This window comes from Humulus lupulus, chromosome 1 (genome assembly GCF_963169125.1).
Source record: "Humulus lupulus chromosome 1, drHumLupu1.1, whole genome shotgun sequence".
Classification (NCBI taxonomy): domain Eukaryota; kingdom Viridiplantae; phylum Streptophyta; class Magnoliopsida; order Rosales; family Cannabaceae; genus Humulus; species Humulus lupulus.
Window position 1 is genome coordinate 39,346,368 of NC_084793.1, and position 72,089 is coordinate 39,418,456.

Below are 72,089 nucleotides of genomic sequence, written 5' to 3' on the forward strand. Positions count from 1 at the left end.
CGGCAAAAATAGGGTAAACCCTTAGTCCCTCTGAGAACTCCTTGACCGTGGTGGTCAAGCGGCCCAATATGTACACAACATCTCCCAAGCTCTCCACTCAGGGTTGGGTGAGCTTCTCCTTTCCTTTACCTACACCACACAGCACCCATGAGCCAAGGCCTAGCAAGAAAACACAATATAGCATGATATAATATCAACAATAGCCATAGTAATCGTTCAGGATCAACAGTCCAAGCAAATAGGTGACAATAGCCAAAAGTCACAATAATGAGCACAGCTCTCTCTAGCCATGTGACGATAGGGTCACCAGGGCTTAATTGATAAGTGGTTCTTTCATAAGTTTGATCAGGACAGGTGCATGGTGATTGGTCACCAACATAACCTTCCTCCCGACTCTAGAGTTGTAACTATGGACAACGTCCCCTAGCCATGTGACAAACAGTCACCGGGGTCATATACCTTGGCTAAGTACATCTGGTCTTAGACCAGGCAAGCGCTTATAAGTTCTTCGACCCTAGGGTCGGTCCCGCATTAATGCCATAGAGCCATTCAATGCGTGTTCATCGACTTTAGAGTCGGTCCCTGACTAGTCAGTGCCATAAGCAAGTAATCAGCGTTCACTAGCATTTAATATGTAATCCATGTCCACATATATCAACCAACATGCTTCAATAGCAAACCATGCATGTCATATATCTATACAGGGTGCAACTGTATTCATACACTGTTTTCTTACCTCTGGTTCGAGTGAGAATTATTATATGGACGACCCCTGAGAACGATCAACCTTTAAATTCCTCGACGGTCACCTGATCATAACCAAAATATAGGATTCATCAATAAAAATGATAACTGAGGGTTCCCAAACCAAAACCTAGCCTCCGAGACATCAAACACTACCCAATCGGGTACTAGGTTCAACCACGAGGCCTAAGGTTTGAATCCCCAAGCTAAAAACACCATTTTGGCTAAAATGACCTTAAGGGTCGCGGCCCTCCCCAGCTGCGCCGCGGTGCGCCTCCAGACAGAGAGGGCCTTCCCTGCCAGACGCCAAGGGCCGCGGCGCCCAGCCCAGACCAGGCAAAATGGCCGCACGCACCAGAAATTCTCCCATGTGTTTTTCCTCTAAAACCAGCCCTTCAAACCAACCCAAAACCTCCTCCAAACACCCATTTTAACCTCTAAACACCACCCATAACTCACCCTCATCAAAACCCAAACTTATCATCAATTAAAACCTCTTCAAATCCAATCTTCCAACAAGAATCAAAACTGAAAAACCAAAGAGAAAAACAGAGCACCACCTGAATTTAGTGACTAGAACTCACCGTAAAACCAGCTTTGAACCTTCCTCAATAGCTAAACCAGGTCCACTAACTCAGCCCTTGGATTTCCTAGCTTGAATCCCCACCTAGAGCTCAAGAACACCAAAGAAGAAAATAGAGAAGTGTGGTGTACAGGAAGGAGAAAGTCTCTTTGTTTTACTCTGTTAAATCCACAAGCTTCTACAACCAGTAGCCAACCTAAGTCATATATATCCAAACCTAAATGACCAAAATACCCTTAAGTAATCAAAAGCTTCTCAAACTATTCTAAGGGTAAAATTGGTACTTTCCACTTATCCCGTTAATCATAATTAACGCTTCCCAATTCCCGCCAATCTCAATAATCTCAAACATCAATAATTCATATCCCGTTACCCTAAAATCCCCGGTAACACTCTAATTACGAAAAACACCCCGAGACTCACCCCGAGCCCCGAGCTCAAACCTGTTATGACCAAATTGATAAATCATGTTTAAAGATCGTCTCATGCCGAGATACTCAAACCAATCCACATTATAATGTGGTCTCACAATATATCATTGACATGCAAACAAGTATACAATTATACCCTCAACGGGCCAAATTACCAAAACACCCCTGTAAACAAATGTGGACTCACATGCATGCAGTTAACATCATATTATAATATAATTCTCATAAACATGCATAAAAACATTTAATGGCATAATTAAGCAGTTATGGCCCTCCCGGCCTACTAATCCGGCCATTAAACCATAATAGGGAATCCGGGGCATTACAACTATCCCCTCCTTACAGAAATTTTGTCCTCGAAATTTACCTGAACAACTCGGGATATTGACTCTGCATATCTGACTCCAGCTCCCAGGTCGCCTCCTCGACCTTGCTGTTCCTCCACAACACCTTAACCAAAGGTATTGTCTTATTCCTGAGGACTTTATCTTTCCTGTCAAGTATCTGAACAGGCTGCTCCTCAAAGGAGAGATCTGGCTCAAGCTCCAGATCTTCATAACTCAAAAACATATCTCTCATCAGATACATGCCTCCGAAGAGCAGATACATGGAACACATTATGCACGGCCGACAACGCCGGAGGCAAAGCTAGCCTGTGACAATTAGTATCAAAGCCAGGTTCATCTCAAGTAGGGGATGAACTTGGTTGGCCTATCCTAAAATGGATGTAGGCATACAGGAGGACCAAAAGGTCTGGATGCTTGAACAAATGTCGTTGAGCATTTTAGTCACCTAGAAAGGATCAGTAGGCTGAGACGGGATGTGTAACGCCCTGGTTACTCCAAGACCATAACTGTGGACTTTAAACAGTGCTTAACTCGCTAAATGAGTCATTTGGTTATAAACATGCATCTAGGTGTTATTAATAGACCAGGGTGAAAATCTTGATTAAAAGGAATGAATATATTTTATTTAAAACAATAAACTATACATGGGCCCATAAAAAGTGTTTACAAAGTTATTTACAATCCAAAATGGTCATTACAGTATAAAAATTACAACCCGCCAACCTAAGCAGCAAAAATAGGGTTAACCCCTAGTTCCTTTGAGAAACACCTTGGCCATGGTGGTCAAGCGGCCGCATATGTACACATCGCCACCTAAGCTCTCCACTCAAGGCTGGGTGAGCTTTTCTTTTCCTTTACCTGCACCACATAGCACCCGTGAGCCAAGGCTCAGCAAGAAAACTTATTAGTGCATGTATGTAATATCAATAAATGATTTTGGTAATCATTATGGGGCTTACAGCCCTAATCAGATAGTGAGTCACACTCTGGGGCTTCTCACCCTAATCAGATAGATGACTAATAATATCTTTGGGGCTCTGCACCCTAATCAGATAGGTGACTAATAAGACATACTCTGAATAGATGACTAATGAGTCTATCTCTGGGGATCCGCTCCCTAAGCCATGCGACGTTTCAATCACCTGAGCCTTTTGGCCCTGACTCTACGTAACTAGCCTTTAGACTAGACAAGCACTTTTAGTTTTCTTCGAACTTGGGGTTGGTCAAGCATTTCATGCTCATGTTGATTAGATCTAATCATTTCGGCCTGTGTTAAACACATTAATGTCATTCTTGACTCTTAAGCCAACACCATAAAACCAGTGCTCAGTATCACCGTTGAACTTGACTAATAAGTCACAGCTTCACGATCAATACTAAACACCATTGCCATGCCTTGACTAATAAGTCAGTGTCATACACAAATAAGAAAATATGTTATGCATTTAATATGCAATCAATGTCCATATATAGAGCACTCAACATGCTTCATCAATAACAATGCATGTCACATATTGGGTGCAGTTTTCTTACCTCTGGTTCAAGCGTGAAATAATAAAAGAACGACCTTTGAGAACAATCGATCCTTAAGTCCCTTGGAAGTCACCTAGTCATGACCAAATATGAAATCCCATTAATAAAAATAAATAATAAAAGGTTCATGGTCTAAACCCCACTCCCGGGGCCTCAAATCGTACTAAAACGGTTAGTAGATTTGATCTCGAGCCTTAGGAAATGAAAACCCGTGCTTAAACCTTATGAAAAACCCCTCCTGGCACAAAAGGAAGGGGCCGACCGCGACTTGACCTAGTGGGTCACTGCGCGCCTGCAAGACAGAGAGCATCTGTCTAGGGTACCAGGGGCAGGCCACGACTTGGCTTAGTGGGTCACGCGCCTCCTTAACAGAGCCAAGGGGAGACTCTGGCTTGGGTCCAGGTCACGACTTGCATGAACTCGGTCTCGACTTGACCTAGGAAACCCAACTCCCTTGCCCATTTCTCAATTCAAACCAGCCTAAACCTTCATCAATTAAATCCCAAAATGACACCCAAGCATCAACACAATATATACACCAATTTAACAACAAATCATAAGCTTTAAACCACCCAAAACAACAACACAAATCCAAATCCATGACCAAAACCTCAAGTTAAAGAACTAACCTTAAAACAGAGCAAAACCAGAAACTATAGCTGGAATCTTACCTTAAACACAAGTTTGAATCCCCTTCAATGGCTGATCACTAGCCTAAACCCTCAAGCTTTAATCTCCTAGCTTGAATCCTCAATCTCGCTTCAAAATTCCAACCGAGAAGAAGAAGAAGAAATGATCGTGAGAGAGAAAAACAAACTGCTATGTTTTTGCCTTAAGCCTTAACCTTTATACAGCCCTCTAAGTTTAAACATATCCCATGGTTAAAAGACCAAAATGCCCCTAGGGTCAATTGATTCTTTTCAAGACTAGCAAGGGTAAAACTATCATTTCCCGCTTGTCTCGTTAATTATAATTAATGTCCTCCAATTCCCGTTATTCCCAATATTCTCAAATAATAATTAAATCATATCCCGTTACTGTAATGCCTCGAATTTTCTAATAAGGTTTAGGACCTTGATTAGGAGGCCGGGAGGGCCATAATTGATTTATTACGATATTAAATGATTATATGCATGTTTATGTGAATTATATTATAATATGATGATAAATGCATGCATATGGGTTCATATTTCATTAGAAGGGCATTTTGGTAATTTGGCCTGTGGAGGGCGTGATTGTGTATTTTCGTGCATGTGGGTGAGTTATGAATGGTACCTCATTATATGTGGATATGCTCGAGCCTTTCGACATGAGACGATCAAGGAATGCAAGTTTTCGGTCTGGTCATAACAAGATTAAGTTCGGGGCTCGGGGTGAGTCTCGGGGTGATTTTAATGATTAGAACTTTACAGGGAATTAAAGGGTAACGGGAATTGGAGGGTGTTAATTATGATTAACGAAATAGGTGTGAAGGGACGATTGTGCCCTTGGTGGCTTTAGGTCTTTTCACCCTAAGTTTATAATTAGCCATTAGAAGGCTGTGGAAGTGAACCAAAAACAGAGCAAAGGTTACTCTTCTCCCGTACCTATTTTTCCTTCTTTTTTTTCTCTGAAATTTCAAGCTCTTTTTGAGGAACCAAGCTGTGATAAGCTAGGGTTATACTCTACCATTGAAGAGGGTGTGTTGCTGAACTTGAGGTGAGTTTCTAGCCATAAGAACATTAGTTCTTGCTCTGTTTTTCCATTTGAGTTCCAGCTGGTTTTTGAGTTGGAAAGTTGGGAATTGATTGAAGTTTTGGCTAGGGTTCTTTGGGTTATGATGCCTAGGTTGTATGTAGATGATATATGGGTTCAATTGGGGGTTTAAATGATGTTGGGAAGCTTTTGGTTTGGTTTAGAAATGGTGGAGTCGAAGGGAGAAGTTTATGGGCATCTTCAGGATGGAGGTAGCGCTACAGCACCCACAAGGGGGTGCTACAACACCCACAAAGGGGCGCTACAGCGCTACCCAGGGTGGCTTTGGGGCGATTTTGGTTCTGAGATGAGCGATGGGGCGCTAGGGGGGTAACGCTACTGTGCTACCCTACTTCTTCAAATTTCCATTTTGAGTGTTTTTAAGGGTTTTTGGCTCGGGGTTTCAATTCCTTAAGGCCTGGGGTTGAATCTACTCACCGTGTGGGTACATTTCGAGGTCCCGAGAGTGGGGTTTAAGTCAAGACCCTATTTTTGATGATTTTCATTAATCAGAGATTGTATTTGGTTATGACTAGGTGACCGCTAAGGGATTAAAGGATCGATCGTTCTCAAGAGTCGTTCTTGTTCTAATTCTCGCTCGAACCAGAGCTAAGAAAATTCCACCCTGTGTATATGACATGCATGGTTATTCTTGATGCATGTTGAATGTTTAAATGTGATGCATGTGATGCACGAGAAACATGTGATTAGGGCATGCCGTGAATATTGAATATGAGATTGATCAGAGCTTGAGCCTTTATGTTTATGCATGATCCTAATTGTGCTGGAAATTGCTAAGTAAGCATGTTGAATGCCCTGTATTTGGATATTTGACATATGATATATGTTTGGTATCATTGCTTACTTGTGTATGGCACTGACTAGTCACGGTCGGCACTGGTCGCGTATTACTGACCTAAGAGCCGGAAACGACATAAGCGTCATGAACGCAAGGCCGATAAAAGATTAGATCTAATCGATATCAGCGTTGAATGACTCTAGGAGCATTAATGCTGGACTGACCCTAAGGTCGATGAAAATTATAAGCGCTTAACTAGTCTAGGATTAGTTACTCAGAGCCGGGGCCAAAGGCCTAGGTGACGGTTTGTCACATGGCTAAGGAGCGGAATCCCATGGTTGTGACTCTATGGTCATGCGGTAGGTTATATTGGTGACTAGTTCATCGAACACCTATCTTGTTAATCTAGTGAAATGATCACTTATCTACAAAACCCCGGTGACCCTATCGTCGCATGGCTAATGGGAACAGAACCCACCTTGGTGACTTTTACAACTGTCACTCTTTTACTTAGGGCTATAAGCCCAGTTTGGTTACTAGAACCACCAGTGTTAAGTCACTTATTTGATTAGGATTGACTTGATAGTCATCCACTCAGGAGGGCAGGATTCCTTATCCTAGATACCCATCATTACGCAAACTTATTTGCCTGCATGAATAGGGCTACATTTGCTAGGCATGTGCCTTATGATTTGATGACATGTTATTACTGTTCATGAGCATATTGAGTTTTCTTGCTGGGCTTCGGCTCACGGGTGCTATGTGGTGCAAGTAAAGGCAAAAGAAAGCTGGACCATCCTTGAGTTGGAGAGCTTAGGTGACGATGTGTACATATGCGGCTGGTCGACCGCCACGACCGAGGGTTGAAAGAGGAACTAGGGTTAAACCTTGTTTTGCCACTTAGATCGGCTGGTTGTAAATATTTTCTTGTAATAGACCTTTAAATTATATTTTTGGGATCCCAATGTATACCGTAAATGTTCTAATGAAACGTTATATCTTAACCAAAATTTTTAATCCCTAAACCGCTAATCATACTTAGTTACACGATTTTGGCCAAATGACTATATTAGCGAGTTTAGCCCTGTTTATAAGGCACACCGTAACGGTCCTTGGATTTTAGGGCGTTAGAATTACCCATTCATTCCCACTAATGTACTAAGCATCAAATTACCTCCAGACTCACCCCGAGCCCGGTAAATTAGCCCGTTATGAACAAACCGCCAACTTGCATTCTAGGATCGTCTCATGCCGAATAGCTCGAACATATCCATATTATAATGTGGTCTCATCCATAAATCATCAACATGCACATAAATATATAGATATGCTCTTAACAGATCAAAATTACGAAAATGCCCTTCTAATAAGAAGTGGACCCACAAGCATGCAATTATCATCATGTCATCATATAATCATGCATTTAATCACGTAATTGCATAATAAATCAATTATGGCCCCCTGGCCCCCTAATCCAAGCATTAAACCACATTAGGGAATTTGAGACATTACAGGATGAGACTTTGTTGCTCTTCTTCGTTGGAATAATGGACATCCTAGAGAGGGGGCGAGTTATGGTTGCTCTGAATCAAAGTTCAGTGATTATTGAAAGGCAACAACCACGTTCAATTTTCAAGGGGTGCTACAGAAGAATTGGAAATCATTGACAAGAGATGAGTTTTGATCGAGAGGTCAAGGTTGTATGTTTGGTTTATTAGTTCAGGTTTGCATGAGTGACAGTGTAAGTCGCATGAAATGCTGTTGCTGAAAAGGGAACTTGTACGCAAGAGTTTGTCAGATGCTTGTTAGTCACGACAGTGGTCGAGAGTGGACAACTTTGAGGAATCAGATAAAGAGGAGCATGGAATGCTTCAGTTTCTACTTGTGTGCCATAGGGCAACACATGGAGACCAAGGTGGCAATGGCTGCGATTGTCAGAGGATAGCCGTACTTGGAAGGGTTTGCATGTTATCTTGTTCTGAACCAAAAGGGAGGTACTGAGACAATTGAGTGGGATGTGTTTGCTCACAAAAATGTTAGCTAGTGTGAGCAACACTGAGCCATCGTGGGAGATGTTGAGTTGTGGAATGTATGCATCAAAGGCCAGCAAGGCCAAGTAGACTGCACGCAGTGGTCAGAATGGAACTAGAGTTTCTTGAGTGCTGGAAAATTGTGTCAAGGAAACTTAGTATTGCAAGAGGGCTTAAGGAGGCAAGATGGTGCTAAAGTTTAAATGTGGGTCGGATAGCCTTGCTATTGGGACTTAGTGACCATAGGAGCCTAGAAAAGCTGAGAAGTTGCGCTAGAGTTTGTATGGGGGCAGAGGGTTGCATCGAGAGAAACTTAGTGCTTGCGAGATGATAGGATGGATCAGTTGGATAGCTATTTGGACAATGCATGCATAAGGGAATCAACAGTGCTTCTACATGAAGTAGTTGACTCGAGAGTCGCATTCTGCGGGGTGCACTTCTAGATTTTTTTTTGTGGATGAAGAGTTGGGGCGGTCAGACATTCTTGTGTGTAGGCAAGTTGTCGAGGACGCCAACAGTTGAAGTGGTGGAGAGACCTTCACGGTTCAAACATCAAAATAGCAGACCGATGTTCCATTACAAAAGCATCGAGATAAGTTATCATGGAGATAGTTAGTTGTTAGGAATGTAAAGTCAAGGAGACTCAGAGACAAAGACAGAGCCAGTTACCTAGGGTGAAAGTCGTCAAGACTTAGGTGCTAAGGTTACATCAGTGCAACGTTTGCCTATGGTGAAACTCAGCAGGACTTAGGTACTAAGGCAACGTAGAGATGTCGAGGGGCGAAGAGTCAGAATGACTGAGGCATTAGTTCAACATCATCTTCAAAAGTGATAAATGGAACGAGGGACCGCACGAGAGAAAGCGGTTAGCTTGTGAGCTATACCTTTAGAGGTACACCTCGAGAAGAGAATTTATTCCGAAGTTGAAGTGTGGGAGCCCACTAATTCATATGTTCAAAGGGTCAGGATGCGAGTGGGTCTGGTGACCAAGTGAAGTTGTAGATAGATAGTATGCATGGGCGTAGATTAAGACCAAGATTGGGCAGGTATTGCAGCATGTTATGGGACATGTTTAGTGGTTTATGGGGACATATGTTCTTGGGAACACAACACTACTACAAAAATTGCATGAGAAGTCGGTTTGGAACCAACCTCCCATGCAATGACTTACCATATAAACACATTGTAGGTCAGTTGGCGTCAAACCGACTTATGATGTACAACATGGTAGGTCGGTTGTACAACCGACTTTTGGTGTACAACAAGGTAGGGTAGTTGTACAACCGACTTATGGTGTACAACATGGTAGGTCGGTTGTACAACCGACTTATAGTGTACAACATGGTAGATCGGTTGTCTAGCTGACCTGTGGCGTTTTGCATCACAACTCAGTTTATGTACAATCGACTTATGGTGTTCTGTTTTTTTTTTCATATTAACCTGCATTTTTTTCATATTAACTTGTAGGACAATCACACTATTGAAATCAAGCACCATATAAAATAGAACCAATATAAAATTATTAAAATTACAAATAAAAAATACACTTAATATCACTAATACATATCAATAAATTTACAATCTTTAAATCTGTGAAAAATCAAACTCAAATATGTACAAATTTACAATATATATACAAATATAGAACACTCATACCTATACAAATTTACATACATAATACATTGTACAAATATATAAAACTTAGAATAAAAGATTGATGACCATAATAAATACCCAAACTCCAACCATAAGAAGCAGAGCAATGAACTTCATGACAACCACACACAGTCCCATAGACACCACAGATGCCAACACCATTCATTATTATGCCATTGAAAACTCCCATACCTAAAAAAATTGAAAAATTAATGATCAATACACAAAACAATAGTCTTTTCACTTAAATTTCACAAAGATCTAAACTCAAGCAAAACACATTGCATAGAAATAGAAAAATCCCAAGTAGTTAGTACCTTCCAAGAACCACATACCTCCATTTATTATAGATACTTTAACAATTTAGCATTGAGAACCAAAGACAACTAACAAAAAACACTACCAAATTAAGTGTTTTTTTTAAAATGCATATCCATTTTGAGACTTAGTTCATCTCTAAACCAAAACTGTGAAACTATAAAATTAAAAGCATTCACATATTATTGAAGATTAGAACATTATTAATAATGGCATAGTAGATATTCAATATATTTATATTAAGTGCATTAACATATACTTCATTGAGAACCTCAAGCAAATTCAAAAGACTATATACAAGATGAAACTCCAATCGTTATATTGGCTACCTAAAAGACTGTAGCAAATAGACTTCCTTGCATGGGTGTTTAACAGTTTCATGGACTATGGCACAAACTACAATAAAATCATATTATATATGACATATCTACATGCATTATCATTATTTACAAGATGTAAAAATAATTGATCATGAGCTAAAATACTTGCTTGAATTTTCTTTCTGCAATATAACAAATTAATACAAGGACATATCATATATGGCATCAAATAAAAGTGTCACATATTCAAATAAAGTTCATCATATGCCTCAAATTATTGGTTAATAAAGTTATTTCTTCTAATCAATAATTTATAGATCTGATACTGAATGTGAGAGATTTATTTATTAAAAAAAAAGACATATTATTTAAATTAAGCTATGTCACAAGATTAAGAGCTGCAACAAATTTAATCACAACATTATAGCAATTTAATAATCCCTACAATACTTAATGGATAAATGAATGAATCAATCAAATGTATATACACCAAACCTTCATATGATTATATATATGAATCAAGTGTACTAGCTTAAGTGTTTTCTTTCTATATATGCAGGTCTTTTATATGAAATTATGAAATCAAGATTTACTACCATATGAAATTGTTTTGCATAAATCCACTCTCTTAAAAAATTCTAGAACCCAGCGGAAGCACATAGTGCAGAGACACTTTGGTCATGGTGAGGCATAAATAAATTGCCTAAAGGAATTTTTCAATTCTTAAATCTTAGAGAAGACCATAAACAATAGTAATACATAAAAACATAAACAGTGGGAGGGAGGGAGGGAGAAGAAAACCCCACATCGAGTATGTTGAATTTCTCAGCTTAGCTATATTACACTAATTTAAGTGAATAATAATACCCAACTTTCAAAATATACATATATAGATATTTATATGTAATGACAACTAAATTGTTTCAAGAGGTTCTTCCATTCATAAATCGCAAAAAAAAAAAACAATAAAAAATGGTAGTACATATGAAATATAAACACAAATATATACGGAGAGAGAAATATGAAGACATCACCAGTGTAAACAAAGCAGCTATTTAGGTAGTTTTCGTCGACTCAATACTGCAAATCCCCAATCCAAGGGCTCTAAAAGTCGTTGTTGTCGCCATTAGAGAAACCTATGATGCGATTTTTTTTTAAACCTAGATACACCTGCTAATACACAAAACCCAGAATAACCCATTACTCAAAATCATAGATAAACCATAGTCAGACAAAAATAGAAACTTTATCAATAAAAAAATATTCAAAAACTAATTTGCATTAGATTGCTTCGTAACCCAAGCCCACCATCACCTGCGAAAAGCTCGAACCACCGCTGCTGAGAAGTCAAGACACCGTTGCCAGTCTCGCACCCATGCTTTGTACCGCAATTTCGTTGCCGTTAGAGGGCAAAAAGAGAAGAGAGAAGTCATGAGGTAGTAGAGAGAGACAGAGAATCGAAGAAAAGAGATTGAGGGGAAAGAAAAAGAAGAAACACTAAGAAGAAAAAAAAGGGTTCTCTCTCTTTTGGCACTTCATGTTTTCCCTCCACGCCTCTTTTTTTCATTTGGTTTAATCACATTTTTTTAATAGTGTATTAATAAATTATATATATGTATTGTTTAATATATTTTAAAATTCCAATAATGTAAAAAAAAATTAGAGTATCTTTAATAATATATTTTTATAATGACATGGTAGGTATGTTACTACACAACCGACCTACCATGTCACATGAGAAGTCATTTCTCGTAACTGACCTACCATGTCACATGAGAAGTCATTTCCCACAACCGATCTATCATGTCACATGAGAAGTCATTTACCACAATCGATCTATCATGTCACATGAGAAGTTATTTTTCATACAACCAACCTACCATGTCATTTAAAAATTTATGAAATAGATACTGTAAATTATTTTATAAAGATTTTTATTTTAAATTGTAAATACTATTAAATTCAAATATTTTCTTATTTATAAAAATTAAATTAAAAAATTTTAATTGTTAATAACTAATTCATTTATTTACTTTTCAAAAATTTTAATATATGTAATATTAATAAGTATATATTTTTTACACTAATTTCATACCCAAATAAATTATATATACATATGTATTGTTTAAATAAATTAATATACTTTAAAATTCCAACAATGTAAAACAAATTAGAGTATTTTTAATAGTATATTTTTATAATGACATGGTAGGTCTGTTCCTACATAACCGACCTACCATGTCACATGAGAAGTCATTTCCCACAACCGACCTACCATGTCACATGAGAAGTCATTTCTCACAACCGACTTACCATGTCATATGAGAAATCATTTCCTACACAACCGACCTATGTCATATAAAAAGTTATTAAATAGATACTCTAAATTACTTTATAAAGTTTTTTTATTTTAAATTATTAATACTATTTAATTAAAATATTTTCTTAATTTATCAAATTAAATTAAAAATTTTAATTGCAAAAAATTATTTAATTTATTCATTTATTTATATTTCAAAAAATTAAATATTTAATATTGATAAATTTATAATTTTGTTATACTTATTTCATACCCAAAATAAATTATATGTATTGTTTAAATAAATTAATATATTTTAAAATTCAAATAACGTAAAAACAAATTAGAATATCTTTAATAATATATTTATATAATGACAGGTAGGTCAGTTCTCATAAAACCAACCTACCATGTAATTTGAAAAATTATTTAAGAAACTTTTTATCAAGTTTATTTATTTATTTTGAATTGTAAATACTATTAAATTAAAATATTTTTTATTTATAAAATATAATTATAATGTAATATGAATAAATTTAAATTTTATGAATATATTTTAAAATTCAAATAATGAAAAATAAATAATAATGTGACCTGATAAGTTGGTTCATAAAGTACCGACCTACCATTTAATCAAGGTAGGACATGGTAGGTCGGTCTACACAGGAGTGACCTACCATGACAACATGGTAGGTCGGTTTTGCATGAACCGACCTATTATGTCTTCTACAAGCATGGGAGGTCGGTTCACACAAAACCGACCTACCATGTCCACATAGTAGGTCGGTTCTCGCGCAACCAACCTCCCATGCTTACCTTGGACATACATGATAGGTCAGTTCTGTGTAAACCGACTTATGAACATGTGTTAAGTCGGTTTAAGGAGAACCAACCTCTCATGTCTGATGGCTGATGTACAAATTGTAGTAGTGCAAGTTGAATGATTCATAGAACGTATGCCGAAGGGAAATAGCGGATTGAGACAACTTCAGACCTCAAGAGTGAGGTAGAGTGCAGTCAAGTTGGTCAAGATTCAACAGGACGTCTAGATTTAGGCAAGGCTGATTTGGGGGCAGAACTTGAGGCACAATGCTGGGGAGTCAGCATGAACACGAGCCAGAAGGCAGTGTCGTGGTTTTGAATGATGGCAGATCATTGGCCACATTTTAGAAGCTCAGAGGAACATTTATGCTTATGGTCAAGAGTGGTCATTTTGTATCAAGTCGTGGGTATGCAATAAGGCTGGAGGGCCAAAAGTCTGAGAGACTACTTCGTGATGTCTGTATGCAAGGGTGTACTAGTTACTGCATAAAGGCTACAGTTGGCACGAGTGTCGCTTCCGAGAGAGACGCATCATAATTTCGACCCACGACAAGAGTGTTAGGGTTGAGTTTGCCATGGAGTTGGCTTACGACATGTCCAGAGCGACTTGTCTAAGAGATACATGTCTTCAACAGAAGGATTTTCGTAGGTGTCATTGGGAACAGTTGGTTTGTGAACCTCACCCCGAGGGGTTCACCTTAAATATGTCCTTGTCAATAGGAGTTTGCATTGGACAATTGGCGGGAAAGCAACAATCAGATGATGTGTTGGCTTTGGGGTTAGTGTTGCAAGGGCTGCTTGGTTGACTGGAGGGACGCTGTGATGGACTCGGAGGAGTTTATGTGTGCAAGGAGTATTCAAGTGCAGATGCACTACTTCATGGGAGAATTCTAAATAGTGACGGTGGCATGGGGTCTCTGATCGAGTACAAGGGTGGACGTGGGTGATTCTACAGTTGTAGAGGGACAAGTACAGACTTAAGATTCAGAAGAAGCATGGAGTGAGCTTAGGAGTCGAGGCAGGAGGAAGATTGGCCTGTGGTCTGTCGATAAGGGCATCGACAATTGAAGTGGGGGAGAGTGTAACATGCCAACCTTAAGGGCATGTTACCAGCTAAGTTGGTGCTCGGTCAGATGCGCACGCGAGGGTGCAGGCTGGTGAGCATGTTGATGCCTAGTTTGTACGACAGTGGCATTTTCGTAAATATCTTCAATATTGCCCGGATATGGATGGTACTTGGTAGGTTCCATATTGAAGGGTCAATGAACGCATGATGCGATTGGATTTGGAAGATTCTGAGAATTGGCAAGCAGAAAGCTAAATATGTCTCACAAGAAAAAATCATATATGTTCATGGTAGAAGCCTAAAAGCTGAGAAGGCTATTTGTAGGGGGAGCACCTGGTGTCAGCTCTCCACCACCCACTGGCGTAGACGCGTCAAGTGAGCTACTACTAGTTAGGAGGGCTAGTAGGGCAGGCATCTGAGGACCACGAAGTGACTCATATGTCTCCATGAGTAGGAATACCCATGGACATTACTGGGTCGCCCCAGTAGTGCATTGAAGTGTGCTGCCAGAGATTTATGGGTATGGTTCTCTTGGCTTGCCAGTATGCCGCTTACATGGAACGTGGTCAAAACCTCCGAGAGACGTCGTGGCGCGCCATGGCCACGAGTCTTGACACGAGATGGCATGGGAAGTCATTCGTGGGACTTGCTAGCATACATGCATTGAAGAGTGTGCAGAGCTTGAGAAAGAAGAGATCCAGTGTGTGCTACTAGTCTGCCAGCTAGTCTCGAGGGCCTGCCAACATGCGTGGAGGCATGGTGCCTTGAGGATTGGACCATGGACGTATGCGAGTCCTTGGTCTGTGACATGAGCTATGCAGATAGTATCAAATGGGGCATGATGAGAGGTGTTGGCACGTCAACTTGGTGTTGGCTCTTGGCCACACATGCTACCTTGGATTGCAAATGTTTGGGTGAGCATCGGTGTTGGGATTTGCCTTGCCATAGTGAGAATCTATGGACAGTGTGAGTGTCTTGGCTAGATGGTCTTGATGCATGGTTGCACTCATAGATGCTTGAGAGCATGACTCAGTGGGAGTAGTTCAAGAGACGGAAGTATGCAGAGGGACACGGTCGCGCGAAAAATGTGTCCATTGTTATTCGAATGGTTGGAAAGTTGACCTTGGCTCAGAGGAGTCAAGGTGTCACGCGGGCATTTACGCTGTCAAAATGTCAGTCCGTGACACCCAACACCACAAGAAAGTGGCATACCGCGTTCATGTAATCCAATATTGAGTCCCTACATATTTGAATTTAATAAATATTATGAGATATCGCTAACTAACTATGGAGTGGCACCTCATGTAGTGTCGGGTACCTTAAAGTGTCAAATAACAACACTCTATATGTCAAGGCCCACACTTAAGCATTAGAGTCTACTTCAACAGCATCGCGCTGAGCGCACTTACCACAGTGTTAATTAGCGAGGACTAACATGAATTTAATAAAATAGATCGATACTCGTGAGCATATTGTTGGAACTTTTTTATATGAATTATTAAAAATTGAAACAATAGAGTTGTGTGTGATATGGGAAAAGTCCCATATGGAATTGAAACAATCTTCAAGGAGTGTATATAAGTTGCAAATGCTATGTCTTGGGGTGTGCCCCAAGGGGTACCCAGTTTTGTGCGCATGGGCGAGGACTCACACACTTGACCACCACACGCGCACGCGCGCGCCGCCGCCGCCGTCTGTCCGACCGAGCCGAGCTGAGTTGGCTGGCGGGTGGGTGGTGTGGTGTCGTAAACATTCATTTCAAAAAATCAGTTTTTATTTTGATTAAATGAAAATAAACGTTTTTAACCATTAATATCCTCTTCTGATTAAATGGAAAAACATTTTAGCCGTTTTAGGGGGTCTTCTTCTCTGTATAAGTCAGATCAAAATTTTCTGAAAAAAGGAAGTCTCTTTTCTTCTTGGTTCTACGAATTTTCTCAGAGCATTTTTAAGGGTGTACAAGATCGATCTTCTCGGTGCAGGGAAGAATCATACAGAGGCTGTTTTATCCTAGGGACGGCGTGGTTGATAGACTGTCGTGCACACTTAGGGCAGAGCCGCAAAACGTCTTAAAGAGAGCGACTTTGTCCGCGACTCAGCCAAAAAAATTGATCGGTAATTTTGTTCCAATTTTATTTTTCTATTGAGGAATATCAATTTTAAGACGTTTCTGTTCTGCTATGGCTGCGACCAATGATTTTTCTGGTTCTACCTCTGTTGATATTAACAAGCCATTTCGTTTTGAGGGTTTGCACTTTAAGCGTTGGAAATAGAAGATGCTTTTTTATCTGACCGTGAAGAAGGTTGCGTTTGTTCTCACTGATCTGAAGCCGGTTGTCTCTGAAGCCTCGACCGACAAGGACAAGGAGACTGAACGCGAGAAGCAACAGAAGGACTTGGACTCCTGGGTGGAAAACGATTTCCTCTGTAAGAATTTTATTCTTAATGGTTTATCTGATGATCTTTATGACTATTATAACTCAGACAAGTCAGCAAAGGAAATTTGGGAGGCGCTGCAAAAGAAATATGATACAGAAGAGGCGGGGACTAAAAAATACGCTTTTAGTCGCTACCTGAAGTATCAAATGGTGGACGATAAATCTGTGGAGGCCCAATCTCACGAAATTCAGAAAATTGCTGATGAGATTATCTCAGAAGGTATGGCCCTTGATGAACAGTTTCAAGTTGCTGTTTTAATTGAAAAATTACCTCCTTCCTGGAAGGACTTTAAAAATGTTCTCTGGCATAAGACTAAGGAATTTTCCTTAGAAAGTTTGATCACCTGCCTTCGTATCGAGGAGGAAGCAAGGAAACAAGACCAGAAAGAATAGGTGCTTGTTGTCTCTAACAGCATCCCTAAGAAGCCCACACCTGCGGTTCTGAAGCCAAATGGCAAAACTTTTAAGAATCAGAACCGCAACTCGAATTCAAATTCCAACCGCAACAACTAGAACAATCCTTGAAACAACAATCAGAGTTTGAACCATAATAGGAACCAACATGGAAGGAAGCAGCCTCCAGCTAAACAGAATGACTATGGACAATTTCTTTGTTACGTCTGTAACAAGCTAGGTCATATGGCACGTAAGTGTAGGAACAAGCCAAGCACTGCTCCGCAGGCTAACTTGACTGAAGAAGCTTTTACAGCTATGATTTCTGAGATCAACCTTATTGGTGGATCAGATGGGTGGTGGGTAGACACTGGCGCTTCTCGCCATGTCTGATATGATCGTGCTATGTTTAAGACATACACTGTTGCTGATGATAAGAACATGTTGTTGAGAGATTCCCACACCACTATTTTTGCTGGGATTGGAAATGTGGAGCTTAAGTTTACCTCAGGAAAGACTTTATTACTAAAAGATGTAATGCATACTCCTGAGATGAGAAAGAATCTGGTTTCTGGTTTTCTGCTTAATAAGGCTGGGTTTACTCAAACTATTGGGGCTGATTTGTACACCATCACTAAGAATGGTATTTTTGTTGGGAAGGGTTATGCTACTGATGGCATGTTTAAGTTGAATGTTGAATTCAATAAAGTTTCTCCTTCTGCTTATATGTTGTGTGATTTTAATGTTTGGCATGCTAGACTTTGTCATGTAAATAAGCACATTATTAAGAACATGAGTAACATAGGATTGATTCCTAAAGTGTCAGATAACAATTTTGAAAAATGTGATTTTTGTAGTCAAGCAAAAATAACTAAGACTCCTCATAAGTCAGTTACTAGAGAATCTGAGCCTCTAGATTTAATTCATTCAGATATTTGTGAACTTGATGGAACGTTAACTAGGAATGGTAAACGTTATTTCATCACTTTTATTGATGATTGTTCTGACTTTACTTATGTGTACTTAATGAAAAATAAAAGTGATGCGCTTGACATGTTCAAATTATTTGTGACTGAAATTGAGAATCAATTCAATAAGAAAATTAAAAGGTTTCGTAGTGATAGAGGAACTGAATATGATTCAAGCATGTTTATTGACTTTTATAATTCACATGGAATTGTTCACGAAACCACTAAACCATATTCACCTGAAATGAACGGCAAAGCTGAAAGAAAGAATCGAACTTTTACTGAATCTGTTGTGGCTATTTTATTGAATTCTGGTGCTGCATCTCATTGGTGGGGTGAAATTCTTTTGACTGTTTGTTATGTGTTGAATAGAGTTCCTAAGTCTAAAAGTAAAGTTTCACCTTATGAGATCTTGAAAAATAGGCAACTTAACCTGTCTTATTTTAGAACTTGGGGTTGTCTGGCTTATGTTCATATTCCTGATCCTAAGAGAATTAAGCTAGCAAGTAGAGCCTATGAATGTGTATTTATCGGATATGCAATTAATAGTAAAGCATATAGGTTCTATGATTTAAATGCGCATGTTATTGCGGAATCAAATGATGCTGATTTTTATGAACATAGATTCCCTTTTAAATTGAGAAATAGTGGGGGTGCATATACTAGCAACACTCCTGTGATAAGGAATAATGAACATATTGAGGATAGAGAATCAGAACCTAGGAGAAGTAAGAGAACTAGAGTTGCTAAAGATTATGGTTCTGATTTCTGTGTCTATACATTAGAGGAGGATCCTGCTAACCTCCAAGAAGCCTTGTCTTCTTTAGATGCTGACCTCTGGCAAGAAGCAATAAATGATGAGATGGTATCTCTTGAGTCTAACAAAACGTGGCACTTAGTTGATTTACCTCCTGGTTGTAAGCTTATAGGTTGTAAGTGGATCTTGAAAAATAAATTGAAACCCGATGGAACTGTTGAAAAATACAAGGCTCGTTTGATAGCCAAGGGTTTTAGGCAGAGAGAAAATATAGATTTCTTTGACACTTTTTCACCTGTTACGAGGATAACATCCATTAGAGTTTTGATTTCCCTAGCTGTCATTCACAATCTAGTTGTACACTAAATGGATGTTAAGATTGCATTTTTGAATGGTGAATTAGAAGAAGAGATCTATATGGATCAACCGGAAGGGTTTGTAATCCATGGCTAGGAACATAAGGTTTGCAAGTTAGATAAATCTTTGTATGGTCTTAAGCAGGCACCTAAGCAATGGCATGAGAAATTTGACAATTTAGTTATCTCACATGGTTTTAAAGTGAATGAAAGTGACAAATGCATTTATTATAAATCTGATAATGACATTTGCACTATTGTATGTCTATATGTGGATGACTTGCTCATATTTGGTTCGAATATTCATGTTATGAATGCTGTGAAATCTCTGTTGTGTGCTAACTTTGATATGAAGGACCTCGGAGAAGCTAATGTAATCTTTGGTATTAAGATTACTAGGTCCGAAAAGGGAATTTCTTTGGATCAATCTCACTATATTGAGAAGATTCTGAAGAAATACAATTACTTTGATGGTAAACCTGCTTGCACACCATATGATCCAAGTGTAAAGTTATTTAAGAACACTGGTGACGGTGTAAGACAATCTGAATATGCGAGCATCATTGGCAGTCTTCGATATGCCACTGATTGTACGAGACCCAACATTGCCTATGTCATGGGATTATTGTGCAGGTTTACTAGCAGACCTAGTATAGAGCATTGGCATGCTATTGAAAGGGTCATGAGATACCTAAAGAGAACCATGAACCTTGGATTACATTATCAGAAGTTTCTAGCTGTTCTTGAAGGTTATAGTGATTTAGACTGGAACTCTCTGTCTGATGACTCCAAAGCAACAAGTGGCTATATCTTTAGTAGCCGATGGAGCTGTTTCTTGGAAATCTAAGAAACAGACTATTTTGGCACAATCCACCATGGAGTCTGAAATGATAGCACTAGCTACAGCTAGTGAAGAAGCAGGTTGGCTGAGAAGCCTGCTAGCTGAGATCCCTTTATGGGAAAAACCAATACCAGCTGTGTTGATCCACTGCGATAGTACCACGGCTATTGAGGAAATTCAAAATCGTTATTACAATGGTAAGAGACGACAGATACGTTGTAAGCATAGTACTGTTAGAGAGTTTCTCTCAACAGGAGCTATTAGAGTGGATCATGTACGCACTGATGATAACTTAGCAAATCCTTTGACGAAAGGATTAGCTAGAGAGAAAGTCCATAAAACATCGAAGGGAATGGGACTATTGCCCTTAGAATGATGAATCACTCATGATGGTAACCCAACCTAAAGACTGGAGATTCCAAGAACTAGGTTCAATGGGTAATAACAAGTTGTGAAGTGATATGAGTTGAATCATGCTATTTCCATTAAAGCATATAGAAGCATGAATTCTTGAAGTGATGAGAGGATGAGTTAATAGAAACTCTTAATGATATCTATACTCTATGTGGAGTGGAGTACCGAGCTACAGGAGTACTCTTGATAGACTCACCTATGTGAATGTGGAAGTGGGGCCGCTTCCTATGGAATTTGGGCAAAATTTCTAGAGCATTTACTATACTGGGATAGACATGCATGGCCAATAACGCACGGGCTTATTTGATTACACCCTTGAAAGGTTGGTGCGTGGTACGATGTTAGAAATAGAGTTCAAGACTACGTGTCACTCTAGTATAATCTAAATCGTATTCACTATGCAAATTTTCAAATCGAAAGATACATTTGTTTATGCACAATCTTATAGATTCTGAAATTGCTCGAGAAAATATTTTTTCAAAATTCAAGTGGGGGATTGTTGGAACTTTTTTATATGAATTATTAAAAATTGAAACACTAGAGTTGTGTGTGATATGGGAAAAGTCCCACATGAAATTGAAACACTCTTCAAGGAGTGTATATAAGTTGCAAATGCTATGTCTTGGGGTGTGCCCCAAGGGGTACCCAGTTTTGTGCGCATGGGTGAGAACTCACACACTTGACCACCACACGCGCGTGCCACCGCCGTCCGACCGAGCTGAGGTGGCTGGTGGGTGTCGTATCGGTTTTTATTTTGATTAAATGAAAATAAACGTTTAGCCGTTTTAGGGGGTCTTCTTCTCTGTCTAAGTCAGATCAAATTTTTCTGAAAAAAGGAAGTCTCTTTTCTTCTTGGTTCATACAAATTTTCTCAGAGCATTTATATTGAACAGAACCAACAATAAATATAACTATGTACCGGCATTACATTTATATTTTATTTGATTAGAATATATAGCTTTAATTACTACTTATAAGGCAAGTAGTGTCAAAATGGGCTCCAAAACGTAGCTCGAACAAGATCAAGGTACAATGGAAACTGGGCAGCAGCAAAAAGGGACACGGGTACAAATATGACCGCATACACCAGAAAGGCAGCGTACTTGAGTTTATCTTCCAGGACGAAGAAATGGCCAGAGCAAAACGAAGCAAGCATGGCGACTATGGAAATGGAGAGCGAAGTTAAGCCCAGCAGAAGCCTTTTAGGCAAGTCCGTACCGAAATCTTTTTCCTGGTGCCGCGACGTGAGGATAGTGAGGAACATGATCAAGGCGGTGACTGAGAAACAGAGGGCAACCAGTGATGATATCATGAAAAGATTGAATGTTGGCTGCTTTTCAAGGGTTGGTTTGCCGCTTTTTTCATCGGTGCCACCGGGAAAAGTGGTGGTGCTGGCGTAAGCCACGGTGGCGATGAGGGTGGCCACGACGGAGCAGGCCGTTGAGGTTGTCGTTAGCCATTTGCTGCCAGCTTTGACGAGCTGTACATGGGCTTCGGAGAAGATCTCTTCTGGGGTTTTGCAATCTTTGTTGGGGCGTAAGTAGAAGCGTGGTGGCATGGATCTCTCAACAAACTGCATTTATATTCATATTTAATTATTTATATGTAAGTCTAATATTACTTGATAAACAATATTCTAGTACCTTGTACCATTTGATCTCCCACTGCATCTGAAGAGCATCACCAGGAATAGGCCAAAAGTACTTAGTTTTGTTAGCAAGCATTGCAGCGTAATGCAAGGCAGTGTTTCCCTGATTGTCCACTTTCCGAAACACAAGGCCTCTCGGCACTTTCCTCTTTAGCAATAGCTTGTACACTTCCCAGTGCCGGTTCTCCGCCGCAAGTAACAGAACATTCTTCCTTTCATGGTTCGCATCATGAATCGCCACCGGAAATTTCTGAAGAATTCTTTCCACAATCTCTGACACGCCATTTCTGGCCGCTATTAATATGGCAGTTTCCTTGGTTGTTTCGGTACCTTTCTTATCATTTTCTTCTGCCATGAATGCATGTGCGTGATCAGAAGCAAAAATACAAAATAATTAACACATGCGTTATAATTAATAAAAATTATAATTAGAAATACATAAGTTGTATTAATTAATTGATTTGAACCAATACACATATGCACGTATTATTATGACTTGAAATAAGCTTACAATAAGAGGGTATAATATCTTATCAAATTAAACAAACCTTCATTGGTCTCAGACTGCCCTGCAGAGACTACTTCATCATCATACATAGTAGAATGTATTAAGAGTTCGTCCACAATGTGAGCTGCGGATAAGTGCTTCTGTTTCTCTTCACGTATCTTAGTTATCCTTGATTCTCCTAATTAAATTAAGCATTTATATAAAGAGACTAAATACTTAAAAGGACAATCAAGATAAACTAATAATCCATGCCATGGCAGCTGAGAGGTATATTATTGTTTTAATATCCTATAAAAAACATGTATATTCTTTATTATTAATCAATGAAGAAACCGTGAGATTCGGTAAAAAATCTCTTCCTCTCATGCATAATCTATATCTATCTAACTGAGAAGTACGGGAGCCAAACCGTATCCAAAAGTGATCAGGACTGCCTTGTATATGAACTTAACCAGGTTTAGGCAAGTAGCATGAGTAACCGGAACGAAGCCATGGCCATCATCTGTACATTAATATTTATTAGATGCAGAATATACGCTTTAGCTAATATAAAATAGCGAAATGTAATTATATATATATATATATATATCTTTCTTCAGCCAAAAATTAATCTCTCTTTCTATATTTGCTTTGAAAAATATTTCCATATAATAATATTGCATAAAGCTGCCTCATCCGGGTGTGAGATGACGGTTGATAGTTAGTCGGTCCGGACTAGAGTCGTAGTCGTGCCAGTTAATAACAAGGCTCAAGCATGTGAATACGTACCTGTCCTACTTGTATGCGTACTCCCGCGTTCAGGATTCTCTATATACTCTGATGATTGTCCTATGGTTACTACAAAATAAAAGTGTGGCCTTGTCACTTATAATTATTTCTTTAAACTCATCATCATTGAATTATAGACAACATGCAAAATCAAACTTTCTTGGTTCAATTATGTATCCTTACCACCAATTCACTATAAGTGAATAAATTTGTCACTAGAAAATCTCATATTCATAATTATTCAAAATTTGAGGGGTTTTAGCAACAAAATAGAATTTTTATAGCCACGACTTGTGTCATCGCTGGAACTTCTAGTGAAAACATACAGTATGTGTTTCGTCACTAGGAAAAACTTTCTAGCAACATACTTTTAGCGACAAAAAAAATATATTCCAGCTATCGTTGCTAGTATCACTAATGTTAAACCTCGGAAATTATACAAAAAAATGTGGTGTATTATTTTGGATTTAAATGAGAATATTTTAATTTTTAGATTTTATTTGAAAGTTAAAAAGTTAAGAAAAAGATGATAAGGGCTTGGTTGCAAAGAATTAGAAAGTCGCAAAGTTTGGGCATTATAAGGTGGGCCCTACTTCTCGCATATTAACACTCAATTTCTTCCCTTATCTCCCACATGCATGATATCTCCCATTCTCTCTCCTTTATATACACATGAGCTTCATCCAAGTGAAAATGCAACCATTTTCTCTACCACGGATGGCCACCTTCCATCGCCTCAGCAGAGACAAGCCTAAACTTAGAAACTCCACCTCCTGCTTACGACCCCAGTCGCCAAGCACCCTTTCCTTATTCATCGTCAGCTGCCCAGAGAAGCCAATCGAAGTCACGATCATTGTAACTTTAAACTTAGATTTCTAACACCTTTGACATCCAATCGACGAGTTATTTGTACCATCAAACTTAGCTCGTCAAGGAGAACAAAGCCCAACAACCCAACTCTTCATTTTATGCTTATAGGAAAAGTGTGACTAATTAAGTAGACAAATTGATCTAACATCATGATTTAGTTCAATCTGGAGCGTCTCATGGAATTATACTCCTGATTTTGGGAATATAAAAAATGGGTCACTAGGCTTCGCAAATATTTAAAAACAAAAAGAAATATGCTATAGTAATAGTTTTGCGTACTTTGGTTGAATCAATGAGAACCTTACTCCAAGATGCTTATACGTATTATTACTTATACACACATAGTGTTTGTGGCATCATATTGGGGTTGATTAGGTGGCGAGTTGATGTACCTATAGATGTACAGACCTTGAACTTGTACAATATTTTTTTTATTCAAACGTACTAGCATTGTGATCATACCAAGCAGTCGGAGCCTATGATGATTGATATATGAGGACTAGTGCACAAAGCACCCTCGACTAAGGGCCTCGCAATGCAAGGCAAGGTGCAAGGCACCCTTTATAAAGGACCTCACAATGTGAGGGCGAGTGCGCAAGGCACCCGCGCCTATGTGTCGTTGAGGAGCTAAGAGCCTCGCTAGGCCTCCTCCGCACGCTCCCAAGTCCTAAAGGCACAAGGGCCTCGCTATGCGAGGCCTAACACGCCTAAACACATCATACATCCCCGTGGACACATGCTGCATGAAGGAACAAGTATAGGCCTCCTCCGCGCGCACCGAAGTCCCAGACCAGGATGCCCCAAAGGGATGCCTCATGTAGTGAGACGCTCGCCACATAGGTTGCATGCCTATGGGTGTTGCGCTAAGATGGGCGCTCGTGCCATCATGAGAATACGGCCAAGTCTCAAATGCACAAGGGCCTCGCTATTCGAGGTCCAACTCGCCTAGACGCAACATACTCTCATAGCCGCACGCCGCATACCAAGAAGAAATAAGAGCCTCGCATAGCGAGGCCCAATACGCACAGGTTCCAAAACACACGCCCGAAGAAAAAGGCATCACATAGCGAGGCCCTGCCTGCTTAAAATGTTGAGGACGACTATCTTGCGCCCAAGATTCAACGCGAGACCTTGTGTCTCGCCAACCTGAGGACTTGCGCGAGGCGCCTTGTCCCATCACATGCACCTCGTGCCTTGCTGAAGAGGCCTTGCTTCCCTTCCTGAAGTAGATGCCACCAACGAGGCACATCCTCGTCGTGGCTTCTCACTACATGTAAAGTCAGAAACTTCAGGAATATGCGTACGAGGAACACTTGTAAAGAGACAATAATCATTTGGTGTCAAGCTAGAATTGGTGAAGACGACTAAGTGTGTTATTCATGATAACTCGCAAGCTTTCCTACACTTAGCAAAATGTAAGGAAACTTAGAGAATGTGTGTATCTTGGAAATGTGAGGACCACTAGGTATGAGGCACGCGTATGGGTACGGGATGTACAACCATGAAGAGGACAGAGGCATGACTCTGACATTCATATCAAATAAGTATTGGTTGTATGAATTAGTATAAGGAGTGGAGGCACTGCCTAAATACCTCTGACCATGTACCAGGGTCGACACCATAACCTTCTGCACCACTACGACCAGTGCCACTACTCCAACAGTGTACCTATGTACAATCTTGTCCCCTAGGATCACTATGTATCAAGAGCCATTAGAGCTCCACTATAAATAGATCTTCACCCCTTCGACAAAGGGGTTGGAAAATTCATTGTATATAAAGGAAATTAAGCAATATACGAGTTTTTCTCCATTGTTGTTCAATACTCTTCTTCTTAAAGTTTTTTCTTGGTTCATCATTTTCTTATTGACATTTGAGTTTTCTGACCTAATATCATTAACGAGTTCTCACCATCAACATTTTGGTGCCATCTGTGGGAAGGACAAAGGTAAAGGTATTTCTCTTCCATTGTTTTCGACTAGGACAGATGCCAAGGCGATCAAGACGCATGCAAGAGTTACAAGATGTGGAGATCCAGATGGACGAAGACCAGTTGAAGGCCTCCATAAGAGACCCTCCACCACCTCAGAACGGAGGTGCACCAAAGGGACACCCAACCCTTGGTGGGGAAAGAGAAGTGTCGTCTCCCATTATCCAATCCAATGGGGATCACCGAGCACCCTCAGTCGCCCCTGTGGGTAGCCTATGTACACACCCTTCACCTCAACCAGTACCAATAGCATTGTGTTTCGGCCATCAGGACCCTAGTCCCTCTACACGTAGGCCTGGTGAGAGTCCCTGGGTACACTCGATGAGCTCAAGCTCCCGAAACCATTTTTATGAGGATGAGATACACTTGTTACACAATAAAAATCAAAGGCTAGAGACTACATTAGAGAACATGAAAGATGTTATGAATGGCCTACTGAAAGGGAAGTCAGGCATGCCTTTTCCCAAGTGTAAGGAGAAATAGCACAGGACAAGGGAAACCACCGTCCCCATAGATGACGAGAAGACGCGACACTCCACTAGCAACACTCCTCGGTGAAAGAACTGTGAGGGCTCCACACCAACGATGCAACCCCAGGAGCAGAGGCTGAGAAATTATGCTAGTCGAAGGAACGAAGCTGAAGTCACACCTAAGAAAGCACCCCCTGACCTAAGAGAGAAGCTCAATAAAAGAATTTCAAACATGAGGATGACACCCCATATGGCTCCTCCAAGGGACACAGAGAAAGGGAAAGTTGACCCCTCCTATCTCAGGAACTCCTTGAACAAAAAGAGACAAGAGCTTGACTCCAAGAAGTGAACCCTCAGAAGTAAGATAATCACGACATCAAAGGATGAGGGCATGATGACGAATTTGATTATGAGTTGCCCTTCACCTGAGAGATCCAGGTAGAACAACTAGCCACCAATTTCAAGCAGCCACATATGACCCCTTATGTGGGAACGACTGATCCTAAGTACCACTTACATGACTTTAATGACCTGATGAAGCTAAGCGAGCTCAATAGAAGGGTGAGATGTCATTGTATTGCAGTCACCCTAAAGGGAGCTACATATAAGTGGTTCAAAAGACTGAGAGCAAGAACCATCAGGTTATGGCAACAATTTTCCGATTAGTTCCTTCAACATCATCACGTTGTTCGCGACTACACTATGTCGGGTACGAGCCTCGCCAACGTGAAACAAGGTGAGAATGAGAGTTTGAAAAGTTACATCCATCGGTTCAATATGCAGGTAGCAAAGGTAGGGAGCTTGTAAAGGGGCGAACTCAAAATGATCATCACAACAGGAGTGCGTCCCGGAAGTAAAATTTGGGACAACATGCTCAAGAGAGAAGTGGCAGACCAAGATGATTTTTATGAAAGAGTACAGAAAGACAACAGAGTTGAAAACGGGCATGAGAATCTCAAGGATGGAAGGATTGGACCCTTACCAAACTATTCATCTCAGGACACCTCCGATGACGTGAAGAAGAAAATGACACATGATAACCGAAGAGATCACCTCCCAAAGAAGAGCATGTATGGGAACGAGCCTCGACCTCCTCCATATACATTCTATTTGAGGGAACATATATTCGTCACTAATGAGAATTGGGTCCCCTTCAAAAGGCCAACACCCATGAGGCATGATAGGTCAAAGAGGGACCCAAGCAAATATAGTCAATACAACAAAGACATAGGCCATACCACCGAAGAGTGTACCCATCTCAAGATTGAGATTGAAGAGCTCATTCATAGGGGGCATCTTGGTATGTATGTGAGGAGAGATAATCAGAGACCAGATGATTAACAAAATGTGTTTAGAAGAGTGACCCCCGAAGAGTTTTAAAGGAAAGAATGACCCTATTACATTCAATAAGGAGGACGCAAGAAGGATACACTTTCCTCACAACGACCCCTTGGTGTTAACTGTCCAATTGGAAAACATTAGGATCCATAGAATTCTAGTTGATAATGGCAACTCAGTAGACATCCTCTATCGCCAAGCTTTGGAAATAAGGGGTCTAGGAACGAAGAACCTGAAACCATGTGTTACTTCCCTATACAAATTTACTAGTGATTCAATTCAACCATTTGGAGCTATTGAGTTGTCCCTTACCATGGGTGAACAATCAAAGCAATCAACAATAATGTCGAGCTTCGTTGTAGTAGATTGAACATCCACCTTTAGCAAAGTGTTGGGAAGGCCCCCACTAAGAGAGATAAAGGCAATAGCATCAATTTACCATTAGGCCATGAAGTTACCGACCCTAGGCGAAGTGACTAGTGTAAAAGGATAGCAAAAAGAAGCCAGAGAATGGTACATCATGTCCCTTTGCACAGCTGCAAAGCTGCAGAAACTAATGGCAATGAAAATACTAGGATGGGCAGCTAAGAAGTCAAACTCACTAGGACTATATCCCAAAGTCTTGGGGAATGTGAAAACAATGAGAATCTCTCAAGGAGACCACAAGAAGGAGTTGGCCACATGAGGATACAACTAAGGAGTCCTTTGCATGAGGAGGACCCCCTCGCATAGTGAGAGGTTACTCGTGCGCTAAAGGTCCCTCGACGCCCCCCCCCCCCCCCCCCCCCTTGTGTGATGCCTAACCCTTCACATGTCTGAGCCCTCCTTGGAACCCGTGCTCAAAATGTTGAATGTCTCATGGAGTTCCTCTGGTAAGACTTTCTTTTTTTCAGTAGTGAATCAAAGAGGTCACCTTCATTGACCTTGAGACATAGCATGTATACAAGAGCAAAATGATCAAGGTGCCCGAAGAGATAAATCCCGCCAACCACTTAGGGGGTAGGATACGTAGCAAAAGAAAAAAAAAACTTACAAAGCATCTCTTAAATTCATGAGGATTAGCTACTATTATGGGTATCAAGGGAGTCAAAAGGTTCAACGAGGATAACCTCCTGATAAAGGCTAATACCTCCACCAGGGGTAAGGCCTCAAGGAGGACGTCCAACGATAAGCCTGGAGCAACCACCAATTATCTAGCCAAAAAGGGTCCTAAAAGAGACGCTTGTAAAAAGGAGTCAAAATGTTCTACAAGGATAACCTCCTGATAAAGGATAAATACCTCCACGGGGGGTAAGGCTTCATGGAGGACGTCCACCGATAAGCCTAGAGTGGCCACCAATCCGTCTAGCCAAAAAGGGTCCTAAAAGATACACTTGTAAAAATATTACTATGTGTAGAGTCCAAGAACTTTACTTAGCTAGTTATTTAGTAGTATTATAGTATGTTTAGTATTATCTTTGTAATTGTGGATTTTTGGTTCAGACCGGGAATTATTTGGACACTCATAGTAGTACTTATAGATTTTTTAAGTTTAATCTATAGTTTAAGAATATTAAGTATAACCTAAGGTTTGATTAAAGTGACTGATATTAAGGATTATATTTATTATATTATAAGGTTTAGACATCAACCAATAGGATTTTAAACACATGTTATGAATGGTGATTAAGGATTAAGTATGTTTAAATATTCAGCGTGTGCCGATATATCGCAGCTATAGGGGGCGATATATCGCAGCACGTAGATATGGAAAACACGAAACGATGCACGGTCGCCTCGGGCATACTGGCCCAGGCGATATATCGCCTACAGGGGGCGATATATCGCCTCCTTCAACATATGTTCAATTGTTTTTGAATTCTTTTCCTTTCAGCCATTCAAACTTCTTCATAAGTCCAGCATCTTTTGAACGAGTCTTCAGCCTCTGCTGAACGATTATTCAAATGATTTTCACCTAAAAATCCATTATTTTTATTCAAGTAAAATCAAGATCTTTTCATCTCCAAACTCTATAAATAGGACCTAGTACCCAGCCATTATTCACCATTTTCTCTAAGTTCAGAAGCTGCTAGTGTTAAGTGAGTGTGAGAGTGTAAACACCTGGTTTGGGGAAAAACTATAAGCTTAAACATCATAAGCTTATCAAACACTTTGGGAAGTGAGTTCTATAGTATTTCGGTGGAGGTTAGATTGACCTTGCAAATCTTTGAGGTAACCAAAACTCTAGTTCCTTTCTGTATTATGTTTCCTTTCTCTTAGTCTTCTACTCAATTTCCTAACCTCATTCTTATTTTGGTTAGGGAATCCAAGTTCTTAAGCACTTAAGTTGTGGTAAGCATATTTTCTTTTAATGGTTTAGTCTTCCTATTCTCTTTCATTTCATCTCTTTCCTTCTTTCAACTCACTCTTGTTCATTATGGTTTTAGGAGTGTTCCAAAAGTCCCAACTCAGTCCATTATATCCCGGTAACTTTGGTAAGGAAAATAGGCTAGAATCTATATGTTTATGTTTATGTTATCTTATGTGTTATGTTATGATATGTTATGAATGTGTTATGAATTTGTTATGCATGTGTTTGTTGTAGGCTTGGGCTTATGCCCTATTTGACTAACAAGACCCCAAAAAGATTGTGGGCATATGCCTATTTAGCTGGTAGGACCCCACTAATCTCATGGGCATAAGCTTGTTTAGTCTATGGGACCCCAAGTAATAATGGCCATTATAATAAGTGAATTATGTGTTATGATATGTCTTTACGTTATTATGAAATTATGTTTATGTTTATGACTATGTGTTAGATTTTTCCTTGCTGGGCATTAGGCTCATTCCTTTCTGTTTTATGTGCAGGAAAATAAGCTTTAGAGGCGGAAAGATTCGTGACGCTTAGAGGATGTGTATCGATGGTGAATGGAGTCAAGGGGCCGAGCGTTATTCGATTCGAGGATGTAGTCTTGTTTATGCTTTTATGGTTTTAAATGTATTTTCCGCATTTTCTATGTAACTCTTTTTAGTTTTTAAGTTATTTTTGTTTTAAAGACAATGGGTACCCATATCCTACTTATTTTATGAAAGTAAACTTTGTTTCTACAAGTTTCTGATAAATTATGGTATTTTCGCAAAAATGTAAGTTTTATGTATAGTTTCGTTAATGGTCCAAAAAGTCTAGAGTAGTGGGTCATTACACTATGCCTAATAACGAGAAGGACACTTCTCAAACAAAAATAACAAGCAAGAGGAAAAATTGTAAAAGGATGGCAAAAACCCAAAGGGTTAAATGTCCGTAAAAAATAAAATTTAGTCAAGGTGCACCAAAAAAACTATAGTCATCATGCGAAAGAGGACATAAGGAATTCATCATAAAGAAATGGCTTATCAAAGTCCCTTACATGTAAAGAGGATGATTAAGGCTCAGGGGGCCAATACATCCTCACAGCTACTACAAAAATAAAAAAGGGGTCCAAGCATAAAAGTTCTACACATGATGGCGGACTTAAAAAAGTTCCACACATGAAAACGGGCTTAAAAGGATCCTAAATATAAAAATTCTACTCATGATAGAGGACTTAAGAAGTTCCATGCAAAAAAAGAGAAGGTAGAGGGTCATGTGACACCCCTCCTGAGAAGACAAAAGATGAGCCTCAAAGATGTCCATATGGTTTCCACCTCAACCTTTCCATTCGACAATCTTCTCAGTAGCATACTCACCAAAGGGAGACAGGTTCACGTTGGAATCGATTCTGCACACGACATGCAATGTTCACTCGACTATGTTGTTCTCGACATTCACCAGCTCAAGCTCAAGAACACCAATTTTCTCATTGAGGGACTGGATGGTAGCTTCAAGCGTAGTGTTAGATTGAGAGGTTGAGGCGGCCTTGGCTATTGCAACATCCCTCTTGTGAATTGCCTCAGCAAGCTGGCCCTCCAAATCGCTAACTCGGGCATTTAACTTGTATTTCTCTATCCTGACCAAGGAAAGGTCCCCCATTTCCACTTCTAGCTAAGACTACAAGCGCAGCATTGAGGAAGAACTGGAGGTAACGAAGCAATGTCCCAAGATGGAAGCCTAAGTAAGAATAAGAAAATGTCAACAATCGGGTGCTAATAAAAATGATAGGCATAATGTCTTGGTGCATACCTAGATAGAGGCTCATAGATAAGCCTCACCCAAATCATTGTTTTGAACATCGTACATGGATTGCTAGAGAGCTTTAGTAATCCTCCCCATATGGTGGCCCATGGCCTCTCTATACTAGGCCTCCAAAGGATGCCCCCAGCTTGATGGGGCGAAGCGCGTACACTTTTGGACGTATGCCTAGATAGAGAAGGAGACTGAAAGGGTCCTGACCCATTGATAGAAGTGTGGGGGGCAGAAGTGTAAGGAGTCACCTCCTTGGGAAGTGAGGTACCCGAGAATCCTCATCCCAAGTGCACCTCCAAGAGAGGAAGAGAATTGTCAAAAGAGGGCAGGACGAAGTTCCTCTTGGGGACAGAGGAAGAGGGATGAGGAACAACAAAGATAGACTCATCACCTATTGTAGATGACGGGATTCGAGAAGTAACATCGTCAGCACATCCATCATCTGCACCTTCATTGCACTTATTAGTCAAGGACCTTAAAAATGAGTAATTCTCTAAATCCACCTCAACCTCATCCTCTGTATCCATCACATCATCACCAGAATAGTGGTAGTCTTCGTCGTCGTCATCTGCACCCTTTGAATCAGAAAGTGTGGATGAGACAGAACACAAGGAAATCGTCTTATCAGAAGACAACAACCCATATGAATGGAGGTCTCCCTCATTGAAAAGATAACTTGCCTGCTTGCGTGTGGATGGGACATCCAAGATCGTTGTTACACGCTAGGATGTCGCAGGACCCAAGACAGGACCAACTATACCCCCTCACAACCTAAAAACAAAATAAAGGAAAGAATTCAGTAAGGAAAGTCCTAGGAAAAGGATAAAGGTAAAAAAAAAAAAAGTAGAAAACAACAAGCTTACTTGACTGGTTGAAATGAGTATGTTGTGTAGACACACTATCGGTAAAGAAAAAGTCACTCTTCCACGAACCCTTGTGGGAGATAGAACCCTCCACGAGGGGGCACCCTGTGAGGGCTACGACGTTTTGGAGTTGGTAGAAAGCAGGGGCCAATGGGTTAACCCTCAAAGTAAACAGATGATGGACCTCCTTCATCGAGGGTCCATGCTTGTGCACTTGCTTGTACGAAACATATAAACAACTCAACATGACCCCCGAGTTAGGTGACAACTAGAGAGGCGTCATTTCGAAGTAGTTAAGTACCTTCACAAAGAAGGGATGGAGAGGCATGGACCCCTAGATCTGATCACATAATCGCTAAAAGCTACAAACCCCTCCGGCGAGTTATACGCACGGCAGCACAAGTCATAATAGTGTAGTAGATATTTGACGATAGTTGATGGGCTTTCAACATGTTGGAAAGCTTAGTCTAAGTCATGGTGGGGGCAATGTCCATAATCTCAAAATCGTTGGGATCCTCCTTGGCATATTCGGTACCTGAATACAAACAAGACGTGGTTTGTGAGCAACTGACTTCGTTGATCCCTTAGAAGGCTCCCTGTGTGTCCTATGTCTACCTACATGTTGTTTAACCCTATAATGTCTGGTCATAGATGGAGAAAGAAACGAGGGAAAAATCATGCAAAGAAACTCAGGCCCATGTGGATTTCCATCAGCACCCCTGTGGGCAGGGCCCTTAGCATTAAGGACTCTGGCACCATATTCGCCATAAGGAGAAAGAGGTTCGGGAGGCAAGTTTTCTTCTGGGTAGGAAATCTCAACTAAGTAGTCCTGAAGAGTCAATTTTTGCTGGGCTACATATGACTCATGCCATGGGGAGAAGCCTTCACCCCCAGTGACAAATTTGAGCTCACTCTCAAGGCCTCATATCTTTTGCCTAAGGTTGGATATCTACTGCAGGTAGTGCATTCACACGCCCGTGTTCATGGAGGGTTTATGGGTATCAGCTTTGGAGTAAGAGGATGACAACTCTATAGGTTTAACACCAGGAGAGACTTTAAAGGACCGTCCATATGCCATGGAAAACTAAGACTCGACAGACGTGTGTGCGTGAAAACAACCCTCTATCTACAAAACGAAAAAGGTGTGATTAAGGTAAAATAACCCTACGCATACACGCCTAGCACACCTTGGGCACAAGGAATTCTTAAGGAAAATATAAATACGAACCTACGACCTCTGCCCTCGTATAAAACCAAAGAAAAGCACACATGGGTCATCGGGAAAGAAAAGCATACCTAGATGTGCATAAGCAGATCCTTGGATATGCGAGGGCGGGCCTTTGGATGTGAAAAGACGAACCCTTGGATATGAAAGGGCGGGCCTGTGATAGTCAGTATCCCATGATCCGTAGGGGAAAATATCGGGTAAAGTTGTGCAATCCCACATTGCCTGGGGAAGGTCAATTGTGATGATTCTAAAACTGTGTAGGTATTGGACTACACAATTGAAGAAGACTTAAATGGATTGATAAGTACTACCTATGCCAACAAGATGCATCTTCTTTTCGGTAATCCATTACTTGAGAACTCCAAAGTTAAGCATGCTTGACCTGGAGTAGTCTCATGATGGGTGACCTCCTGGGAAGTTTTCTCAGGAAGCGTGCGAATAAGGACAAAGCACGTTGGAAAGACTCATGTTGGTTTGCAGGGTTAGTTGTCATTCCAAGAAGCAATCATATTGACGTGGGCCGTTAAAAACTTGCACGGGACAAGGATGAATGAGTAAAAAAAAAAGAAAAAGGGGGGAAAAGTACCTCAAGAGTGCTTCTATAGAGGATAGAACCTTGGAGCTCTTGGAAATAGCTTATAAGGAATACCACTAGGCTAAGCAAGTCTTGGTGTAAAGAAATGGATTCAAGCCTTAAGGAATTTATAGGGAGAGCCAAGACTCCCTAGCCTTTGGATCAAATCTAATGTGAATGGTGAAGATCAAAAGCATTGGTAGCTTTGGGATCTGCAATTGAAGATGATTGTCCCTCATTTAATTACAAGGGTGCACATGGATCACCACCTTAGTTATTTGGTTTATGTGTTTCTTTATGAAATACAAAGAAACACACCACCCAAATGCATTTTGTGTTTCTCCATATTCCACAAGATAACACACCAATGTTGAGCCTTCCACGCCTCTTAAAGTAAAGCAATATATGGATATGAAAGAGTCTACAAGAACACTTACAAGTATACTTATAGACTCAGGGGCAAGTGTAGATATGGGAAATTATCCCTTAAAGCATCCCATGCCAAGCCGCAAAGTTCGGCCTCGCCATATGAGGTCGAGAGCACAAGGCACCCCCGACTAAGGGCCTAGCTATGTGAGGCCAAGTGCAAGGCACCCTTTGTTAGGAACAATTCCTAGTGTGCAGCGGAAATTACTGTAATGATATACAACAAAAAAATTTATATAAGGATCCTTTAATATGCAATATGTTAATTAATATATAATATGTATATGAAAAATAATATGAAACGATTTACCTCTTGTAGTCTATCAAGAATCATTGAATCTTTTCGTATATATTTTGAACTTTCTATCCTCGCTAGAGTACTCACACTAGATCTTACAAAGCATTCTCTACACTTCAAGATGTGGGTGGGCACATAGAGAATAAGGATCAATTTTTTGAATCAAAAGTATTCTCAACACATGAGACTCTTGATTACAGGCTAGAGAGAAAAGGATTTTGTTTTGTGAAAAAGATGATAGTTTTTCTTCTCTGTAAAAACTTGTTGTGACTTGTTGTTTCTATTTTTCTATCATATAGAATATATAGACATTATTATCATAATAATAATAGTAAATAAAAATTATCATCTTTAATAATAATAATGATGATGATGATGATGATGATGATAAAAGACAAAGTCTAGCATTCCATTTTAAAACCCCATTTAAAATGTGTTATTATTTAATTAATAATAAAAATAAAAATCAATATCTGATAACATCAGAAGTGCCACATGCATAGAGCAGTCCAAGCCCTATGCGTGTGGCCTATCCCTGAAAAATGGGATTTGATTTTTCATGTTATTTTTATTTTAATTAATTAATAATTAGAAATCATAATAATGTATCATCTTTTTAAGGAAAAGATAATAACTTAATTTTCAAAATTCAAAATTTGAATTTCCATTATCATCTTATTATTAATTAAATAAATATCATAATCAACACCATTTTTTACTATCCATATTTATCTATTCACACTTAAATAAAATAATTGATTAAAATCAATTTATTCTATTTCGACACAATTTTGAAAATTGCACAAATGCAATAATAAATTGTGTAACTTCAATTATCACATAATTGCACATTTATCCTGAAGAATAAATATTCTCTCAAATAGACCATTCATATTTTAACCCTTGTATCAACTCTTACATTGATTAGTGTTGATAGAGTCGCCCTAAGGACCTATGGACCAATAGTTCCAAGCTCCAATAAATAAAATATTATTAACCAAAACTCTTTGATTCAATAATCATATTTATTAATCTCATGATTATTCAACTATAAATATGAGACTGAACTCTTAAGAATTAAAGGCATATATTTACTGAGTACTTTATTGTAACCATAAAGTGTACATTAATATAATGATTACATACAAAATAATCATCTATTGATGATCCTTAATTAAGTGGGAATAAAATTACCTTTTTACCCTTTTAATTATATCTTGATTCCTAGTGTACCATTGACTTTACTAGTGAAGGTTAATTCATAATCTGATTATGAATTTGACGTCAATAACATTTTCAGTTCCAAAAGCCAACTTAAAAGGGAATCATCATTCAATATATAAGAAGGTATATACTCCATGTCTGTTAATCTATATCCCCAGCCATCATTAAGTCCCCAAAACAATAGTTCTTAGCCTGATCATTCTGACAAACCGCAACGCATGAATCAAATGAGCAAGTGACATATATAGGAGTTCATAGTAACTTCAGGATTAAGATAAGTTTGTATATGATCATTAGTTGATGTGTTTTATAATACTACGAAACGATATTTAAACAAGTATTATTAAATCACATCTAGTATAGTTATACATACTCTCAACATGCAAAGTACCTCCACTAAAGTGTCCTACTACACTAGTAACCCGGATCCAGGTCACATATATTAATAATACTAGTGGACTGTACTAGCAGTAATTAATCTAAAGATTCCATAACTTTATTTTACTGCGAACTATTTCATTATCTTAATCTCAATCCTCTCATACAAATATGAGATTGAGACCACATAGATGAACTTGGGAATTTTTTGATATTTGCTTAATATTATTAGCAATAATATAGTACATAAGCTACATATATACAATCATTCGATTCATTCATTCATTTCATTAAAATCATTGTCTACTATAATTGCTTTAAGGGCACAATTCCCAACAACCTTTACTAAGGGCATCGCAATGCGAGGCCAGGTGTGCAAGGCACCAGCGCCTATGTGCCTCTGAGGAGCTAAGAGCCTCGCTAGGCCTCCTCCACGCATGCCCAAGTCCCGAAGGCATGAGGACCTTGCTATGCAATTCCTAACATGCCTAGACGTACTGTAAGTCCCCACGGCCACATGCCAAATGAAGAAACAAGTGCCTTGCTAGGCCTCCTCCCCGCACGCGGAAGTCCTCAGACCAGGACGCCCCAAAGGGATGTCTCGCGTAGCAAGACGCTCACCACATAGGTTTCGCACCTATCTATGTTGCGCTAAGATGGGCACCCATACCCTCATGAGAATACGCCCAAATCTCGAATGCACAAGGGCCTCGCTATGTGAGGCCCAACTCGCCTAGATGAAAAATACTCCCGCCGCACGCCGCATACCTAGAAGGAATAAGGGCCTCACATAGCGAGGCCCAATATGCACAGGTGCCAAAACACACACCTGAAGAAAAGTTGAGGACGCCTTTCTTGCGCCTAAGAATCCAAGCGAGACGTTGCGTCTTGCCAGCCTGAGGACTCGCGCGAGGCACCTTGTCCCATCACATGCACCTCGTGCCTCGCTGAAAAGGCCTTACTTCCCTTTCTGAAGAAGGTGCCATCAACGAGGCACACCCTCGCCGTGGCTTCTCACTACATGTAAAGTCTAAAACTTCAGGAATATGTGTACGAGGAACACTAGTAAAGACACAATCATCATTGGGTGTCAAGCTAGAATTGGTGAAGACGACTGAGTGTTTTATTGATGATGACTCACAAGCTTTCCTACACTTGGAAAATTGTAAGGAAACTTGGAGAAAAGGTGTATCTTGGAAATGTGAGAATGACCATCAGGCACAAGGCAGGCGTACAGGTATAGGATGTATGACCGTGAAGAGGACAGAGGCGTGAGTCTAACATCTGTATTAGACAAGTAGTAGTTGTACGAATTAGTATAAAGGGTGGAGTCACTACCTGCATACATTTGACCATGTACAGGGGTCGACACCACAACCTTCTGCACCACTACGACCTATGTCACTACCTGAAAGAGTGTACATATGTACAATCTTGTCCCCTGGAACCACTATGTATTAGGAGCCATTAGAGCTCCACTATAAATAGATCTTCACCCCTCCAGCAAAGGGGTTGGAAAATGCATTGTATACACAGGCAGTTAAGCAATATACGCATTTTTCTCCATTTTTTTTCAACACTCTTCTTCTTCAAGTTTTTTCTAAGTTCTTTCTAGGTTCATTATTTTCTTATTGACCTTTGAATTTTCCGACCTAACATCGTTAACGAGTTCTCACCGTCAACAATTCATAATGGTTTGATTAAGTTTTAGTATAATTGTTACTCTTGAGATGAGTATCGATAGAGTTTTGTTCGAAGACAAATAAGTTGAGAATTGTTAAATCTAAACAATTTCTAGTGGATACTAGGACAGATGATCCAAAGTTGGATTTTACCTTAGTTTAGTCCAACCTAGTTTCTTTAAAGGTTTTATGTTCAATGCAAGTGTATGACTTAAGAATTATTTTGATTCCATTAAGGTCTATAAAATGCATTTCTACTATGTTATTTAGTTTGAGAAATTGTGGATGTTAAGTATAACTTATTAAATTTAACTAATTGTGATCGCATAACTATGGAAATATTTTTTTTTATGGTATATCTAATGAGAGTGATCCATCTATTTTATATGATTTTTATATAAAATTATAGGGAGTTATTTTGTGTATTATAATATATATTATTATCTATTATAAATGATGAAGATCATTTCTAAACGATGGCGGAAGGTTAATTTTCGACCACCTAAGCTATAGTTATTATACATCTATCACGGTTTAGAGTTCAGGGCATAGCAACTAAATCTTATTATATGTACTAGTTTCTCTTTCTTTTTCTTTTTTGTTGTATTTTTGTCAATTTTATTTTCTTTTCTTGTTATTCTCTCAATATTTTTAATACTTAAATATATATTTCTTCTTCTTTTTTTAAAAAATAAATAAATAAATTCCTATGGATGTAATTTTTTTCTTCCATTTTACCCATTTATTATATATGTTTATGCTGAATAGTTTTCACTAAAACAAAGTGCAATCTCAAAATCACATGTTTTTATTTATACATAACTTTCTATTGGGTCAGGTATATTTTATATATGAGAGACTCACTTAAATAAACAGTAGTTATTATTTCGAAACAAAGCCAAATAAATAAATACGAGAAAGAAATTAAGCAAAGCAGGAGTAGAAAAAAGAAAGAAGAGGAATCTATATTAATTAAGAGGCATTTAAATTGATTTTTGTACTAATGTACAAGATCAGATATTATTAAACATTTTTCTAAGGATTAATTATTATTAGTTCCTAATGACCGAAACGCTCATAAAATACATAAGAACGACCTAATAATGGGGTTGTTTAGTATTTGTAATAATAGATATATTATACATCACATGCATATGCATATAAATATATATATATATATATTTATTTATATAAATTAGGGGCAACAAAAAAGAAGAGACGTACTTACCAATTTGATGGTGTCCTGGATGATTGAGTTTGTCTTTTTGATTAGTCACTTCTGCGTTCGACGGCATTCTTTTAAACTTGTGATCTATATATAAACCTTCCAAAATATTGTGGCGACAAATTTAGTAACCTCGTATATTCCTCTCCTTTAAATTATATTACAAATATATATATAAATATATATATATATTTGTTTATAAGTATATAATTCTTTGTTTTAACAGTTTTTTTTTATTTCTTTATATTAACTTTAATAAAATATTTTTATATTTAACTATAAATATGACTTAAACTTAAATAAAATTCAATAAATAAATAATTAAAAAAATTAAAATATGATATATTTGAGATATTGACTTAAAATTAAATAAATATATAATTAAACAAATTAAAATATGATATTTTTGTGATAATTATTTAAAAATAATAAAATCATACGTATTATTACTTAAATAAAATCTAATTAAACTTAAATTTAAACTTTAAGTATTAGAATAATATTATATTAAACATATAATATAATATAATCTACTAGCAACAAACTTAACTTTAAAATCAACATATAATATTAATATTATATTAAACATATAATATATTTGTTGTTTGTCATTGTCAAATTCAAAAATTAGAATAAACATAAACTTCAACAAAAATTAATTAATTAATCAAAATAGTTAATGCATGTATACTACTTTACACTATGACTTTTTCTATTTTTTTTTATTTATATTATTAATTTTTTTTTAAATACTATTATAATTTATATGCATATGTCATGTAGCCATATAAATATATATATATATATCTATGTCAATGTTGTATTTAGATGTCATATATGTAGAGATTATTGATATATAAATTTTTATATATATTATACAACTATAATTAATTCTAATATATATATATATTTAAAAAGTGAACTAATTTTTATTAAAATTATAGACAATATTTTGCCTTAATTTTTTTAATACATTTATGTCATACATTATATTAAACATCTTTTATTTAATTTTATGATATTTTTTATTTATTTAAAATTTATATGATAATTAAAAAATATAATAAAAATAAATACATGTTTAAATAGGCATATTTACACTTTTAAAATTAAGTAAACGTGCATTGCACGTTTCTTCTACCTAGTCTTATATAAGTACACATGTATTTTTGAGATGATTAATCCTAACGCATAGAATAATTATATCCTAACATAAGGGCAATGGTTTAAGCCTAATGCCAAAATTAATCCTAATGCAAACAATAATTATAGGCATTCCTTTCTACAGCTCATTAAAGTAAAGACAATTAGTAAAGAAAGTGATAAGTTACATGTGACTGTGAACGGAATTAATTGTAAAATTCATCGGGAGCATACTTTTCCAAATCATATAGCACACAGTAAAAATGAATATATATATATATATATGTATATATAATCATCAAACAAGATAATACAAGTGGCAAATTTCCAAAATTAGTCTCAATAAAGTTAAAAAGACTCGACTCAAACGCACACATACATATAAAAATATATATACCACATATAAATGTGTCCTCTACATATAATTCTCCCTGTCATAAAAATTATGAACGGATATATGAATTTATATATATATATATATATATCGTTTTAAATGGTGATGATTCCTTAAAGGAAAGCTTGCACTAAGAACGTACCCTAGCTGCTTGAGATGTAAAGCAAGTTATATATACATATAACACGAACATATGGATTAATAAGAAAAGTATTTATATACACTTACAGTTATAAATAATTTTGTCCCATCCTCCAAGATTATGATATATACCACTTGTTAAGCAAGAGGGCTTGCTCGCTAAAGTGTGGAGAGGGGAATGTCCTTTCTTATCAGGATGATTGACAAGTTCCTTGTACATTTGAATGATTTTAAATGCCAACTCTGTTAAGCCCGAGTGATTGAGTATATATCAGACACTATCCAAGTACCGAAAAATAAATTAAATACACCGGTTAAACTGAGCTAATTAATCTATAGTGATTTAAAAACTAAACAGGTTGGTACGTACGTACCAAAATCCTCCCCAAAGATTGCACAATGAAGAATAGTTTGATCATCTTCTGTTCTAATAGAATAAGACAAGCATTGCTCATGCTCCAAGCACATGGAGTTTAAGCAAAAGAAAGCATCCGGTTGTCCGTACATAACTGCCCAAAAGAGGGGTGTCTCGCCCTACCTGTTGGCAACGCCGATGAGTGTCGAGTCGGCAGCCGCAATGGATTTGCACATTTTGACGTCCCCCATCGCTGCCGCGTAATGGAGGGCCGTATGTCCTCGCTCGTTCCCGACGCTCAGTGGGCTTGATTTGGAAGCAGTCTCACTACTACTACTACTACTACTACTACTACTACTACTACTATTATTAGTTTGTATGGCTTTTACTAATTGTTCAACGACTTCATCTTTGGCCTCGGAGACTGCCATGTGCAGCGCCGTGTGCCCTGTTTTGGTCATCTGTACCCCATGAGCCGTTGGATCTTCCTTGTATAAACTTATGACTTTCTCCCATTCACCTTTCATGACGTGTGCAAACAATTCTCTCTTCACCTTCTCAACATTACTCATCATGTTCTTCATTGCACTCGTTGTCTCAATAAATTTATATATAAATATATATATATATATTGTCGATAAGATAATATATTACACAAAGAAATGTAGAAGAAAAAAGTGCTGATTTTATTAATGATGATCAGTATATATACTCTTTCTAATCTTCTTTCTTATTGCTATCAGGTGCTTTTCTTTTGTTAGATTCGAGGCGTGTAGATTTTACAAAGGAGAGAAGCTTGAATTAAAATTTTTCGGGAATGTGTCGATCGGTGCTCAATTTTCACGAAAAAGCAAAATATTGCGTGATTCAAATGTTATGGTATTTGACCCCTTCCCTTCTGTTTACGTCAATTACCATATTTAACATTGAGTTTCTAAGAAATACCAAAAAACATAACTATTTTTTTAAATGATAAAAAATGGATTCTTAAGTTTATTTTCAGTCAAAATTTATTGATAAAATACAAAAATAAACTCACTTAAAATAATATAAATAATCAATAAATTTGATTAAACTTAAAATTGAGAATCTTTTTCAATTTTAAGTTTAATCAAATTTATTGATCATTTAAATGAAAAATAAATATATTATTAATTTTTAAGTAAAGTTATTTGTATATTTATCAAGAAAACTTTAAGTAAAAATAGACTTAAGAGGCCTATTTTACTATTATAAAAAAAAATAGAAATGACAACAAATGGCCTCATAAAAAATAGCTGTTTTTTTCAATTCTTATACTATATTATATTTTTTAAAGTTAGAAAAAACAGCCTCTCACTTCGTTTCAATCATCTTATGTATCGTCGCTTGAATGAAGACACCCGATCGACCCAACTTTCCCAAATGTCTACCACTGGCCCTTCTCCTTTTTGGGTCTTGATTTTTTGTGTCGTTTCAGCCCTCTTGGTCAACGTTTCGTCGAGAGAAAGAGAGAGTGTGTGTTGTACCTGAAAAAAAAATACAAGCTCAAGTGTCTTGTTCGTGGTACAGCTGGCAAGCAAATAATGAAGGTTATTCAATCCTTAGAACGATGTATGAGTTGTAAGGTTCATAGCCTGAGTAAAGCCCAACTGAGATTAGACATCAAGGAGATCACCTAAGTCACATCTCGAGCATCTCGATGTTCATATAGCTGAAGCCTACAAACCTCCAGCTCAAGGAGTGCATTCAATTCGTTGTAAACCTTTGGAGTGCACAGACTTGAATTCCTAAAGCCTCGAAGACGTTACACAAATCAATGGCATATTGTAACTGTTGTAACCCCTGCCAGATAAACGTACACTACAAGAAAAAATGCTTTTAATAACTCCAAAAATGTGTTATCAAAAGCTACGATAACACTTTCTGATGTGTTAAGAAATACTGTGTTATCGTAGGTCAGGGTACTTACCATAATACTTTATCAGTGTTATACAGATGTGTTATTGTACTGTCAACGATAACACTTTTTTTGTGTTATACTACACTTTAGTATAACACTTTTTTTATGTTATATTACACTTTACTATAACACTTTTTTTGTGTTATACTACACTTTAGTATAACACTTTTTTTGTGTTATACTACACTTTAGTATAACACATTTTTTGTGTTATACTAGACTTTAGTATAACACATTTTTTGTGTTATACTACACTTTAGTATAATACATGTGTTATATTAGCTTAGAGAAACATAATCTTTGTTTACTTGCACAAAACTAGGAAAACAAATATGAAAGTTGAAGCCAAATAAGGTAACATAAATAGATTTTTATTAATTACTCAAATGTAATTACAATATTTAGTCTACTAGTCTAGGCTTAAGAAATCATATTACAACATGGTGGGTTGAATTAAACACTGAGCGCAAAACAGAGATTCTTCTTTGTGAAATTCTTTTTTATGCCAAGCAATCCTTTGAGCTGCTGAAGGGCAATTGTAATGACAGCTCCTCCCATGAACCCAACAATGGCAGCTCCTCCCATGAACCCAAGATGTTAGCACCCATGGCCATTATAGCAACACTATTAGGATTAGGAGATAATTTCCTGACCAAAGTGCAGATGATCTCAACAACCCTGGGCAAATGATAAGAGACAAGAGCATTAACATGACAAGAAACAAACATAACACGGTACACAGAAAAAGAACAGTATTTACCACACTCAATGCCCATTAAAGCAAAACACACAGCCTAGCAGGTATTGCTGCAGAAGCTTTTAGTTAATTAGTATTGTCAAAACATCATAAATCTAGATTAGTTTCAGTTAGATATCCCAGTTGCACAAGATTCTAAGTGTTCATAAAAAATCTAGATTAGTTTCAATTAAATAGCATGTCATCTTCCTATAATATAGCATGAATAATTTAGCAGTAATCAATATCTCTGTAGTCTCTAGAAAGCTAGATTTTCAGTTAATATGATATATAGAAGACTTACAGTTAGACCAGGTTTAGTTTCTTTGGTGACTACACTGAGTCTCATATCCAAATTCTTTTCAAGACAAGATATTTCCAAATTCTACACAAGTTTTATGGAAAAGTATTAAAATAAGAACCTTAAGTGACAATTACTTCACTTTGTTGTAGTGATTATCTACACTTCATTGTTAAATTATGTAGTTTCTTAAAAAATAAATGAATATCTAGTTTCACACACAGAAACCAACATTTAATTCAAAACTCAACCTTAAATGTTACAGTATGTTACTAGAGTGCAACAGAGAGTTGTGATGAACCTGTACTGAAGCAATAATCCCTAGTTCACCAAACCTGTTTGCAGTCCCAAGTGTAAGATGCTGGGCATGCTTAATCTGAAAATTAGCTCTAGTCATGCAAAAATAAGCATGGAAAGAAATATCAATATTAAAACTTTGCAATAAGAAACAGATTTTCTGTGGCACATAATAGGTGGCAAACTATAAATCTTGCACATAATAGATTCAATTGCTATTGAAAAGGCAGAAAACATAGAAACAAATGACCAAAACTTCAGACAAGAGAACTGCATGTACCATTAAACACCATTCTACATATAAAGAGCAGGTTAATTGCTAAGGCAATTGCTGAACCAGCTGTAACATACACAACACAAAGTTTGTACACACAAAGAAGAGCAACAACTAAAAGTAAAAGAACAGCAACTGAACAATAACATGCCCCAAAATATAACATAAAACATGTCACTTTTGCCAAAAGAAAAAAAAAAAGTTCAGCTATTAAAGATGAATGGTTACTAAACTAGCACATGCAGAAAAATGAATCAGTTAAGAGAATTCATATTAGTTTGAAGGAGTTCATTTGATTTCAGAACTGAGTAGACTAGAGATCATACTGTAAAAAATGTGCACTAATATACAAAAGAAATGAACCAGTGATGCACTCAAAAACCTTTTGCAGCATCTCAAGCCCATCAATTTGCTTCTTAAAATCTGTGCTTAGAAGCCGTCTATGCAAATCCTCTCTGAAGTACTTCATCAAATCATTCTGCATAAACGTGTATGTTAAATAAATTCTGCATTAAATTAGATACAAAATAAACAAATCTGAGAAACTACTATATCCACAACCTCAAGGTCTTGAATTTGTTCTATCCGTGGATCTTCAAACTTAAACCTCCTTACTACCAATCTTTCCCTATCCTCCTGCAGATAAGTAAAGTCCAAATGATTACTTGTCAATATATTCAAAAGTAAGAGACATTCAAAAATTGCTTGCTTAAGTTGTACCTTATTGGAATCTTTAACATTTAGTAAAGCCTGCGATTGAACTGCTATATCTTGAATGGACATAATTGATTCTGACCTCAAAGCCTCCGTACCAACAGTTCTCTTTAAAAAATCATTAACCGAAAAAAATTAAAAAATAAAATAAAATAATAATAATCTCCTTACAAAATTATAAGTTATAAAAGAACTAGAAGTAAGCATTTAAGGAAACATACAGAAGATGCTACTTTGCTTCCATGCTTCAAAACACCATTAGAAGTGGATTTACCCACTTTCGAAAGGGTCTTGGATGCAGGGGCCGAAATTGTTTTGGCAGATTCAAAAGATTCTGGAAAAAAATAATTATTATTGGTATAAATCACCAAAACAAAATACAAGCAAGAGACCCAAGTACCCAACAGCCTTACCTTGAAAATTACCATAATGCTTCAAACGTCATGAACAAGAGCTAAAGCTGGTTCTGAACATCCCTAACAAGCTTCTCAACCTGAAATAATACATTCAAACAATGTGTTCATGCACTAACTGACCAATGAGTCAAAATAGTACCAAAAGTTACTAGTGCACTTACAGTTTCTTGTATACAAACTATCAAGATTTCAGCAATGCATGTCTCTGCTGCTTTACGAACATCTGATGATTTATCCTGGATGAAAATTTCATAAAGTCATAACCAGAAACAATGGAAAGGGAACTGGCATCATGATTCTTACATCTCTATGCACATTATTGTTAGCATGGAAATATTCTAGCAATGCAAACAAGTAAAAAGAATATTTCACTGTTTTTGACAAGTCAGAATTAACGTCAGAGCAGAGGAAGCTGGCTTTAGTAGCTGTACAGCATCAGGAAATTCAGCAACAAATAAACAAAAACGAACAATACATGCATCTTCAATGATTAAGTTGGAGCACCTCAAATGGATTCTTCTCATACTCCATATCCAGTGCACTAAGAAGTGCAGGTTTAACATCAGAAAGAAACCCTTTAATATCTACAAAAGAAAAGGGGTGGGAGGGAGTTACAAATTAATCATAAAAAAAAGATCAATGTTTGGGAGCAGTTCAACTAAATATTTAAAAGGAAATTGAGGTGTGTGGACAATTCAAATAAAATGAGTATCAACCTGGGCCGACAAATTTATGCAAAACACCCAAAAGCTTGACAGAAAAAATTCTAGTAGCAGCTGCACTTGACTGCAGTCCAGTATCTTTACAAAAATCAATTAAATCCTGTAAAACAAAATATATCAATTCCTTTAATAGTTGAATATGGTAATTATTAACTAACAGTTAGACAAAGCAAAAAACAAAAAGGGCCCAAATATAACTCCAAACCTTAAGTTTCAAATGTGAGATGCCAAAATCTTCCACTGCTGAAACCATCCACAGTAGCCCCTCGCTAAGAACCTTGGGATTCTTGTGCTCTTTTAGTATCTTGTAAGTCTACAATACAAAAAATTCCTTGACTTTTATTGGATTATAAAAAATAAAAAAAGCAATCAAAGAAAAGAAATACAAGTTCCAATCAATTTAGAACCTAATATGTTTCATCCCTGCTTCAGAAGTTCACAAGAGAAGTGCAAACAAACTTCTCTACAGAAATGATTTAAATGTAAGACTTACTCTTTCAAAAATAAATCCAGGACCTACAGCTTCACAAAAAGTGTTCACTGTTGTGTAACAAGTTTTAAATCTGTTTAATATGATTTCTTTTATGATTTTACTGTTGGCAACATGATTTAAGGTTGTTTCAACTTTCAGTTTCAATAGCAATCATTTCAGATTATCAATCATAATGGTTTATTTTTATTTGAATAGGAATTTGGCAAGAGAAATTTCTCAAGAATATGTTACTACAAGTTCAAAATCTATTCTATCAATGTACTCATTGTTTGTTGATAAATTACTGAAGAAATCGATGCATAAAAATAAAGAGAAAGAAAATGAGTTGTTTGATAAAATGAAAAAATAAAGAGAAAAGAAAAATAAGAGAAAAAATAGAGGGATACCCGCTAAATTTTTTCTCCTCTGCTTTCACTCTTCTCATCAATAAATCTATTTAGATCCTGCACCAAGTCATTAAATAAATAGTCAAATCCCTGCATATTCAAACCCAGCCAGCAGGTTGTCTGCAATTTCAAAAGTTAAATAACAATTGTCAAATCCCTGCATATGCTTTATAAAGACTTCAGTTCATGCTAGCAGAAAACCAACATAGAAGCAGACATTTATATTGGTTTTGGTACTAAATCTATCCCAGAACAGAGTAAAAGTTCTTGCCACCACTTTCATTGTTATCTTGAAAGAAAAATAGTTTATAGGTTAATGAAAATATTATAATCAATGTGCCAACTCATCCACCAGAATTATTGTGGGGAATAAACTCACTTACATGCATGCTTAAAGCGTGTATGTGTGTGTATATGTGTAATTATCTGTGTACTAGTTTCTCATACCGCAGCACACAAATTACTTTTCTTCTCTTCATTGCAAAACAAGAAATATATGGGGTCCTTTTATCTACTGACCAAACAAGACATAGGGAATAGTAAACAGAGCAGTGTTGTAAATATAGTGTTGGGTTATTCGGAGACATTATACTTATGGACAGAGCAGCTACTAGTTATTTTCATGGGTTTTTGTTGGCTATAACAGTACTAGAAGACCCTTCATGGAAGAAACAACTGTCCTCAACCATGTATTTAAACATCATTTTTAACAAAAACAAGTGTCGTATATCTCACAATTCAATGCCAAATTAAGAAGCATACAAAGTCAAATTAAGAAAGGATTCAAGGCCAAGAATCCCATTTACTCATTTACAAGCAATTACTCACATATCTCATTGAAGCATTCTGTCAAACACCTTTAATGCATTATTTAAAGCTTAGTAATATATACTTTAAAACAGCAAGCAAGTCCAGATACGTCCTATATTCACTCTTTCTCTCTCTTTCTATAAATATATATATATATATACTAGAAAAAACTCAGTGAACGGTCACTCCCATATAAAGCATCATTTTTTATAAAATATTGACACTTCATTTGTGCAGAACAGAGTCCAAATTCATAGAATATCTTAAAAATGTCAAAATTTGTAAGAGGGGTCATGTTTATTGTCAACTGAAACCACTTCAATGAATTATCAAGTGAAAACAACTGCATAAATTAGGAGAAGCTGACAGTTAACAAAAGAAGTATTCATACCCTTCTACTGAAACAAGGCACCGATTTTTAGGAATAAGACGATGAAAAGAAGCCTTTTCACTGTTGGACTCAGATCGAGCATTAAACTGAAATTTTAGGAACCAAAAAAAAATTATAATATCTATAAAAAAAAACCATCTTGAACAAAGCCAAAGTTAAGATTTTACCATCTTATAGTGATCAGTTTTCTTAGTGAAACTGGGAATAAGTCCCCATTTCATGCATTGGAGGACCACTGCACCATCAGAGCCGTCTTCTCTGCGGATACCGAGTATGTTTGATCCTGGGGAAACATTGTACGAAGGACGATAGCTGCACACACATACGTATATATATTTATATACAGATATATATATGAGTTTAACTTATATAAATTGATTAACAAAGAGAAAATATGATTGATGAATAATTAAATCAATGATGAAAGAACCAAAAACGAAATTACAGTAAAAACTTAGAGTGATGAACAATTAGAATCAGAGACTGTACTGTAAAGCTCCTTCGTTGTTCTTCGCAGATTGAAACAAGAAATTTCAACTGTAGTAATTTCGTCTTGAATCAGAGAAACCCTTGACTCGAATGTGGTGAAGCCCTTCTCATATTTGTCTTTCGTGAAGGGGAGTGAGAGACCGAGAGAGCTACTTGCCTACGAGAATGACCGAGAGAGACCGAGAGAGCTACTAGCCTTCGTGAAGAGAAAGATTGAAGAAGAAGAAATGGGTAAGGGGAAATGGGTACACGGGAAACTAGAAAAAACTTAGACATTTTGGTTGGCGGTATTTTATTTTACTTTGCCGCCCGAAATATTTCCCATATACAATAACTCTTTTTAAATACTATTATAATGATGTGTTATGGTAATGGGTATTTGGTGTAGTGGTATAAAATCAGGCAATTAATGTCTTTATTACATTTATTTGTACGTTTGGAGAGTTACTCAAATATGCACATTACTTGATCATATGTAAACGGTCACTGAATTATGTCTGTTGAACCCTTATTAATAGAGGGGGAATGGACTGAAAAGGGGACCGAAACTTTATACGCCAAAACTCTTCTAAAATTGTCATAAACAATTTTCTCAGAGATCACAAGCAATACTATAGACTTTGGACTAGATGAATTTTAATCATTGAACCACGTAAATTCTTGAGTGTTCATATTTATGATAAATTCTAATTCCTCATTCTCGAACTTCTTAGTTCAGTGTTGATGAAAAATTGTGTCAACAGAGAGATAGGGGGAGAAAGAAAGAGAGAGGGACGCTTGGTGAGAGAGAAGGACATAGGTTTTAAGTGTTCTCCGATAGAGAGAGAGAGAGAGAGAGAGAGAATTAGAGTTTAGGTTTTTATTCAAAACCTAGGTCATTCTCTCTCTCCCTCTCACACACACACACAAAGAGAGAGAAAATTAGAGTTTGGGTTTTTTTTTTTTGGGAACGAGGGGGGGGGGGTGAGAGGGGTATTTTCAGTACTAGGGGAATCATTATTCAACACCGTAAATTATTCAGAATTTTGTTAAAATTTGTGGGATGCGTAATAATATAACTATCATGTATGTTGTCATATAAAAAAATTGAGTTATAATTTTTTCAGGTACCGAAAATAGAAAACACTCATACAATATGGGCAAAAGTGATGTTATACCTAAGAAGCTCCATATATATAATGCATGTTTGCTTGATTTTATTTAAAATATTTATTAATTATTTTTATTAAGTTTTTATGATTATCTTATAAATTTTAAATAAATAAACAATATTTAAAAGAAAAATTAAACCAAAACATATATTGTTTATGTTTTTTTTTACAAAAAAAATAATATGATAACATTTTAGATCACAAACTACTATATTCAATGTGTACAAAACATTCATGATATTATTTAAACTCCACCTCAATGATTGGTTAAGAAGCTCTTGTTTATTTTTTATAGAAGAGAAATATTATTCTAACTTCTTATGTAGTTACACAATCATATTATTTGTACACACAACACACACATATATATATAATGTATTTAAAATATTTTTTGTTATTTAATATGAATCTATATATATATTTATATAAGTTAGATTAAGTAATAAAAATATTTTCTTTAAAAATATAAATGATAAAATTTTTAATAAAAAATAAGATTATTTATTCTATATTATTACAATGATGATATTTTATAACATTTAAATTTATATTAATATAATTATTAAATATCTAATCTTGTATTAAATATTATTATAATAATGATATTTTATAATATTTGAATTTATATTAACATAATTACTAAATATTTATTTTATTCTGTTAAATATTTTTAATATTTCATCAAAGTTAACAAAAAAAATCGCTAAAACCAAGAAAAATTGTTAAATGCACACTTTTATATAGAAGAGATATATAATTTTTGGATTTGATAAGAGAAAGGAGTCTGGGTTTTGATTGATCGCTACAAGAAAAAAGGTTATTTGTGGCGAGATTATTTGTGGCAAATATATATAGTTATATAAATAGTATTGTTTATTTGTTTTAATAATATTAAGACAATTATTAATATTAGATTGTATGGTCTATTTTCTTATCAATTAATGGAGACTACAATTCTGATTGGGAAATTTCACTATTAATACTTAATGATGCCTAATATTATAAAAAATCCTAACACTAATAATCTTTTCAATTTGATGCTAAACATTCCTCTCATACCCAAAACACCCTCTCCCATTATATCTTCAAATCCTAAAATCTTCTCTTCCTCTCTCTCTTTCATTCTCTCGAAATCCTCCCTAAACCCTACAAATTTGTATGATTTTCATGTCAAAATCGTTGTAAGTCATCTCTGTTGTCTCTGTGAAGTCGTCCATATCAAAGGTAACATCTATTTTGAGTGTTTTTGGAGGAGAAAAACCATGGGTAATAAGATTGTTCATTTTATGTGTTGGGTATTATTTTTCTATATTTTTTTTGGCTATTTTGAATAGATCTGAGCCTATATTGGTGTGTTTTTTTGGGGTTTTTTATTGAGATTTCATGATCTGCGTTTTTTTAGATTTTCTGCAACTTTTTTGCTCGATAGGAGCTCGATAACGGTTCGATAGGAGCTCGATGGTATGTAGAAGAAGGTATTTTATGAGCTCGATGTTGCTCGATATAGAGCTCTATATCGAGCTTCTATCGAACTGCCATCGAGACACTATTATATATAATCTTTTTAGGTCACCATCGATCTGCTATCAACCCATTATCGAGCATATCGAGCCTAACTATATCAACCCCATTGAGAATTCATCATTGACTCATATTGATCCCTATCGAGCTCAAATCGAGCCCTATCGAGCGGTATCATCTCGTGCCCTATCGAGCTAACGTGTACTTAGGTAACCATCGAGCTCATATTGAGTTGTCGAGCCAAATTGTATAAACCCATCGAGAATTGACTCCTATCGAGCTCATCTCGAGCTTCTATCGAACTCCATCGAGTTCAGTTGATCGAGCCCTATCGAGGGCTATCGAGCTCTATCGATCTCTAATCGAGAATGTGAGCCTAAAATGTACATCTAATCGAGCTCTTATCGAGCTTACATCGAACCCATCGAGCAAAATCGACAAAACCAGAGAGAAACCCAGACCTTCGAATCTCCATACCCATTCCACAGATCTCAAATGCACATGATTTTAACTACAAAAATGGACGAAGGTTCATGCTTTTACCTTAAAATCGAATGTGAGGTGGTTCAATGGAGGTTCTTTGTTTGATTCAACGCCGTGGGTCTAAGTTTTCCCGCTCGACGGCAGAGCTCTGCAAGTGGGTCGGCGGAGAGATGGGAGAGATGAGTCGACGGGGGTGGGCTCGATGGAGGTTGGGCTCGACGGGGTTTGGGCTCGATGGGGGTGGGGTCTCGATGAATTTTGGGGATTTTTGTGAGAGAGTGAGATTGTAGCGTCCTAAATTTGCTAATAAGGTTTAGGGCCTTGATTAGCAACCCGGGAGGGAAATAATTGATTTAATTACGTTAATATGTGAATATGATGATGATGTGATCAGAAATACATGTTTATGTGAATTAATTATGCATGTGGGCCCCATATGGCTTCTAGGGCATAATTGTACTTTTAGCCCGTTGAGGGCATAAATGTAATACTTGTGAATATTGTGACGGGATTAACGGGGATTTTTAAGTATACTCGAGGACTTAGCGGGATGTGTTAAATGGCTAAACTACCCTTGGTGATATTTGAGGACTTGGGTTAACTTAAGGGGCAATTAATTCATTTTGGCAAATGGATATACTCAATGGGAGCTGGGAATTCTAGAGGCATCTAGGAAAAACAGAGGAAAAAGAATAGAAATCTCTCTCAGCTCTCTCCCACTCGGTTTTATCTCAAACCATAGGGCTTGATTATGAAGGATCCTAGGCTAGAGATTCAAGTATTCAGAAGTTTAGCTAAGATCAAGGGTAAGTTTCCTAGTCAGTTCTCTATTGAATTTCTGTTGGAAATGTTAGATTAGTAAGATGAATTGTGTTTTTGCTTGTGGATTATTGGAATGAAGTTTTGGCAAAGTTAAACTTAGGAATATGTGGATTTAAGCTTGGAGCTGGGTTTGAAAGCATTTCAAGGTCGAATTCTTGCTTAAGGCCAGAATTCCATGCCTTTCTGAATTTTATATTCTAGTGTGGTTTAAGTTTTTGTGAGTTTTAAACCACTTTGTGATTTTGGGTTTCATTGAGTGTTTGAGTTTGTTGCTGGTATTTCTGAGTTGCTATACTGTTTATTTGAGGTTTTAGGCCAAATTGGGTGAGTTTGGCTCGGGAAAAACCCAGTTTTCTAGGTTCGCGTATGAGCGTCGCGGCTCTGTTCTTCTGTGCTGCGACGCTGGGTTGAATCAGGACAGGGGAGCCCTGCTAGGCGCCGCGACCCCTATAGGGAAATTTCCGCGGCGCTAGGCCATTTTCAGGATAGGGGAATTTGTGTTTTTAGGGTTTTGGCTCAGGGGGCTCGGGGAACGCTTCCACCACCTTGTGTGGGGAAACGGGAGGTCCCGAGGGCACGGGATTGGTTCCGGGATACAATTATGAATTGGTTAGTAACGAGAGTGTTACTTGTGTTTTGTGACTAGGTTTTCATCGAGGCTCGGGTTAGAGGACTGTGCTCGGGATTTTGGTGCTCAAGAAACTCGGGACACAGGTAAGAGAACTGTTTGTACCCGTAGAGCTATGTGGTGTGGAATATTGTGTATTTTTTATGGTTTTCTATTTCATATATGTGAATGTGATTGATCGGCAAGAGTCGGGAGCGGCAAAAGCTGGGAAAGGCATGATCATGAAGCGACAAGGGGCCAAGAACTGTGTTGAGCACGTGGAGTAAAAGTCGTTAGGGCAAGACCCTCCTAGGGTGCTGGAGTCATCCTCTCGGTGCAGACCACAAACCTTGGGCTCGGAAAAGCACTTGGGACGGCATGGCCGCTATGTGTTTGGCTTGTTGACTGCTTCGTTATATGTTGTTTTAATACTGAACTGCTGCGATATTATACTCCTAAAATGTTATGCTATTGTGTTTATGTGTTGATATGTTGCTATGATGCTATGTTGATGTACCTATGTACTACGATATTGCTATGAAGTGATGTTGTTGTGCCATTGTCCCATTGCATATTCTAATAACAGTTTATAGGTGGTTTATTGCCTTGATTTAAGTGTTTATTTGTTGGGATAAATTATAGTATGTTGTGCTTTAAGGTTCTCTTACTGAGCCTTGGCTCATGGGTGCTCTGTGGTGCAGGTAAGGGCAAGGGAAAGACAAAACAACCATGAGTTAGAGGACATGGAGCAGTGCGTACATGTTTGGCCTATTTGGCCGCCACGGCTGGGGTACTTTGAGGAGCTGGTCTTGAACATTGATTTTGTTGCCTAGGTCGACTGTAAAGTAACTTTTTGAGTTGTAAATATGTTTTTTTAAAATGATATTTTTGGGATCCCAATGTAAGCCTTTTCATGATCTAAAAGAACGATCGACTTTTTACACCGAAATCTTATTTAAACAAGTTTACATTTTAATTAACTACAATTTTAACCTAAAACCTCGATTAGCGAGTGATTAGCACGTTTCAAACTCACTTAGTAACGGCTCTAAGGAAGTTGGGTGTTACAACTTGGTATCAGAGTGTTCCAAGGTTTATGGTTCCTGGAAAATTGATTGAACATGTACGCACTCGTTGCCAGAGATAAGCTCAACTAATGGTCGGTTAGTATTGAATGAAATATTTGTCTAATTGCTTAATAGAATGACTTTATCTGCTTGTTAATGTAGGGAGCATGAGCAATATATATATTTTTGCTTGTTATTCTTCTTGTTTGTCTGGCCTTGCTCAGGAGTGGTTCCGGAAGGGATGATCATATCTGATGGATTGATTCATTGACTGTAGACAGATTTAGAAGTTATGCATCAGAGACAGTCAAGGGGTGTAGGCATTATTAATGCTAGGGTTGGAGATAGTATTCGGGACCAGAATCCTCCATCTGTTCCCGGGGATTGGCAGCAAGTGTTCGATGATATGCAGGCTAGATTACAAAAGCAGGAGGAAGAGATTAGGTGGTTGAGACAGTGGGTTCCACCCAGAAATGTTGCTCCGTGTGTTTCTACGACATTGGCATCAGTTTTGATTCAGCCTGAGGGTGGAGGCAGGTGGAAAATGATGTATGAAAGATTCCAAAGGCTTTATCCTCCAGTTTTTGAAGGAGGTTTAGATCTGTTTGGGGCTGAACAGTGGATGGGCATGGTTGGCTCCATCCTCGACTATATAGGAGAAAAAGGCAATGATAGAGTGGTTTATGCCACGTACATGCTACGGGAGGATGCCCGAACATGGGTAGAGGTGGTATCACAGACCCGGAATGTTGTTATGATGGGTTGGGAGGTGTTCTAACAATTGTTCAACGAGAGGTACTATGGTGATGCAATCTGAATTGCAAAGACCAATGAGTTTATGAATTTGATTCAAGGCAGTAAGATGGTGGCAAATATGTTGACGAATTTGATGAGTTAGCCAAGTAAGCATTTGATTTGGTGCCAACAGACGTAGCCCAAAAGGAACGATTCATTCGAGGGCTAAACCCTGGGGTGGCCCATAGAGTTAGGGTTGCTCCAGTTCATGAGATTTCTACTTATGCTCTAACGGTAGGGAAGGCCCTTGCCAAAGAGGACGCAGGAGGTGCGATATGGAGTAGGGGTGCCGTGGGGCTAGAAGCCCAGGCAAGGGTCCCCCCATTTGTATGAACAGGTAGGGGCAGAGGACCTAGTAGTCAGAAAAGAAAGACTCCTAATAGTTCTACCACTGTCGGTCATGATGCTCAGGGCAGTCACCAGGGTGGCAATGAGGTCTAGAGAAGTTATCCAGTGTGTGTTAGGTGCAGGAGACGCCATTTGGGTAAATGTCGAGCGAAGACATGTTTTTTGTGTGGAATAGCTGGACACATCATGAATCATTGTCCTGAATCAAAGAGAAGAATCCAAAAGTACAGATAGCTCGACCTCAGTTCGAGAATATGCCTGGAGGCAACCAGAGCCCGAAGTTGGTTCCTCGGAAATGAAAGGTTGGTCTTCTAGTTTTTGTTCTTTGTGTTATGTTAATTGAGTTTGGTGCTACGTACCTTTTAATGGAGATATAGACATGGATACCTACCGAATGAACAGAATATTGTGGGGCTTGAGATTTTTTGTTTGATAAAAGTTAGTAATTTCCAAGGAATGAAACAGAGTAGTACAGGCATAAAATTTGTAACAAAAACTGGTTGGGATGGTTATGCGATGACCCTAGTATCACTACAACAAATTTGACTAAATATTAGAATAAAATATTACACAATTTGAAAAGCGTTATTATTGATGATTATCCCAATAAAATAAAACATGGAAGTGAAAAAAGTGGCGGTAAATGAAATTTTGTTAAAACACCCGCCTTTACTTTTTCCCCAATCTTCATTCTCTAAAATCATAAAACAAAAGCAAAACCGAGTTTCTTCCCTCGGTCTCTCTCTCTCTGAAATGGGTTCTCTCTACCCTAATCTTCTCACCTCACGCCTCTCCCCTCGGTCTCTCTCTCTCTCTCTCTCTCGCATGGCCGATTGATGAATGGAAGGGTACAGGGGCTTCTATGTCTTAGCGATGGGCTTCGGGCAAGGACTTTACGGCGACATCATTCTTCAGCGATGGTAACTATTTCCATCTCGCTCTCTCTTTCTCTCTTTCAACCTTTCTCTCTATTTGTTGCAGGTGTGCTCTAGGGTGGTGGGCTCTTGCAGCTTGAGGTGTGTGACAGGGAGACTCAGCTCGTGCGTTCTACAAGGTGGCTTCCTCGTGGGTGTGACGGGTTCGACTTCGATGAGGTTGTACTGCAACAAATGGATTTTCTGGGTTTGGTAATACAGTTCTGGTTTTTTTCTTCTTCCGTTTATCTGGATTTATGGCTTGATAGAAATGATAATGGGTTTTATGTCTCAAATACAGTAATTTTAAGGAAAAACTAAAGTTTAGGATTTAAGTCTAAAATTGATTATGTGAGGGTTTTGAATGGAGCCCTTCCAAATGATATGGGAGTTTTAGGCTGGTATTCTGTTCCAATTGATTTCAGTGCAAGGTTTTTCCACTGTAAATTTTAGAGGTTTTTGAGTAGTAAAATTGTGGAGCAAATATATTTGCTCTCATATTGCTTCTTTGAAAGATGAACTTGAGTGTTGCTCTGTTTTTATATAGCTATTTTAATCAGCTGTTTCATTATTTCATCTAAATGTGAGAAGACAACTTATTTTGATACATTTCTTGACATACCTAGGTATGATTTTATTCACATTAAAGAGCTTTATGATAGAGGGTTAAAGAATTCATAGCCTATATAGAAACTCTACTTCTTCAGTGACAAATGTAATGAGAATATAGCTCATTTATGCGATATGGTCATATCTCAACATTGGTGAAGTTGCTTTTGAGTCAGTCCACATCAATTATATGAAATCTTTATTTGTTATTTGATGATTACAGTGGCGTGATTTCTCTGTTAATTTTCCAACTCTCGGAAGTTTCACAATCAATTCATCATTTTTTAAGAAGTTTGATTACAGCAATGCAGAGGTATGGTTGCTGTCCCCTTCATTTGTACATTATTTTTTTTCTGTCTAATGCAATTTTGTTGGCCGTATGGGAAATACCTTCCTTGCTTTCAGGTGAGGTTAATTGCATCTGTCCCTGGATATCACACGGGAAATAATATAAAAAAGTGGGGACACATGAAATTACGTACTGTACTCCAAGAATGTACCTTTGATCGTGAGTTTCAGAGATCTCCTCTTGTTTATCAGGTAGAAAAAACGTGTTTGTTGTGATGAATTGATTGTAAACATTATATGATAGTGTTATAACAAATAGAAAAAAGGGATATAGAGCAAGAGAGGGAGCTATTCTATGTTATTTTAAGGGTTCTTAGATGTATATAAACTAAAATGTAGCAGAGCTCATGATACTTAGAGTTTTTTTTTTTTTTTTTTTAATCTTGTGGCTTTAGAATATGGCTCCACCAAAATGATTTTGTTACTAAATAATACATAATCAATAAACCCTGCAGACATAGTCACTTAAAGATAATTGCAAGTTCTCTACTATATTTGTTTAAACTTGACCTTTCTTGCCTAGGTTATAGTCATCATTGTACTTATTGATTTATTCTACTTGTTTTAATGTTCATCTGAATTTATGATCATTAGATAGTCTTAACCATCTGTACTTTCTGATTTATTCTACTTGTTTTGATTTTCATTAGTATTTATGATAATTAGATGATGTTTAACATATAATGGTTTCTTCTTTGAAAATGATGCAATCATGTTTAACAGAAACTGGTGGTTAAGCTCCCACAAGTAAAACATGTAATTGAGGGTGAAGGAACTATGTGTGAGAACTATAAATCACTGCAAGAAAAATGAACATTAATTACACTGAAATTGCACATTATAAAAGAAACGATATCATAGGTAGTGTCGCTGGCCTTTATTAAAGAATTAAGCGCTATCCATAAAAAAGTAAAAAAACAAAATCAAGCGCCAAAGTTAATTTAGTATAAGTCTCCCGCCTTTACACTAGAACCCTTCATTTTGTTTATTCCTCTTTCTCTCTTCAACTTCAATTCAGAATGTGTACTCACTGAAATCAGGGTTTGCTCTTTTCCTCTTTCCTCTTCATTCCCTCATAGCAGCCGAAACTAAGGCTGTTCTATTCCCTAATACTGAAGTTTGTTTTTCTGCTTGGGCGAACTATGGCTAGGACTTCCATGCTTTATATCTTAGTAGCTCAACCCTTTTAACACTTGCCTGCCTCCTTTATTGAACGAATTTTCAATTACTTTAGGAAACTATTATGGTTCTGGACCAAGAACTTGATTTCTCTGATGTGTTTTTTGTTTGAATCTTGTAGTTGATCCCTATGGCTTCAATCTTATAGCCTTGTCTCTGTATTGAAGTTATTTCTGTCTTTGCTGTTGGAGATAATCTGGATGGTGGTTCTACTGGCACACATTGGCAGCGGCCTGAATCCGAGGATACTACCAAGTCTGGGAACGGGATGCCTATTACTGGCTCAGTAAAGCAGGCACAAACACTTGGAGATGCCATGGCTGAGCATATCTGGAGAACTAATGAACAAATCTTTTAGTCGAGAAGATTAGCTGACACATTGTCTGTTCCAATGCAAATGTCCGGCCCTTATTTGAACTCCAATGTAATTTCAGACAAGGATGCCTATGGAAATCTGAGTGCTTAGGAGAAGTTTGAGAGCCTATCTGGTATGGAAGGGCTTGGATCAGTCAGCATGGATCAGTTGCAATTCAATCTTGTGACTACTCAAGGAACACGTTCTAATGAATCAAAGGGCTTCTCGCATACAGAGATGAATCAAGGCTTTGATTCTTCTTTTGTCCTTTCAGATGAAGCATCAACTTTTCCACCAAAGACATCTAGCAGGCATCAAAACATAATTGTCTGTGTCTGGTGTGGAGAGGAATTTTATTATGAGGGTGTTAGCTCTAGAACAGAATTAGAGTCAATGGGAATTATGTGTGCAAACTGCCAGGATAAGTTCTCTGGTTAACAATCATGGCAGTTGTCTTCTAGTGCTCTGGCTCCACTGATGATTCAATTTTATACACCCAACACTTGTCAAAGAGAACATCTTAGATACAAGGTAATCTCCCTGCTCAATCAAGCTTCTTCTGGTCTTTTATGTATTTCTGTCTTTGCTTACTTTCCAAGAAGTAGAAATAAGGACACCAACTGTGCCAGTTTCTTCTTTCCTTTTCTTTCTTTTAATTTATTATTATTATAATTTTATTTAATAAAATAATTTTTATATGGATTTTCCATTATTTAGGTGGATTAATGATATAGTTGGTGACCTCCTTACGTTTTAGCCAACTTGTGAAATCTTGAGTGATACAAAGTAATTAACTGGAATTTGATTGACTCTTGAAGTAACATATGTGAAACCTTGAGTCAAACCTGTTCAATGCAACTTACATTGTCAAAGAACATTTGTGATATTGACCCTTCTTTTTAAGACATAAAAATCGATTCTTTCTATTTGTGCAACAAATTTTTGATGTCTGAACAGAAAGGAAAAAAGTACGTGAAATAAGAACAGCATAAACTCTTTACTGTACTAATCTTTGATTTAGGATTAAAATACATTTTTTGATTTGATTTCCATCTTTTCTTGATGCTTTTCTGAACATCAAAAGCTTCTTTTAATTTTGGTTTATAGGTGGATCTTTTATTTTTATTTTGTTTTGGTATTCAGATAGATGAATGTGATCTTCACAAGGTTTGCGAAATTAAAGCCTTGAAGAAGTCAGGGTTGGAAAAAGCTTGGAAGATTCTTGAAAATGTGGCCAAACAGATCCAACCCATTATGTGTAACCACAAATGGCGTGTCAAGCTTCTTTTTGAGGTCTGGTATTTTGTTATCTTTTTCTCTAGTAAGTTTTTTTGGAGCTTATTTTGGTAAAAAGTTGCATTTTTGTTATACCAATTTTCTTTTCCTGGGTTTTATATTCAAGTATGAATGACAGCCCAAAAAATCTATCTCTTCCGGGACTGAATGTAGGAGGAGGTCTTCAAGTAAAGATAAGGCTTAGAAGGCTGAATAGAGACTGGGATTTCTTCCCTTTTGATCAAACTCTTGATACCACGCTTCATGAGCTTTGCTACAATGTTCATGGCCCTCATAATGCCAACTTCTACAAGCTTTGGAACGAACTTAGAAAGGTTTATATTTGTATACATGCATATATATAGCTCTCATTATCTTTAGTAATGTTACTATGATTGTTAAATTTGATCGTTGCATTTGTTACCTTTTCATTTTTTTGGGTGGTGGTTTATTCTTATCCCATGTGCCTTTTTTTTAAATTTTTTTATGGAATATATGTGTACAAGTAATGTTAGAATTTTCTTTTTTATAAGTTGATGCAATGTCTTGAGATTATTCCTTTTAAGGTTGAGGACTTCAACTGTAGTTGTCTGAGTTATGATTGATGTTTACTATAGTGATTGTATATAATTGCTGCATTGAATTGTTATATTTCTATATATAACATGTTCAGTTACGTTTTAATTGTAGTCATAAGGTTTCTTGTTCTACTGATTTTCTTTATTGATTAAGATAATATATAATGTATTTTCTTAGCTATGCATATACATGAACTGTTCTAATAGGTGATAATAAGGGCTTCTATTTTCTTCACTCCATCCCACTCTTGTTGAATTTGATTGTTGGTCTGTTTAATCAAAGAGGTGTTCTCTGCATTTTCTTTTCTACTTGACTATTATTAGTATTCATTGAAAGGCTTAGATGGGGATAAAATTGGTCTCAAGAGTCAAGACAGTCCATGGTGGTAAAGCAACTGTATATGAACCTATCATCTTTAATATCTATTTCCACTAAACCATTGATAATGAACCAATATCACCCTTCTTCATTGGATGATATTTATATTATTGTCCATAGAGGATTGTTGGTTATGACTGACTAATTATTTAAATTCTTATGTAGCTAAGCAAATCAACCCACAACAAAGACAAGTGCACAATAGATGATGAATTGAAGGATGGAGCAAATTTCATGGTTTACTTTTTGTGTATCTTGTTATGTTTTTGTTTTTCATTTTTGAAGTAAAAAATGTTCAAGATTATAGAACTTTATTATGTATGTTTTCAAACTTAAGTTAGAACTAAGATCTCATGAAGTAGCTATAGTCATGGTTTGAATTAGTTCTTGTTTAATGTAATACTTATGGTTTATCAATCTATTTAATATTACATTTTGTGATTAATTTTGATATTTTTTTTATCCAAATACGATAATAAAAACCTTTACATTTTAAAAAAAAACTTATGATTATCCTTACACAACACCATTAAAATTTTATTATCTAGACTAAAATAACAAAATTTTATTACTGGACCTTTAATATGACATTTATGGCTGTTTTGGATACGTATTGTAAGTGTAACAAAACGTTATGATTTATATAATATAACAAACTAAAAACGCTATCAAAATAATCAATTATAACAGTTGAAAAGTGTTATGCAAAAAGTTTAAGATTAAACTTCAAATTTATAACCAATTACTCTAACTAAACATTATTATTTTAATATGATAGAAACAAAAAATGTGTTATTGAATACTTTAAGATAACATCGAACATAACATTCAAAAACTGTTATAGAAAAGACGGGACTTTTAATAACAGGGGCTACGTTAGCGTTTTGAGAAGTGTTATGAATACTTCCGGTTAGCAGTTTTTAAGTGTTATGAATACTGTTTTTTCTTGTAGTGTATAGTCCCAAGTTTGGATCAGTTGGCTGATAAGGGGACTCGACTGTGACTTCGGAGTGTCTAGCTGTAGTGGTAGGTACCACTAAGGTTATGTTAGGTAGATCAAAAGGAACTGGACGGATCAGTGGAATTTCAAATGGGTATGCAAGGGTTCGTCGAAATTGTTGTCATGACTAGGGAATGAAGCGTACTGCGGGAATAAGGCAAGAATAGAACTAGCACCAGAGACATCGTGAAGAATGACGGTAATTGAACAACTAAACTTAAAGGTTCAGTCAAGGTAGTTTCTTAACTTAAAGGTGATTAGATCGAACATCTTACAATAGGGCGTGTCAACATCATGGGTTAAGGAGAAGGTCAAGTCTGCAAGAGTATATGCTGTATGTGGAAGCCAAACAAAATAATTGTTAGGAGCAGTTATCCCCTGCTAAGAATGAAGGATTTATTTAGGTAAGTTATATGTAACTCTATCAGGAATGGTTTGGACTACTTTCAGTTAAGAACAGAATATGAGAATCCCCGGGTTGTCATCGCCGATGCTAGGGAATCAAAGATTGCAGGTGAAATTTCAGAAACGATAAACTCTAAATTCTCTAGTTGATAGTTAAGGTTACCTAATGGAAAATGATATGATTACGCATCAATCAGCTAGGATTGAGACCACAATGCAATTGTTAAAGGAACGCTTTAGGGGATTAGAAACACTGTGAGACCGGTGAGGCACCACGACTTTGTCTGAGACGTCCTAGGGGATGGTTATACCCTTGATAAAAGTAATATAGAGATCTAAAATCTGTTTGTGTGGATGGTGGTGTGATGGACTTCCAGAGATGGGATAAGGGGGTTGATCTGCACGTCATGGTGTAAGGGTATGCACAGGATGGACGAGTACAGGAGAACGACATGGTGGGCATCGTCCTTGCTTGGAACATGGGCTGTTAGTGTGGTGCATCCGGGACTAGGGTGCGCCTGTATACACATTGAAAAAGTGATCGTCTATACCCTATAATAGATATAAGGATAAGGAGTTAGTTGTTCTACATGGGAAGTCAAGTTGACAAGTGGTGCTGGTTAGCCACAATAAGGATGGAGAAAATGATTGAGACTGGCCCAAAGCCTGAGATTGATGAGTAACAGATACACCTCTAAGAATAAACAGTTGGACTCAGGAAGAAGATTTTGTAAGAAATGGCTACGAATTTCACCGCCTTGGCACAGACGAGTTAAGATATGTGATGTAACGACCCAACTATTCTAAGACCTTAGACCATTAGAACTACTAAACATAGCTATTACTTTGAAGAACATATACATAAGAAATAATAATATCTTTATTAAAACTTTAACATAATATTGTGAAAATTACAAAGTAAAAATAGAATTTTGGTATGGGTACCCATTATTTAAAACATAAAACATAATTTTAAAAAAAAAAAAATTGTTTACAAAACTAAATGCGAAAAATACATAGAAACATAATTAAAAAAAAAAACTAAAAATAACGCCATCCTCGATCGACAAGCAGTCCACTCAGTCCGTTCATCCTCAACACACATGCCAAGCTTCCATGGATCCTTCCGCCTCCATATCTAGTTTCCTGCATCACACTAAAAAATAAAGGAATGAGCCTAATGCCCATCAAGGAAAATCTAACAACATACAACATAAATCATAAACATGAGGCTATATCATAATCGTATATTATAAAAAATATGAAAACAAACTCTATTACAATGGCCATCATACTTCTTGTGACTTGCTAGCTAGGCAATCATATGTCCATAAATTTACGGGGCTAGTTATCTAAACAATTCATATAAATTTATGGGGCTCGTTATCTAAACAATCATATGCCCAAGGACTCTACTATTGGGACTTGTTATCTAAACAAGTTCTATATTTTTTATCTAAATAAATTATGTGATTGTTATCTAAACAATTCATATACTAAAACAACTAAAAACATATCATACATATAACATAAACATATATCAAAACATAATAGTATACAAAATCTATCTTATTTTCCTTACCAAAACCAGGATATTTGAGAACAAATGCGGGACTTGGAACACTCCTAAAACCAACAATAAGGATGGTGAGTATTTCTAAAAAGTAAAGAATAAATGTGGAAACTAAACCTTCAAGAAGAAACTTACTGAGAAAGATCTTTAAATTTTAAGAACCTAATCAAAAAACCAATATCAAAAGTTAGGATCTGAATAAAAGGAACAAAAGAAAAACTAAAGTAGTTTAAAGAACTGGACTTAAAGAATAGTAATACCTTATTTGACCTTATGGATTGGTCTAACTTCAATACCGAAATACACTAAATCTCACTTCCCAAGTATTTATAAAGCTTAAGAATGACAAAGCTTTTTCCCAACCCAAGTGTTTATCACTCTATGGTAGTACTAGCACCTTGGAGTCTCTGATCACAGCTTGAAGAATGAGGGGAAGGGCTGGGTACTAGGTCCTATTTATAGAGGTAAGGAGTTAAACTAACCTCATTTTGATTTGAATAAAAATAATGAATATAATTGAAAATATTTTAATATTCGTCAATCAGAGGCTTAAGACTCGGTCAAAACGTTCAGAGGTAGGTCTAAGTAGTTAAGGTTTGATTTTAAAATTAAAAACAAAAAAATAAAAAATATATATATAACTTAGGGTGATATATCGCCCCTATGTGGCGATATATCGGCTCTGCCCTAATCCCGAACCTCCGTTCATACGTTCGTGCAACGTCAACGTGTTTTCCGTATTCTTCGTCAGGCGATATATCGGCTCCAAGCTGCGATATATCGGCATACGTGAATATTTTAAACACGTAATTTCACTTTTTCAGCATAATTAAGGTTTGATAACTGCTTTGACTGAGTCAAAATGCGACCCTAACAGTTTCGGGTACGCACTACAGCTGCTATTTCTTTATTTTATCATCAAAATACTTAATTCCTTAATAATCATGCTTATGACAAGTGTCATATTCTTATTGGCTATATCTAAACCTTGGTTTATAATAAATAATATATCTAGGACCAACAATATTAATCAAACCTTATGTTATAATTAATATTCTTAAACTATAGGTTAAACTTATAAAATCCATAATTGTTGCTACGAGTTTCCATCTAAGTCCCGACTTGAACCAAAATCCACGGAATCTAACATACTACAAACTAATACTAACTATTACTACTACTATTATCTAGCCAGTTAAGTAAATATTCTGGGACTCTACAATTCTCCCCCACTAAAAAGAATTTTGTCCCCAAAATTTACTTATCAAACAATTCCAGATACCGAGCTAACATGTCTTCCTCCAACTCCCAAGTTGCCTCACGTTCAGAACTATTTCTCCATAGGACTTTGACTATCGAAATACTCTTACACCGTAATTCCTTCATCCCTCTATCTAGGATGCTAACCGGCTGTTCCTCGTAACTCAAGTCTTTCTGGAGTGCTATCGTATCATACTTGAGGACGTGAGATGGGTCTGACACGCAGCATCGAGATGTGGAACACATTGTGACAATCTGCTAGAGCTGGCGGTAGGGCTAATCTATATGCTACTGCTCCCTCTTCGTCCAATATCTCAAAAGGACCTATAAACCTAGGACTAAGCTTGTCTTTCTTCCCGAACCGCTTCACACCTTTCATAGGAGATATCCTTAAGAAGACTTAATCTCTGACTTTGAATTCCACATCACGCCGCTTGGCATCCGCATATCTTTTCTGACGGCTCTGAAGCAGCGAGCATACGCTTTCTAATCAGCGCTACTGCATCCTGAGCTTCTCTAACAGCTTTGGGTCCAAGTAGTTGCCTTTCTCCTACTTCGTCCCAATACAACGGCGATCAACATCTCCTTCCATAAAGCGACTCATAAGGTGCCATCCCGATCGTTGACATGGTAGCTATTGTTTTAGGAAAATTCTATCAGCGGCAAATACTTACACCATGATCCTCCAAAATCAAGTACACAAGCGCGCAACATATCTTCTAAAAATTTTATGGTACGCTCGGACTGTCCATCGATCTGAGGATGAAATGCCATGCTAAGACTTAACTTGGTACCCATGGCTTGCTGCAAGCTTCCCCAAAATCTCGATGTAAACACAGATCATCTATCGAATACTATTTTCTTAGGGATTCCATGTAACCATACTATTTCTTGGACACAGATGTCTGCGTATTGATCCACTGTGTATGAAGTCTTAACAAGCAGGAAATTAGCTGACTTGGTTAGTCTATCTATTACTACCCAAACCGAGTCATGTTGCTTATTCGTTCGAGGCAAACCTGTTACGAAATCCATGGCTATGTCGTCCCATTTCCATTCTGGAATGCTAAGTGGTTGTAATAAGCCTGCAGACCGTTGATGTTCTGCTTTCACTTGGTGGCATACTAAGCATTTAGACACATACTCCGTTATATCCTTCTGTTATATTATTTCATATAATATAATATTAGATTAAATAATGTGACAAAATGTGATTTGTCACACCTTGTAACATATTATTGAGAGTCATAAAATTGGACACATGTGTGTACCCAAATGTGACATATTTTGGAGTTACAAAATCAGTTACAAATTTGTAACTCCCAAATATTACCCAATAATGTGTATATTATATGTTACACATTTGAGATTGGATTTCATAAAGCCATAATGAAATATGGCTGTTGGAGACATGTTTTTAACTCCCAATAGGTGTTTGGAGGTTACAAAATTATGTGGGAAAGGATTTGGGACGTTTTGGAACGATTTGGAAAATGACAATTTTTGTGCTGAAACTAGGATGTGGCCGCAGCCACTGTCTTTCCCTGGCCGCGGCCTAGGGGATAGAGGCCAGTGGCCACGGCCACTGATGATCTTGGCTGCGGCCAGTGAGGTTGACAGCCTATGTGAATTTTTAGTTTTTTTTCCAAATTGAACGGTTCTAACATCCCAAATAACTCCCAAATCTCCATTTTAATTCCATAAACATCTAAATAAACATTGGTAACAGCCATGGGGGTTGGTGGAATTTGAAATTCAAAGGGGTATCTCAAACTCTATAAATAGGAGCCTAATGCTCACTTGTAAGACACACCATTTCCATCCATAAAGCACTTGGCTGGAAAATACACCTTGAGGCTTGATTATTCCAGGAAGCATTTCTAAAAATTTGTGAGAGATCCCTTAGTGCTTGAGTTAGGGGGAAATAAGCTTTTTGACAAAGGTTTTAAACTTTGTTCAAGTTGGTGATCCTCAACCCTCTTCGCTTAGGTTGTGTAAGTGAGAGTTTACTTTTGTTTTGTTCTTGCATTTTTCTCTATTTCTATTCTTCTTATTTTCATTTTCTATTTACTTGTAACTTTTGTTTAGAGTTGTAATCTTCTTTTCTTTTGTTTCAAACACCTTTCCTTTACTTGTAATCTTTTGTTTAGAGTTGTATCTTTCAACATTCTCTTCTTCTCCTTCTTCTTCTTCCTTTCCTTTGTTTGTTTGTATTTTCAGTTATAGAGTTGTAACACTCTTTTTAATCAATCATCTTGTCCATTGTATTTTTATATAAAGTTGTAATATTATCTTACCTTTTCCATTGAGGCAATCTATTTTTCGTAACACCTTCTTCATTCCTGGCCACCAATACAGTGCTTTAAGATCGTGAGTCATCTTGGTCGACCTTGGGTGAACTGGGTATGGGGTATTGTGCGCTTCTTCTAAAATCGTCATCTTAATCCTTTGATCATTTGGCACGCATACGCGATCTTGTATCTCAATAACCCTTGACTTGATATTGTGAAATCAGTTACCTTGCCTTCCTTGACTGCATTTATATGTGCTACTAATGTGTCATCGTGCCCTTGCCCATTCCGTATATCTTCTAACAGACTTGACTGTATGGAGAAGTTAGCCAATTTACCAATGACTACTTCTATTCCAGCATTGATCAGCTCCTTCTGTAGCAGCTTTTCTATTCCACCTAATGCTGGTAGACTTCCATAATTCTTCCTACTTAGTGCATCAGCAACTACGTTTGCTTTCCCCCAGGTGGTATAGAATTTCACAGTCATAATCATTCACTAGCTTTAACCACCTGCGCAGCTCCTTCTAAGTGAAGAAATACTTTAAGCTTTTGTGGTCCGTATAAATCTCACATCGTTCTCCATAAAGATAGTGGCACCAGATTTTTAACGCAAAGACCACCGCTGCCAACTCCATATCGTGTGTTGGATAGCGTTGCTTGTACTCCTTCAATTTCCTTGAGGCATAGGCTATCACCTTGTCATTCTGCATCAGTACACAACTCAATCCTTGCTTCGACGCATCACAGTACACTACAAACTTGTCATTGGGTGTCGGTACAAAAAGTACTAGTGTTGAGCATAGCTTATCCTTAAGCAACTGGAAGCTCTCTTCACATTTATTAATCCAGTTGAACCTTTGTTGCTTCCGGGTTAGGTTGGTAAGTGGAGTGTCTATCTTAGAAAAACCCTCTACAAACCTCCGATAATAACCTGCTAGTCCCAGAAAACTTCTTACCTCTGACACGTTCTTTGGTCTTGGCCGATTCTTCACAGCCCCTACCTTAGATGGGTCTACATCAACTCCTTCCTTGGATACTATGTGCCCGAGGAACGCTACTTGTGACAGCCAAAATTCGCACTTCTTAAAGTTGGCGTAAAATTGATGCTCCTACAGTCGTAACAAGGTCATCCTTAAATGTTCCTCGTGCTCGACTTCGTCCTTTGAATACACCAAGATATCGTTGTTGAACACTACGACAAACGTATCCAAGTAATCCTTAAAGAACCTATTCATTAAATCCATAAATGCGGCTGGAGCATTGGTAAAACCGAAAGACATGACTAGAAACTCGTAATGCCCATAACGAGTTCTAAAAGCTATCTTAGGAATGTCTTCTTCCCGTACCTTGAGCTGATAATACCCGGACCATAAATAAATCTTTGAGAACAAGGTCGCCCCTCGGAGTTGATCGAACAAGTTGTCAATTCGGGGTAGCGGGTGCTTATTTTTAATCGTCACCTTATTCATCTCGAGATAATCCATGCATATCTGCATGCTTCCATCCTTTTCTTTCACAAATAGAATCGGTGCTCCCCATGGCGAAAGACTCGGTCTAATGAAACCCAAGTCTAAGAGTTCTTGTAGCTGCGTCCCTAACTCCTTGAGTTCAATCGGTGCCACCTGGTATGGTGCCTTTGAAATAGGCTCGGTGCCCGGTACTAGTTCAATTGTGAAGTCTATCTCCCGTGTTGACAGAAATCCTGGTGGTTGTTAGGAAATACCTCTGGGAATTCCTTTATAATGTGGACGTCTCCAACCTTTAGTGGTGTTTCCTTTACCACATCCGTGATGTTGGCTAAGAATGTGTGACATCCTTTTTCTATCATCCTCTAAACTTTGAGAGATGAAATAAGCAGCGTACGTAGTCCTAAAAAAATTTCCCATATGGCATAGTTTCTGACCGTCAGGAGTCTCGAACATCACTTGCTTACGTCTACAGTCGATGTTTGAGCCATGCCTTGCTAGCCAGTCCATGCCTAGTATTACGTCGAAGTCTTTGATCTCTAACTCTCTTAGGTCTCCTTCTAGTTCTACGTCCTCAATTTTGATCGGTACACCCCGTACTATCCGTGATGATAGGACTAGTTCACCCGAAGGCAACTATGTCACAAACCTAGTTCTACAAGGTTTTTCTAATTTCTCTATCATTCCTAACGAGATATACGGGTATGTTGTTCCTGAATCAAACAATACTAGAACATATACTATCGAGGATAGGGATCTGACCTATAGCTGCTTTTTTACTATCATGGGCTTCTCCCTGGGTCAAGGCAAAGACTTTGGTCTGGAACCATCGTATTATCCATCTTCTCCTTTTGTTTGAGTTGTGGACATTCCCTCTTTCGATGACTTTCCTAGCCACAAATGTAGCATTCCTTGGTATTTGCACAACATTCCTCAAGATGTTTCTTTTGGCATTTGGAGCACTGCAAGTATTCTACATACCCCGGCCTATCACTTGCTCGCATTCTTTTGCCACCATTGGCCTGCTTACTATCAGGATGCTTTCTCTTCTGCCTATTATTGTTGCTATGATGTGGCTGCAGCTGAGTTTGTTGTCGTTGTAGCAACTCCCACTTGTTGTCGTAGATAGACAATTTCTGCAGTGATGTCAGGGGCGGCGGCGGCGGCGGCGCACTTT

At 37.4% G+C, this 72,089-nt stretch overlaps 2 protein-coding genes and 1 long non-coding RNA gene across 4 annotated transcripts; all 3 read right to left on the minus strand.

The window, feature by feature from the left end:
- Positions 1–21,670: 21,670 nt before the first annotated feature.
- Positions 21,671–43,124, minus strand: LOC133791537 (ankyrin repeat-containing protein ITN1-like). 2 transcript variants are annotated; one of them, XM_062229458.1, is made up of 7 exons: positions 42,533–43,121; positions 42,246–42,401; positions 23,774–23,842; positions 23,415–23,507; positions 23,046–23,183; positions 22,493–22,845; positions 21,671–22,422 (listed from the first exon to the last, which is right to left on the minus strand). In XM_062229458.1, the coding sequence occupies exons 1-7, from the start codon at positions 42,663–42,665 to the stop codon at positions 21,838–21,840; spliced, it is 1,527 nt and encodes a 508-aa protein (XP_062085442.1). In that variant the 5' UTR covers positions 42,666–43,121; the 3' UTR covers positions 21,671–21,837. The 2 variants fall into 2 exon arrangements, with proteins under 2 accessions (XP_062085442.1, XP_062085446.1); XM_062229462.1 differs by having other exon boundaries at positions 22,171–22,422; positions 22,500–22,845; positions 42,533–43,124.
- A 1,686-nt stretch (positions 43,125–44,810) lies between these two features.
- On the minus strand, positions 44,811–46,273 carry LOC133823401 (uncharacterized). The gene is made up of 2 exons (XR_009888328.1): positions 45,216–46,273; positions 44,811–45,133 (listed from the first exon to the last, which is right to left on the minus strand). It is a non-coding gene; the product is annotated as an uncharacterized LOC133823401 (long non-coding RNA).
- Positions 46,274–46,333: 60 nt separating this feature from the next.
- Positions 46,334–50,051, minus strand: LOC133813377 (protein MOR1-like). Its single transcript, XM_062246866.1, has 11 exons — positions 49,996–50,051; positions 48,795–48,851; positions 48,121–48,228; positions 47,910–48,015; positions 47,698–47,777; positions 47,355–47,429; positions 47,259–47,270; positions 46,999–47,190; positions 46,784–46,885; positions 46,625–46,699; positions 46,334–46,541 (listed from the first exon to the last, which is right to left on the minus strand). Exons 3-11 carry the CDS (start codon positions 48,166–48,168, stop codon positions 46,377–46,379), a joined length of 855 nt encoding a protein of 284 aa, XP_062102850.1. The 5' UTR covers positions 48,169–48,228; positions 48,795–48,851; positions 49,996–50,051; the 3' UTR covers positions 46,334–46,376.
- Positions 50,052–72,089: the final 22,038 nt, after the last annotated feature.

What these genes read in the sequence shown, in the direction of transcription:
- LOC133791537 (XM_062229458.1), bottom strand. Translation starts at nt 42,665, where the DNA reads ATGTACGGACAACCGGATGCTTTCTTTTGCTTAAACTCCATGTGCTTG. An exon ending in AATCTTTGGGGAGGATTTTG is followed by an intron (nt 42,402 to 42,532) that starts GTACGTACGTAC and finishes CGGGCTTAACAG; the next exon opens with AGTTGGCATTTAAAATCATT. An exon ending in CCTGATCACTTTTGGATACG is followed by an intron (nt 23,184 to 23,414) that starts GTTTGGCTCCCG and finishes TAATTTAATTAG; the next exon opens with GAGAATCAAGGATAACTAAG.
- LOC133813377 (XM_062246866.1), bottom strand. Translation starts at nt 48,168, where the DNA reads ATGGTTTCAGCAGTGGAAGATTTTGGCATCTCACATTTGAAACTTAAG. An exon ending in TCTCACATTTGAAACTTAAG is followed by an intron (nt 48,016 to 48,120) that starts GTTTGGAGTTAT and finishes TTTGTTTTACAG; the next exon opens with GATTTAATTGATTTTTGTAA. An exon ending in GCATAAATTTGTCGGCCCAG is followed by an intron (nt 47,778 to 47,909) that starts GTTGATACTCAT and finishes TTTCTTTTGTAG; the next exon opens with ATATTAAAGGGTTTCTTTCT.